At 45.0% G+C, this 56148-nt stretch overlaps 1 protein-coding gene across 1 annotated transcript; it reads right to left on the bottom strand.

Annotated features, from left to right (window-relative positions):
* Positions 1-21682: 21682 nt before the first annotated feature.
* Positions 21683-48440, bottom strand: LOC309543695 (uncharacterized protein; the record flags this gene model as incomplete). Its single annotated transcript, XM_082276145.1, has 10 exons — positions 21683-21708; positions 21809-22010; positions 22100-22197; positions 22314-22437; positions 22524-22691; positions 38052-38236; positions 47527-47668; positions 47795-48022; positions 48103-48200; positions 48317-48440. Coding segments are annotated over 10 exons (1395 nt in total), but the record flags the coding sequence as incomplete, so codon positions are not given.
* Between the last annotated feature and the right edge of the window lie 7708 nt (positions 48441-56148).

Here is a 56148-nt window from a genome sequence, read left to right on the forward strand (position 1 = left end):
AGCAAAAATAAATGCTAGTAAAACTACTCGCAGCACTGGGGTTTAGGGCCTACAGGAAGGCAGGTAATTTTAAGACAGGAAGGATACCTAATGGCACTATTTTGGGAGAACACAGCATGTCTACGCATGCAACAATGGTGAGGGCCCCTGGAGGGGTTGAACTGCCTTGTAGTCCTCCAAAGGTGGAGATGGGTTGGCTTGCAGTCCTCTGACTCACCCAAACAGGCAGCTACCTAGAACTGAGAATCCCTTGCATGGCTAAGATGCTGTGATCACTGAACAACAGGGAGTGAAATTCAAGCTGTCTTGTGTACATGGACACATAGACACACAAAACAGCTAGAAGTCAGTACTCATGCAAACATAAATTTATAAGAAATTGCACAGTTTGCTCAGTGACACCAAGCAGGAAATTTATAAACAAATAGCCTTGGAGACACAGGATCTGACTTCAAGGACCATTTATATGCAAAGCCTGGGCAATGAGTCACCTTTAGAATGAAAAGAGATCAACTAATTGAATTCACCGCAGGAGGTTACCTTTAAAATTGTAAATCTTTAACAATATCAAAGTAGTAACATATCAAAGTAGTAACGCTGGCATAAATTCATTATAATTCTTAGCACACTATCAACAAGCCATCCACTTCCATCCTATTTTTTTTTTTCTAAGACCAATATACTAAAGAAAACTTTAAAAAGACCAAAGATGCTTAATTATCTAAAGCATAGCACCTCATTAATGCCACAGCTCGTATATGTCAAATTAGAACACATCAAATATCTGACACCCAATAAAAACAGTCTAATCAATCAGAAAAAAAACAATTTGTAAACAATACTCCCATAAGGTTGAGTTGTCGTTGAAGGCTGTGATTGTTCTCCGTTCTGATATATATTTCACCAAATATATATTTCCTTGCTTCTAAAAGCTGCCATGACCAGTATAGTACGGCAAAATCACATCACTTTAAAACATAAGTAATAAACACAAAACAAATTATTATGCAACCAATATTCATTTAGTGTTATGAAATGCTTTGCTGGTACAGCACCTTTAGGAACAGTGTTAAAACGAACACAACATAACGATTCATGGATCTAAGGTTGCCCATACACGATACAATTTTCATACAATTTCCCAAACGTAAATTTCATCTTTTTTTCGGGATTACCTTGAGAATTTCCCATTATCTAAGCTCAGAATACAAAGTGAGATCAGCTGAGTTTGAAGGTTTATATATATATATATATATGGGGGTGAGGTCAGTATTTAGACTTTATTGGAAAAACCTAGTTTTCCAATTTATGTGGTTTCCTGCGTCTTAATAATCAGATTTATATACACCCGACTCATGGTTTGCTGTTAACTATCCTTGGTGGCCAAGAGTTTACCTTCAGGCTCAGCTTAATATCACATACAATCTCCACATACATCTATACAATGGCATGCAATCTTATATAACGACTAAATACACTTAAGTGTCTATACAAATATATACAAGGTTTTTAGGAGGGAGAATTCACTATCACACACAGTACTGCTTTGTAAACGGGTTCCAAACCCTGGGATATTAGACCCCATCTTATCTTTGGCGCTTCAGGCCCTGGAGTATCAGACCCCATCTTTGGGAATATCAGATTCCCGGGAGGTGCTAAAATTAGCGGTTAACTGGGTACCGTTTATCTGCTCTGACAGTATAGGGTAGTAATAATAATAATAAAAAACATAATTACTTACCCCATACTGTGTTTTTTTGGCAGATCCAACTTCATGACACCAAAACTGTTAGCTCAAATCTCATCAGGAGGCAATCACGATAATATACAGCCTTTCAGTTGCTAACCCCCCCTTCTAGATAGTGAATTCCTCCTCTTCCAGCTGGGAGATGCAAGAACACAGAGTACCTAAACAAAGTGTAGTCACATCTGATTTTATTGCAAGTTTAGCTCATATTTAAGGCATGTTTTGAGCGGGAAAAAACTGCTTTAACTGGTTTACAATTTACTGGTCAATTTGACAACAGAACATGTCTCCCAGAAACTGTACATGAAAGGCTTTTGTTTCCCTATGCATTTGTGTCAATATGAGGTGTTTTGTTGTAGTATCGGTCTGTCTGTGTTCAGCTTGTCTGTGTTAATGTAAGCAATTGTCAATTGTTTATGGGTGGTGTCAGTCTCTATGCAAAATGTCTTGTAATCTAAATGCTAAATATCCAACTGTCAAGTGTTCAAATGAATGAATGGAGAGGTGGTTTAACATGTCGTCTAAATGCAAAATACAGCTGGCTGCTGGCCAAGCTCGTTGCTATGTAAATGCAAGGGCCCATATTTCATCATAGAATAGGCATAAGTTGAAATATATATGAAATGTAATAAGGCATGTTAATACAATCTTTCAGTGACCTTAAGGACTAAAATTGTATTTCTATTCTTAAATCGTGAGCAATTTGAACTTTATAATTGAGGTAGCTATTGACTTTTTAAAAGATTTTGGTGTCTTTCAGCCCACCATGGGCACTGAAACCCCCCCTCCCTTCTTTGACACAGGTTAATTGCAAGGCTTGGTAGTGTAAACAGCTGTATTGTCATGCAAATTGACTGAGCTGAGTAAACTTTAAGAGGAAAGTACAAAAGAATATGTTAATTGTATATACAGATGTGTATTAACTATAATCTTTGCTTTTGTAGAAAAAAACAGTTTTTGAAGAATGCTCCAATGGGTTTAATATGGTGAAGTATAACTTTCTTGTAGCCAAATGGGAAATTACTAATGTTTATTTTTGAGCTGCTCATTTTTTTAACCATGGTGAACAATAATAATAAAACTATTAAAAAACTAGAAATCCACGTGGTAATAATTAATTTGACGTCAACAATTTTTGGTATTAGAAAAGTGCACTGTTAAAATATCTAAGAAAGAAAATGTTTAAAATGCTTACTGTATGCTAAATACATAACCTTTTTTTTATTTTTAGGAGGAAAATATAATGTTTTGTTACTAAATGTTTTGATGCTTATTTCTCAGATGAGTTCTATGCCCTGGTTTGATTTCTTTAAGACTTTCAGAACAAAAGCAGATCACAGCCTTTAAAGACAATTCACCAATGGAAGTATTGTTCCAAATTGTTTTCTTCTGGTTTATTATACTGTTTACATATGTACATTTTTAAGAGTTTCATCCCCATATAGCTAATATTGGTGTTGTACTGCTTGTAGCAGTTTCTAATTTCTTATTTATTGGGTGTCAGATATTTGATGTGTTCTAATCTGACATATATGAGCTCTGGCATTAATGAGTTTCTATTCCTTAGATAATTAAGCATCTCCTGTCTTATAAAGTTTTTATTATATTGTGAGATGGAAGAATAGGATGGAATTGGATAAATTGTTGCTCTAATTTTACACCTATAGTGTGCTAAGAATTATAATGAATGTATGTCAGTGTTACTACAAATTGTTAAGGTTACTTTGGTATTGCTAAGATTTTAAGTTAGGCCTATGACACAGATCTTCAGTTTTGCTACAGATCTGTCTCGTTTATTCACAAAGATCAGCATGTATGCTGGTACATGAAGTCCCATTGCATATGGGTCTGCTCTTACCTATTGTTCCTACAAGATTTAAAGTTTAAGACTAGGCAAACCTCCTGTTGTTAATTCAATTAGCTACATGGCCAGCCAGGCCATCTCTTTTCATTCTAAGGTGACTCATTGCCCCAAGCTTTGCATATTAATGTTCCTAGTAGTCAAGCTGTCAGGGAATCCCTGTGAGACGTCTGGGGCGTGGCCGTACACAGGCTATTCCCAGAAGAATGACTAATGGGCGTGTCGCCAGACAGGTTATTTAAAGGAAGTTCAATCCTGTTTCCTGTGCTGACTGATGTTCAGCTGTTTCCTGTGACCTGATGATACCTGTATGCTTCCCTGTTGCTGACCTGGCTTGTTCTGAACTTGGACTTGGATTCTGCTTCTGCCTCTCTGCTAAACCTGACCCGGCTCCGTCCCTGACTTTGGCTCTGCTTACGATTTGGTACCCTGCTGAATCGCCTGTTGATGACCCTGGCTTTCCTACTACTCTGACTCTGTCTCAAACCTTGTCTCTCAGAACTACTCGAGTGCTTGCCTGGCTATCTGCTGCGCCTGTTCCATACATCATTGCATGTTCCAGCTTCCAGGATCCGGACAAGCAGCCTATCCTGATCCATCAACAACCACAGGCACTCGTGTCCCTCCTGGCCTTTGACACCCTCTGTCTCACCTTCAGTGGGGTCTGGGCCGGAGATATAAGAGAGGCCGACCTCGTCAACTCAGACTCCTCCCAGGTACGTGACAGTATCAGTCAGCCAACTATGGAGTCTGAAAGGGAGGTCTCTCCACTGGAGAACGTTTGCCGATCGATCTCTGCACTATCCCACATGGTACAAAGCCTGCAAGGAAAATTAGATTGCATCGAAGATCAATTATCAGCCCGCAAAAATGACTCTTCTCTGACCGAGCCCAGCACATCCTGTGCGGCGGATTTCCACCCGGAACCTCGGGTTCCCATTCCTGAACGTTTTTCTGGAAATCGAAGAAAATTTCGGACTTTTCGTAATTCTTGTGAACTATACTTTTCCCTGTTGCCTCGAACCTTCTCTTCACAAGATACCAAGGTGGGGTTTATTATCTCGCTCCTTCAGGATGAGCCTCAATCCTGGGCTTTCCATCTTCGGGAACAACACGATCCAGCCTTGACAACCATGGACTCTTTTTTTTTTGCCATGTCCCAGCTATACGCAGATCCTTTTTGTCATCTGACTGCTGAATCAAAGCTTAGCAAGTTAAAGCAAGGCCTAAGGCCTGTGGAGGATTATGTGACAGATTTCCGTGTATGGAGTGCCGATACTCTGTGGAACCATTCGGCCCTCCATCATCAGTTCCGTCTTGGTTTGTCTGATGCCCTAAAGGATGAACTTGCCAGGGTGGGGGTACCAACGGCCTTAGAAGACCTGGTGAACCTTGTCATCCAGATTGACCGGAGGCTACGTGAGAGGCAAGCCGAAAGAACTAACAAGGCTCCTTTGGTCCGCCCGGAGTTTGGGGCTGATACTCCTCTCATTACCATTAACCCCCCAGAGGTACCTCACTACCCTTCACGAGTTTCCAGAGATCCCCTCTGTCCACATCGGAACGTCTTCGACGGTATCGCTCCAATCTCTGCCTCTACTGTGGCGATGCCGGTCACCACATTCAGACTTGTCCTGTGAGGCCTTGCAGAACCCCCTCTAACTGGATTTCTATGATGCATCCACCCGGGTCTAATCAAACACATCTCACCTTGCTTTGCCATCTGAAACTTCCTGAAAAGACTATCTCTGTTCCTGCTATTATAGACTCTGGGGCCTGTAGCTGTTTTGTGGATGTGACATTTGCAGCCCAACACAATCTACCTCTCTGTGCCAAGAAACAAGGGTTTGTTGTTCACCTGGCTGATGGCTCTGGTATCAAGTCTGGTCCAGTGACACAAGAGACGGCTCCAATTTTCTGCTCTTCCTCCTCTGGTCATCAAGAATTCCTTTGCCTGGAAGTTATAACATCACCCATGTTTCCTGTCATTCTTGGTATACCCTGACTGAAGGCCCATAACCCTAGCATCAATTGGCTCACGGGTGAGATTTCCTTCTCTTCTCCCTACTGCCGGGCACACTGTGTTCCTGAGGAGTCTCTTACTGTTACCTCTCTCCTTGGTATCCATCCAGACCCCGAAGTCTTGAAACTGGTACCCACAGTTTACCACGAATACCTGGATGTTTTCAATAAAAAGAGCGCTGATTTTCTTCCTCCACATCGTACATACGATTGCCCCCATTGAACTGTTGCCAGGGGCAGAAATACCTTTTGGCCGGATCTACCCTCTCTCTGAGCTCGAATTAGAGACTCTCCGTAACTACATTAATGAAAGCCTGGAAAAAGGATTCATCCGACCCTACACTTCACCCGCAGGAGCGGGCATATTCTTTGTTGAGAAAAAGGACCATACCCTTAGGCCCTGTGTATATTATCGCGATCTCAATAAAGATAACAGTCAAGAATCGTTATCCTCTTCCCCTAATTCCCGAACTTTTCCAGAGGTTACGAGGGGCACAGGTGTTCTCCAAACTTGATTTGAGGGGTGCCTACAACCTAGTCAGAATTCGTGAAGGAGACGAATGGAAAACCGCGTTTTGAACGCGCTTTGGGCATTTCGAATATCTGGTGATGCCATTCGGTCTTTGTAATGCCCCAGCCACATTCCAACATCTTGTTAATGTTATATTTCGGGACTATCTTGATTTGTTTATCATCGTATACTTGGATGATATCCTTGTATTTTCCAGTTCTCTCGACCTACACAGAAACCATGTAAAGAAGGTACTGGACAGACTTCGCCAACACCGTCTTTACGCAAAGGCGGAGAAATGTGAGTTCGAAAAACAGGTTATCCAATTTCTGGGACTCATTATCTCTGCGGATGGCATTGCTATGGACCCGCAAAATGTATCTGCCGTACTGGAATGGCCTGCCCCGAGGACAAAAAAGCAGTACAGCGCTTTGTGGGCTTCGCTAATTTTTACAGGAAGTTTATAAAGAACTTTTCTGGCATCATATCCCCCATCACACAGCTGACCAAACAGTTTACCCCATTCAAATGGACTCCAGAGGCTCAAGCCGCCTTTGAACTATTAAAGACTCTGTTTACTTCTGCTCCCATTTTAAAACACCCAGATCCCGCTTTAGCCTATGTACTTGAAGTGGATGCCTCTGAAAATGCGGTCGGGGCTTTACTATCCCAACGACAAGGAGCCAAGTCCCTACTCTACCCCAGAAAATTAAGCTCCTCTGAGAGGAACTATGACGTAGGAGATCGTGAACTGTTAGCCATAAAGGCTGCCCTGGAGGAATGGCGCTACCTACTGGAGGGGGCTGCACACCCTATCCTTATTTTTACAGACCATAAGAACTTAGAATATTTAAGAATCGCGAAACGATTAAGCCCTTCGCAGGCAAGATGGGCACTTTTCTTCTCTCGATTTGTGTTCCATATAACTTTTCGTCCGGGCTCTAAGAATTGCAAACCTGATGCCCTTTCTCGCATGTTTCCTGAACCAGCTCCACCTCCTGAACCTGACACCATCTTGTCAGCTAAGAATTTCCTACTCTTGCAAACAGACTTGATGTCACAGATCAAGGGGACAGTTGCAAACTCCCCACCTCCTCTGAACTTGCATCTCCAGCAGAGGGATGGACTTTATTTCCACAAGGAACAAATTTTTATTCCTGAACAACTGAGGTTCACCATTCTTAAGAAGTGTCATGATCATCTTCTGGCTGGACACTTTGGAATCCATAAAACCTCTGATTTGGTCTCCCGTTCCTTTTGGTGGCCAGATTGGTTAAAGGACTGTAAAAACTATGTCAGATCCTGCTCTGTGTGTCTCAGAAACAAGTCTGATCGGGCCAAGACCTGGGGCCTGTTGGAATCCCTCCCCGTACCTGAAAAATCATGGAGTATGATCTCTATGGACTTTATTGTGGAACTTCCTCCATCTGAAGGGTTTACCACTATCTTTGTTGTAGTTGATCGTCTTTCCAAGATGGCACACTTTATACCTCTGAAAGGAACTCCCTCTGCCTCCGAAACTGCCTCCACGTTTATCAAAGAAGTGGTGAGATTGCATGGCATTCCAGCCAGCATTGTCTCTGATCGTGGGGTGCAGTTCACTTCCAAGTTTTGGAAAGCTTTATGTGAAGCATTAAACATTGAACTTTGTTTGTCTTCTGCCTACCACCCACAAACAAACGGACAGACCGAGAGGACAAACCAAACTCTTGAACAATATTTAAGGTGCTTCTCTCTTTTTCTCAAGACGACTGGGTGTTACTCCTCCCTTTAGCGGAATTTGCTTATAATAACTCCGTCCATTCCGCCACCAAGCAGTCTCCTTTCTATGCCAATTATGGATATCACCCCTCCTTCCTACCTGAGTTACCTATGGAATCTGCTGTACCAGCTGTACAAGAAAGACAAAATTTTCTTAATGCCAACAGTCAGCTTTTGCGGGAAACCATTTTGAAGGCACAGGCTGGTAATAAAAAAATTTTTGATAGAAGAAGGAGAGGGAATTTGAATTTAAAACCGGGGGATAAGGTCTGGCTATCTACAGCAAACCTGAGATTAAAGTGTCCCTCAAAAAAGCTTGGCCCAAGATACCTAGGTCCATTTCCTATCAGGAAGAAGATCAATTCTGTCGCATTCGAATTAATCTTACCTGGTAATCTGAAGATCCATCCCGTGTTCCATGTTTCTTTACTGAATTCAGCAGTTCCCAACCCCTTCCCAGATCGTGGATCTGAAGTTCCTGCTCCCCTTTTGATCGAAGGTAATGAAGAACTTGAGGTGGAGTCTATTCTGGACTGTAGAAGAAGGGGTGCTCGGACACAGCTTCTTATCAAGTGGAAGGGCTATGGCCCTGAGGATAATTCCTGGGAACCTGCTTCAAACGTCCATGCTCCTCGATTGTTACGAGCCTACCTTCTTCAACATCCTGAAAAACGGTCTATGTTGGGCATCCGGAGGCTGCCCTTAAGGGGGGGGCAATGTCAGGGAATCCCTGTGAGACGTCTGGGGCGTGGCCGTGCACAGGCTATTCCCGGAAGAATGACTAATGGGCGTGTCGCCAGACAGGTTATTTAAAGGAAGTTCAATCCTGTTTCCTGTGCTGACTGATGTTCAGCTGTTTCCTGTGACCTGATGATACCTGTATGCTTCCCTGTTGCTGACCTGGCTTGTTCTGAACTTGGACTTGGATTCTGCTTCTGCCTCTCTGCTAAACCTGACCCGGCTCCATCCCTGACTTTGGCTCTGCTTACGATTTGGTACCCTGCTGCACCGCCTGTTGATGACCCTGGCTTTCCTACTACTCTGACTCTGTCTCAAACCTTGTCTCTCAGAACTACCCGAGTGCTTGCCTGGCTATCTGCTGCACCTGTTCCATACAGCATTGCATGTTCCAGTTTCCAGGATCCGGACAAGCAGCCTATCCTGATCCATCAACAACCACAGGCACTCGTGTCCCTCCTGGCCTTTGACACCCTCTGTCTCACCTTCAGTAGGGTCTGGGCCGGAGATATAAGAGAGGCCGACCTCGTCAACTCAGACTCCTCCCAGGTACGTGACACAAGCCTTTGTGTCGCCAAGTCTATTTCAAACCTGTTTGGTTTCAATTTCCTGTTTGGTGTCACTGGGCAACTGTACCATCTCTTATAAATTTCTGTTTGCATTGTTACTCACTTCTAGCTGTTTTGTGTGTCTCTGTGTGTCCATGTACACAAGACAGCTTGAATTTTACTCCCTACTGTTTAGTGATCCCAGCACCTTAGCCATGCAAGGGATTCTCAGTTGTCTATTGGCCTTTCATTCTAAGTAGCTGCCTGCTTGGGTGAGTAAGAGGACTGCAACCTGGGAACTGGCTGGAAGTTAACCCATCTCCACCTTTGGAGAAGACAAGGTAGTTCTTGAGACTTTGCACCTCAACCCTTCCAAGGGCCCTCACCATTGTTGCATGTGTGGACATGTTGTGTTCTCCCCAGATAGTGCTATTATTTATCCTTCCTGTCTTAAAATGACCTGCCTTCCTGTGAGCCCTGAACCCCAGTGCTGCAAGTGGTTCTTACTAGCATTTATTTTACTGCCTTCCTGTAAGACCAGAAGCCCAGTGCTGCACTATACTCCTGCCATTCTTGTAAATCTTGTATTCTGTGCTATCCAAGTTTTTGTCTCTGTACTTACATGTTCCTGATCTACTGTAGGGTTGTTGATCCCAGCCATAGGTGAAAGGCCTCCTTTTGAGACAGCCTATTGTTCATAATAAGTGTTTCCTTTGAATTCAGGATAGTGTACACAGTTTAGTGTGGATGGTGGTTGAATAATGCATTATATGAAATGAGAATGATTCCCTTTTGTATTAAGACATTTTGGTTTTCTTTTCTTCTAGGTCTTATTACCCTTCACAACATAGATTTACTTCAGCAGAAAAAAAAAAAAACTCAATGGCTTTATGGGCATTTTTTTTGTTAATGATCTAATGTTGGACTAACAATCTGAGTGACGCCATCTTCAAAAAAAAATACCCTCCTTCATTCCTGCACGTTATGACATCACCACAAACAGCATTGATGGATAAGAGCACTTTAACCACTTAAGCCCCGGAAGATTTTACCCCCTTCCTGACCAGGGGGTATTTTGCGATTCGGCACTGCGTGACTTTAACGGACAATTGCGCGGTCGTGCGACGCTGTATCTAAACGAATTTGGCGTCCTTTTTTTCCCACAAACAGAGCTTTCTTTTGGTGGTATTTGATCACCTGTGCGATTTTTTGATCATGCGCTATAAACAAAAAAGAGCGTAAATTTAGCAAAAATAGCAATATTTTTCACATTTTTTTATATGAAATTCCCCCCCCCAAAAAAATGTAAAAATCAAAATTTTTTAACATTTTCGGCTACCTATTTTATGCTACCTATGTTTGGTAAAAAAAATCGCAAAAAGCGTATTTTGATTGGTTTGCGCAAAAGTTATCGCGTTTACTAACAAAGGGAAAGATTTTTGTCATTTTTGTTGTTTTTTTTTAATGGCGGCGATCTGCGATTTTTTTTGCGGTACTGCGACATTGCAGCGGACAGATCGGACCCTTGACTGACATTTTTGACACTTTTGGGGTTACCAGTGACATTTCTACAGTAATCAGTGCTATACATATGCACTGTTACAGTAAAAATACACTGGCAGTGAAGGGTTTTTTTTTGAAAGGGAGGGGCTATGTGTGTCCCTAGGGGCGTGCTTTCTACTGTGATTGGCTGTGGCTTCAGCTGTATGAACGGTGATCAACGGTTCTACATAGTAGAACCGTATGATCATCATTCATACACAGGGGAGAATGACAGGCAGCTTGTTTACACAAGCCGCCTGACTTTCTCCCTCTCCCCCGCTGATCGCCGAGTGACCGGCGGACATCGGGTCCGCCGGTCACACGCGCGGGGGTGTCCATGACCACGCGGGAGCGGGAGCGCGCCTCCAGGGGCGCGCGCTCGCTCCCTAGACCCTCACAAGCAAGCGACGTAGACCTACGTCACTTTGCCTGTGAGGGGCTGACCGCCGACATAGATAGTCGTGCGGCGGTCGGCAAGTGGTTAAAAAAGCCTCTTAATATCTGAACAACTTTGATACTTGTCATGTCAGCTGTCTAGAAAAGTCAAAGCTCAGTTTGCTATGATTGCAAAAGGATCTGCACACCTACCGGAAGTTTCTTGTCATGTGGACTGCGATGGTCCTGAAGAGAAGAATATTATGTATGAACATTGTATGAGTTCTTAGGTGTTGCAGTGGAGTCTTATGGAGGACTAGTTGTCAAAGGAGGAGTCAACAAAAGACTTGGCATTCATACACTGTTAGACCAACACATAATTTTTTTTTTAGACTTTTTGATTTTTAGGTTCGTTTTGTCACATTTTTATTTTTTTAATATTTTGTATATTTTAGCCTTGACAAAGCAAAGTGAGATTTTTCTGCAGAAGTAAATGGGATACATAATTCAGGAGAAATATGAACTAGAAAAATATATATATTTAAACTAAGATTAGGCAGTTGGAGGGAGAGGTCAGGGAATTCAGAAGGGATTGATAGGAATTGTAATTTTATCTGCTTTTCTTAAAAATACATTTTATGTTAGGTTTTGTATGTGTTATGAGACCTAGTTTGTTCCTTATTCCTCATATCAGCACCTCCAGGATCCACATCATAACTCATGAAGGCCACATTCAAGCAAATAGGTGACTCATTATCAGGGCTTGTTTTCTCAGAGAATAGGTGCAGGAATACCCCTTTGTCTGCCCCTATCCACCTCTGAGCATCATTCCTTTGTTCCACCCCCTACCCACCTCCGAGCACCATTCCTTGGTTCCAACCCCTACCCACCTCCGAGCACCATTCCTTGGTTCCACCCTGTACCCACCTCCAAGCACCATTCCATTCCTTGGTTCCATCCTCTACCCACCTTCAAGCACCATTTCTTGGTTCCATCCCCTACCCACCTCCCAGTACTGCTCTTTTAGACAATACAGAACAAGGTATCATTTTGTGGTGCTACGTAATTTGTGGAATTTGCTAATGATTGATAACAAGAAAAACAGTAAAATAGATCCCCTGCGGCTAGTAACAATAGATCCCCTAACAATGGACCACACGTAACAAAATTCCTCCCCTAGCAACAATAGACTCCTGGCTGCAACAACAGGTCTCCCCACAGCCAGCATCAATAGACTTCCTGTCAGCAAGCAACAACAGACCCCCTCCCAGCAACAACTGACCCCCCAGAAATTTAAGACTCCCCCCCAGCAACAGTAGGTCCTCCACCAATGTCCAAATTGGGCCCAAAGTGTAAATATTTTGTGTGGCAACCATTATTTTCCAGCACTACCTTAACCCTCTTGGGCATGGAGTTCACCAGAGCTTCACAGGTTGCCACTGGAGTCCTCTTCCACTCCTCCATGATGACGTCACGGAGCTGGTGGATGTTAGAGAACTTGCGCTCCTCCACCTTCCATTTGAGGATGCCCCACAGATGCTCAATAGGGTTTAGGTGTGGAGACATGCTTGGCCAGTTTATCACCTTCATCCTCAGCTTCTCTAGCAAGGCAATGGTCATCTTGGAGGTGTGCTTGGGGTTGTTATCATGTTGGAATACTGCCCTATGGCCCAGTTTTCGAAGGGAGGGGATCATACTCTGCTTCAGTATGTCACAGTACATGTTGGCATTCATGGTTCCCTCAATAAACTGTAGCTCCCCAGTGCCGACAGCACTCATGCAGCCCCAGACCATGACACTCCCACCACCATGCTTGACTGTAGGCAAGACACACTTGTCTTTGTACTCCTCACCTGGTTGCCGCCACACATGCTTGACACCATCTTAACCTAGGTTTATCTTAGTCTCATGAGACCACAGGACATGGCTCCGGTAATCCATGCCCTTAGTCTGCTTGTCTTCAGCAAACTATTTGTAGGCTTTCTTGTGCATCATCTTTAGAAGAGGTTTCCTTCTGGGATGACAGCCATGCAGACCAATTTGATGCAGTGTGCGGCGTATGGTCTGAGCACTGACAGGCTGACCCCCCCCCCACCCCTTTTACCTCTGCATCCATGCTGGCAGCACTCATACGTCTATTTCCCAAAGACAACCTCTGGCAAGGAGGCTGAGCACGTGCACTCAACTTCTTTGGTCCACCATGGCGAGGCCTGTTGTAAATAAAACCTGTCCCGTTAAAACACTGTATCGTCTTGGCCACCATGCTGCAGCTCAGTTTCAATGTCTTGGCAATCTTCTTATATCCTAGGCCATCTTTATGTAGAGCAACAATTCTTTTTTTCAAATCCTCAGAGTTCTTTGCCATGAGGTGCCATGTTGAACTTCCAGTGACCAGTATGAGAGAGTGTGAGCGATAACACCAAATTTACCACACCTGCTGCTCATTCACACCTGAGACTTTGTAACACTAACGAGTCACATGACACCGGGGAGGGAAAATGGCTAATTGGGCCCAATTTGGACATTTTCACTTAGGGGTGTACTCACTTTTGTTGCCAGCGGTTTAGACATTAATGGCTGTGTGTTGAGTTATTTTGAGGGGACAGCAAATATACACTGTTATACAAGCTGTACACTCACTACTTTACATTGTAACAAAGTGTCATTTCTTCAGTGTTGTCACATGAAAAGATAGAATAAAAAATTTACAAAAATGTGAGCGGTGTACTTACTTTTGTGAGATACTGTATATTTTATCTTGTACCTAGGACCTTCAGGACAGATACCTATATACACAATACATTTTGTTCTGATTTTACCCCTGTGTCCGCCCCAGGTCGGGTTAATTTGTTGGGGGTTGGAAGGAATGCCATGTGCTAGTAAACCATGTTTGTATTATTATGATGTACATAAATACAGATTATGTTCTATGTCTATGAAACACTAATATCGAGTCTGTTAGAAAACTGTCTGTACATCTTCATAGTCCTGAAGAAGCCTTGTGTGAAACGCGTTGACTAGTGAACAGACGAAGATAGAGGAATATGATCCGAAGCAAACACAGTAACGTGACTCCCTCCCTAATGGTTAAAGCAAACAAAAAACAGAGGTCGTAGGACTTTATATGAGGCCGGTCACCAACTAAGATATACAAAAATAGAATCTGAACGTAGTCATTTATTATACATACAGTAATTGATACAAATGTTGACATCAGTAACAAATATGATGCAGACATGTATACAAAAAAAGCGGAGACAAAAAAATTCATATAGTAAGGAGATTGTTATAATAGTAATAAGATATATTCAGTAATAAAGTACATGGCCGTCACTAAATGTTACATCTAAGTGAAGAGAGGAAATATCTATACCTACACGAACCTTATGATATATACCAACTTATCCTTATATATGTATGATGTACATGAGTGAAATTAGTAGGAGACATTGATCTCCTGTGTACGAGCTGAGCTCAGTTTGGGGTCAGTTTTCTCATTTTATTGAGATCTGGTTTTAGATAAATCAATAAATGTTATTTTAGGATAAATCCATGGAGTTGTTATCTGTCTCATGCTGTGCCCTTAAAGTCCACACATATGACAGTGGTTCCTTGTGAACATCTGTAGGTTCCCATTTCTCTGAACAGATAGGATGTTGGGACTCTCATTAAAAAAATGACGTGGGGTCCCCTCCCCCCCAGTCTATACCAGGCCCATGCCAAAATGTAAAAAAAATAAATGGCGTGGGGTCCCCCCAAAATCCATACCAGATCTTAACCTGAGCATGCAGTTCGGCAAGTCAGAAAAAGGGGGACAAGCGAGTGCCCCCCCTTCTAACCCATACAAGGCCACATGCCCTCACCATGGGGTGGGGGTGGGTGTTTTGTGGCAGTTCTGCCCCCCCCCACCCCAAAGCACCTTGTCCCCATGCTGATGGGGACAAGGGCCTCTTTCCCACAACCATGGCCTGGGGTTGTGGGGGTCTTCAGACAGGGGGCTCATCGTAATCTGAAAGCCCCTTTTACCAAGGGGACCCCAGATCCTGCCCTCCCCCATGTGAATGAGTATCGGGACCATAGTACCTGTACCTATTCACTAAAAAAAGTGTCAAAAAGCAATAAAATACACAAACACAATTTTTGAAAAATTCTTTATTAAAAAATAAAAACCAGCCTCCCCCAATGTAGATCCGTCATCAATCACAACGCCCGCCGCACCCAAAAAAATAAATAAAAAAAAGACGCTCTCGCCATCATGGAGGCCCTCTGCCTACTGCAGGTTCCGCATTTACATTTGTAAGAGGCGGGGCCATCTGTCTACATCACCTTTTTTCAATATTGGCCCCTAAGGGCCTGGTATGGACTGGGGGTCGGGGGAGCACATCATTTTTTTCTATTGCCGGGAAATGCCGGCATTCTTTTCTTTCCATTCATCTGTCAGTGGGGAAGCCCGCTGACAGCTGATGTGTCATGGTTGGTAAGGATGCGGGCAGGCGGCTTCCCGGCTTGCTCATTAACAACCAGCTATTTCTTCACACAGAATTAGCATTGGTCGATTGTTTGTTTTTTTTGACTGATCCGAATCGTTCTGAAAAGTTGGAATTCATTAGAAAATCAATAAACAAAACAAATTTTAACAGATTTCAACAAAATTCATTACAATTTCATTTGGAGATTTGGATACATCCGAATCTAGGAATAACCAAAAATATGTCGGAATTTGTATTCGCACCGAAACGAATTTCATGTGTCAAACACTTAATGGCCACCCGCTAATAACTGGGCTCCCAGCCAATGCAAATGGCCGCCGGTGGCAGGGCCCACTCTCCAGGCATGGATCCTCTACATACGTGTGCCATAACACCACCCCGCTGATAGCTGGGGACTCAATGACCACTCGGGATATCCTGGAAGACTTCTGAATACCAAAGGAAGCTCCTGACATCCAGCACAGCTGCCCAGCACCAGACCCGCCCACCAATACTTCCAATAGGTAGGAAAACTTCATACAAAAATGGTCCTATAAGTGAGGAGGACAAAAAAAGGAATGCAGCCATTGGCTTATTTTGAACATTTATAGGGGTGAGGTCTTAGGGGGGGGACCAGGGCGGGGCTACCCAAACGTATGCTGCCATGGACATCTGTCAGGAAAGCACATTTTGGCCACTAGATGGAACTGACCATTATAGGAAATCCCAATTTGCCATGACTGGGGGAATGCGGGTCACATTTCATCAACACATTTATAACAACCAGATCTGTAAGTGTTTGTGAAATCTTCCCGCACAAAATGTACTCAGCCAATGAAAGGTAAGGACTCCATTTTTATTTTTCTCCTGCTATCAATGGCCAACCCGGGACAACACTTCATCCATGTCTTTGGTGATCTCTGATCTCCTTATGAAGTGTTTCTTACATGAAGAAGATCAGCCATGGAGTATATCTGAGGTGTATATCAGGGTGTGCTTCTTCCCCACATGTCCACCAACATTCATATAGAAGACATTTCCCGCACTCAAGGCACTAATACACCTCCAGGGCTGTGTGGGACCCCTGATGTACAGGAAGACAGGACTTCAGTGAGGAACATTTCCCTCACTCAGGACAGGAAATTGGCTTCTCCCCCATGTGAGATCTCTGATGCATGGAAAGATTGGACTTCTCTGAAAAGCATTTCCCGCACTCAGGACAGGAATACGGTTTTTCACCAGTGTGCAATCTCTGATGTCTGGAAAGAGTGGACTTATCTGAAAAACATTTCCCACACTCAGGACAGGAATACGGCTTCGCACCAGTGTGCAATCTCTGATGTTTGGAAAGAGCAGACTTCTGTGAAAAACATTTCCCACACTCAGGACAGGAATGCGGCTTCTCACCAGTGTGCAATCTCTGATGTTTGGAAAGATCAGACTTCTGTGAAAAGCATTTCCCACACTCAGGACAGGAATACAGCTTCTCACCAGTGTGCATTCTCTGATGTCTGGAAAGAGCAGACTTATATGAAAAACATTTCCTACACTCAGGACAGGAATATGGCTTCTCGCCAGTGTGAAATCTCTGATGTGTGGAAAGATTGGACTTCTGTGAAAAACATTTCCCGCACTCAGGACAGGAATACGACTTCACACCAGTGTGCAATCTCTGATGTCTGGAAAGAGTGGACTTATCTGAAAAACATTTCCCGCACTCAGGACAGGAATACGACTTCACACCAGTGTGCAATCTCTGATGTCTGGAAAGAGCGGACTTATCTGAAAAACATTTCCCGCACTCAGGACAGGAATACGACTTCACACCAGTGTGCAATCTCTGATGCCTGGAAAAAGCGGACTTATCTGAAAAACATTTCCTACACTCAGGACAGGAATACGGCTTCTCGCCAGTGTGCAATCTCTGATGTGTGGAAAGATTGGACTTCTGTGAAAAACATTTCCCGCACTCAGGACAGGAATACGACTTTACACCAGTGTGCAATCTCTGATGTTTGGAAAGATCAGACTTCTGTGAAAAACATTTCCTGCACTCAGGACAGGAATACGACTTTACACCAGTGTGCAATCTCTGATGTCTGGAAAGAGCGGACTTATCTGAAAAACATTTCCCGCACTCAGGACAGGAATACGACTTCACACCAGTGTGCAATCTCTGATGTCTGGAAAGACTGAACTTCTCTGAAAAACATTTCCCGCACTCAGGACAGGAATACGGCTTCTCGCCAGTGTGCAATCTCTGATGTTTGGAAAGATCAGACTTCTGTGAAAAACATTTCCCACACTCAGGACAGGAATGCGGCTTCTCACCAGTGTGATATTTTTTATGCACATTAAGTTTGGATTTAAAACTGAAACGCTTCCCGCACTCAGTACAGGAGAACCTCTTATCTGGTGAAAGGAAGGCAGAGTCCCTCACAGTCTGAGGTTCCTCAGGATAAGAGGAATACGATGGTCCGGCACTGTCCCTCACAGTCTGAGGTTCCTCCGGATAAGAGGAATACGATGGTCCGGCACTGTCCCTCACAGTCTGAGGTTCCTCAGGATAAGAGGAATACGATGGTCCATCTACACTGTGTGGTGCCAGATAGACATTTGAGGTAGCCGGGTTTTCTCCTGGACTATACTGTGTGATGTCCTCATCTTCTACTTTACAGTCTGGAGACAAAGTGAGACAATCCTCTGAGGTTTTCCTCATCTCCCGTCCATCTACTAAAATAGAATTAAAAAGATTATTTACTAGACATCAGCAGATTGGTTCTCCTAAACCAGGACTCCGCCCACATCAGGCAGCTTTGTCTCTGAGGATCTTACAATTCCCCCCTCAAGGTAACTAGTAAATGGGTCCTCTGATCTCCTACCAGCTCATTTCTTTATTCATGGACCTTAGTCAGAGAGTGAGGAAACAACGAGAACTGTCTTTTATAGGAGTGACAGTGATGAGGGGATTATAGGACGAGTGCCCCCTCCCCCTCTATCACTAATTGCCATCTTCCCAACACAAGAAGTCCTGCATTTCCTTATTTAGTCCATGATTTAGTCATGAATAACAGCGGGGCTGAGCCCCACCAGAGGTCAGAGAGTGAGGATGGGGGGAGAACAACCAAGATGAAGACTGGACTGATCCTGAAGACCACCATCATTGGGTTACTGACTCCTCCCTCATTATCACTTTCTGTTTAAGGTCCCAAAGTTGGAGGATGTTATCACATTATTATCAACATGTAAAAGTCTGTCCTCCAATCAAACCATCAGATATAAAATGTGATATAAAATAAATAATAAATCGGTACAATCATGTAGTGTAAAGAATGGTGTATAAATATTCACAGAAACATTCACCCAATGGCAGCTTACATTCAGAAAGTTTCTTTCACTAAACACAAAAACAAATAAAAAATCAAATAAAATGCAGCGCCAAAAAAAATGAAAATAATTTCCCTCCTCTCCTCCTTCCTCCACGGTATATATGGGGGGGGGGGGGGGATAGAAAATATGGGCGGAGCCTGCGCAAGGACGTCCCGTCTCGGCCATCCCAGGGAAGGGGTATCGGAGTGAAGGATCACATTGTGAAGCTTGTTTAGTCCGCACTGCTCAAGTCCCGGCTTTGTAATTCTATCATCTTGGATTTTAATGTTGAATAAAGCAGATAGACGGAGAGCACTAGAGGGGGTGTTATTTTCTACCCTCCCCCCCATATATACCGTGGAGGAAGAGAAAGGAGGGGAGGAGTGAGCGATATCCCTAGAGGGGGAAGGGATCTGTGGGACTTGCTGGTAACACAGGAGTCAGATGGTAAGGTGAGAGGAAGTGACCACCAGCACCTTTCTCCTCTGCAATTTCTGCACTCGCACTTTATCATTTATATTGGCCCTGACTGATGACACGTGTCACATGACACACATTTCTATCCTCTTATTGGACTATCACATTACTATTTATTCATTTCCTGACACTGTTTAATAGATTTCATATTTTAGAATTTTAAGTCTGATTGTTACACGGCGCGGTGATATCGCACAGATTGGATTATTATTTCCCACTTATTGTCCACAGATTTGGGGGAAGAAATTTATTTTCATTTTCATTTGATTTTTTCATCAGATATAAAATGTCCAGAAATAGGCGTAACAAAGAGAATCCATATTATGTGTATATACAGTATCTGACAAAAGTAAGTACACCCCTCACATTTCTGTAAATATTTTATTCTATCTTCTTATGTGACAACACTGAAGAAATGACACTTTGCTACAATGTAAAGTAGTGAGTGTACAGCTTGTATAACAGTGTAAATTTGCTGTCCCCTCAAAATAACTCAACACACAGCCATTAATGTCTAAACCGCTGGCAACAAAAGTGAGTACACCCCTAAGTGACAATGTCCAAATTGGGCCCAATTAGCCATTTTCCCTCCCCGGTGTCATGTGACTCGTTAGTGTTACAAGTTCTCAGGTGTGAATGGGGAGCAGGTGTGTTCGATTTGGTGTTATCGCTCTCACTCTCTCATACTGGTCACTGGAAGTTCAACATGGCACCTCATGGCAAAGAACTCTCTGAGGATCTGAAAAAAAGAACTGTTGCTCTATATAAAGATGGCATAGACTACAAGAAGATTGCCAAGACCCTGAAATTGAGCTGCAGCATGGTGGCCAAGACCATACAGCGGTTTACCAGGACAGGTTCTACTCAGAACAGGCCTCACCATGGTTGACCAAAGAAGTTGGATTCACGTGCTCAGTGTCATATCCAGAGGTTGTCTTTGGGAAATAGATGTATGAGTGCTGCCAGCATTGCTGCTGAGGTTGAAGGGGTGAGGGGTCGGCCTGTCAGTGCTCAGACCATACGCCGCACACTGCATCAAATTGGTCTGCATGGCTGTCATCCCAGAAGGAAGCCTCTTCCAAAGATGATGCACAAGAAAGCCCGTAAGCAGTTTGCTGAAGACAAGCAGACTAAGGACATGGATTACTGGAACCATCTCCTGTGGTCTGATGAGACCAAGATAAACTTATTTGGTTCAGATGGTGTCAAGTGTGTGTGGCGTCTTTGGAGTACAAAGACAAGTGTGTCTTGCCTACAGTCAAGCATGGTGGTGGGAGTGTCATGGTCTGGGGCTGCATGAGTGCTGCCGGCACTGGGGAGCTACAGTTCAGTGAGGGAACCATGAATGCCAACATGTACTGTGACATACTGAAGCAGATCATGATCCCCCTCCCTTCAGAGACTGGGCCGCGGGGCAATATTCCAACATGATAACGACACCAAACACACCTCTAAGATGACCATTGCCTTGCTAAAGAAGCTGAGGGTAAAGGTGATGGACTGGACAAGCATGTCTCCAGACCTAAACCCTATTGAGCATCTGTGGGGCATCCTCAAATGGAAGATGGAGGAGCGCAAGGTTTCTAACATCCACCAGCTTCGTCATGGAGGAGTGGAAGAGGACTCCAGTGGCAACCTGTGAAGCTCTAATGAACTCCATGCCCAAGAGGGGAAAATAATGGTTGCTCACAAAATATTTACACTTTGGGCCCAATTTGGACATTTTCACTTAGGGGTGTACTCACTTTTGTTGCCAGCGGTTAAGACATTAATGGCTGTGTGTTGAGTTATTTTGAGGGGACAACAAATTGACACTGTTATACAAGCTGTACACTCACTACTTTACATTGTAGCAAAGTGTAATGTCTTCAGTGTTGTCACATGAAAGGATAGAATAAAATATTTCCAAAAATGTGAAGGGAGTACTTAATTTTGTGAGATAGTGTAGCGGTGGGTAGAGGAGATAGAGCAGAAGTCTGTAATACAACATAGAGTATATAGTGGAGGGGTCAGGACTCATAATATTGGTATTCAGTAATCAGTGTTGGATTACATGTATTTATGTCATGTATGTATTTAGTGTTAATGACCCACCTGTGCTGATCTCTGTAGGAGTGTCCTCCTCTATAAATGTCCCCGTTATTCCATCCTCCTCCATAGACTGCTGATCATCCCTCACATACCTCTCTTCTTCTTCTGCTTTAACCTCAAATTCTATATAGATTGGATCTCCACTCTAAATCAAGAAAATTAGAGTGAATATCATCTGTAGGTTATAAGCTTTAAAACTGTGATATTATAAAAAAAAAAAAAAACACATCCTCCCCAGAAGTCCATGTTCTAGATACTCCAATCCTCCAACCTTGTAACATTGAGGGATGGTGTGACCTTCCGGTGGGGAATCCCGGGAATACAGAGGACGGGGACATCTCTCTGGTGGGTTTCTGTAGCTGGATGACTCCTCCATGGTGTCCTGATACAGATCTTTGTGTTCCTTTAGAAACTCTGACTCCTCCATCACCCCATCCTCATCATCCTCCTCTTTTATCTCTTCTTTAACCTCAACTTTAGAATCTCTCAGGTTTCCACTCTGAATATATAATAAAAATGACATCAATGGTAACAATGCAGATAATGTACAGATCCTAATGATACTATCAGTGATTGTTCCTCATCTACCTGATGATGGTGGGGGATGGTGTGACCTTCCTGTGTGGAATCCCGGGAATACAGAGGACGGGGACATCTCTCTGGTGGGTTCCCATTACTGGATCCATCTGTAGGAAACACACACACTGCCTGAATACATTGTTTCTATATGTTTATCAGATGATGGGGGATCTAGGTGGAGCCTCCGTACTGCTCTCTCCTTTACAATAAAGTCTCCTCTTACCCGGTGATGTGAGGGGCGGCTGATTCTCCATCATGACGTCCTTGTAGAGATCCTTGTGTCCTTCTAAATACTCCCACTCCTCCATGGAGAAATAGACAGTGACATCCTGACACCTTATAGGAACCTGACACACACAATGATACAGTCACCATCCAGACACATCCCAGGTCTGTTACTGGATAATGTCCCAGAATTCCCAGCACCGCTCACCTCCCCTGTCAGCAGATGGACCATCATGGTGGTCAGTTCCAGGATCTTCTGCTCTCTGTTCCTCTCAGGTATCAGAGAACGAGGTGGAGGCACCATGATGGGGCTCTGGGTCCTGCTCCATCCCCCTGAGATTGGCTCTCCAGTAGACTCCTTCACTACAACACAATCCTACAGATCAGGAGAAAGATAAACCGATATCAATCATCTGACATCATCTACATGTCTACAATAAGAACATGGTCTATTGACCAGACTAGATAAGAGTGATGTCATGTGATCTCCCAGAATCCTCCTCACCTCTCCAGTCAGGTCTGTGTTTTATTAATAGAGATAAGAGTGATGTCATGTGACCTCCCAGAATCCTCCTCACCTCTCCAGTCAGGTCTGTGTTTTATTAATAGAGATAAGAGTGATGTCATGTGACCTCCCAGAATCCTCCTCACCTCTCCGATCAGCAGGTAGATAATCTCCAGGGTGTGGCTTAATAACCTCTCAGTCATGTGACTCCGATCCTCCTCCATCCTCATTGGTGTGGTCATGTGATCTATGCAGGTTTCTCTGTAGATGGATAATGAAGAATTATCTGGATTGCATTGGTTGGACAATATTAGGATGGGGATATAAGGGGTTATAGGCGGGTTGCCCCCGGTGGGAATTGGAACATGTAGATTGGGTTAATTAGGGGGATCTTTTTATAAAGAGTGGTCACAGGTTCTCTGAGACAATCAAGACCAATGCAGAGCCCATAGCCCTTGATTGGACAGGAGGAGGGACAGTCCACTGCCAGAGTGTAGGGGAGTAGAGAAGAGTGTCGGTATTGAGGGATCAGAGGATCGGATAAGTAAAAGTGCGTTTACTGGTTCCCTACACCAAAATGACCATGTAACCCTTGAAGAGGGGCTGCCCCCATTATACGAGGGTTAAATGCTCATTTGGGTTTTGGTAATTTTTTGTTTCCCCAGAGATGGGCTTTAAACAAAATAACATTCTCACACACAATAAAATCTGTATATTGAAACTTGTAAAAACAAAGCCCCCCCCCCCCCACACACACAATTATGTCAACCCTTAAAACTCTGTGTTCCCATGAAATGGTAACTAAATTCACTACTCAACATGGTGCAAAGACAATGCTATAAAAGCTCCTACAGGTCATTCGTTTAGAGAAACCCGGTAATAACGGCCCCAGAATCATTTCTCTCACTCTAGTGTGCGGCCAATACCCCCTTTGTGACAGTGTAATATAAATGACAGGTCCTCTTTAATCACTTAAGCCCCGGAAGATTTTACCCCCTTCCTGACCAGGGGGTATTTTTTGCGATTCGGCACTGCGTGATTTTAACGGGCAATTGCGCAGTCGTGCGACGCTGTACCTAAACAAATTTGACGTCCTTTTTTTGCCACAAATAGAGCTTTCTTTTGGTGGTATTTGATCACCTCTGCGATTTTTTGATCATGCGCTATAATCAAAAAAAGAGCGACAATTTTGCAAAAATAACAATATTTTTCACATTTTTTTATATGAAATTACCCAAGAAAATGTAAAAATCAAATTTTTAAAAATTTTTTGGCCAATTTGTTTTCTGCTACCTATGTTTGGTAAAAAAAAAAAAAAAAATCACAATAAGCGTATTTTAATTGGTTTGCGCAAAAGTTATTGCGTTTACTAACTAAGGGAAAGATTTTTGTCATTTTTGTTGTTTTTTTTTTTAAGTTATGGCAGCCATCTGCGATTTTTTTTTTTGCGGGACTGCGACATTGCGGTGGACAGATCGGACCCTTGACTGACATTTTTGACACTTTTGGGGGTACCAGTGACATTACTAGAGTAATCAGTTTTATACATATGCACTTTTACTGTAAAAATGACACTGCCAGGGAAGGGGTTAACTTTATTAGAGATGCAGTGACTATGTGTGTCACTAGGGGCGTGATTCTTACTGTGCAGGGATGTGGCTGTGTGTGTAACAGCACAGATCAACGGTCCTACATAGCAGGACCGTTAGATCAGTGCTTTTTCACAGGGAAGAATGACAGGCGGCTTTGTTTACATTAGCCGCCTGCCTTTCTCCCTTCACAGCGGACGCTCGCGAGTGACCGACGGACATCGGGTCCACCGGTCACACGCATGGAGGTGTCCGTGAACGAGCCGAGGTGGGAGCGCGCCTCCGGCGATGCACGCTCGCCCGCTATTGGCTCCCAGGCTAGTGACGTACCGGTACATCACTATGCCTGGCCGGGGCTGACCGCCGCAATATATGTACTTGCGGCGGTCGGCAACCGGTTAAGGAGACATTAGGGGTTTATTAGACCTCCAAAGTCACCTATGGACCCCAGTGAAGCTGATGAAGTACAGATTGGGATCAACCAGCTTCATCCCTGACCACAGTGACCGGGGAACAATGGCACTAAACCTGGAAGTGATGAAATGCTCATCTCTTCAGCATTCATTCACCAGAGAAGAGATCTGAGAACTGATCACCCTCCACTCCATCCACCATGCCGATCCTGGGCCTACAGGAGGGGCAGGCACATGGTTAATGTAGTGAAGCATGGAGATATTTGTATCTTCAGAGGAAGGGTGTGAAAGGGCAAATTTCAGGAGAACTCAAATCTCATCCCTCTTTACAAGAGACTGCTAAGGTGAGAAGATGATTGGTGGGAAAGGTGACAAATCTCCAGAATAATCTCAAGATAATTTTTCGACCCTGAAGGGGTTGATCTAGCTTTCCACACTATATATGTGCGTATCATCATCTGCTGGAGATAAACAGTGACTATGGAGGAAGAGGACGGACGTGACGGGGGGGGGGGGGTTACTGGGTGTAAATAGAAAATAAGATCTTATTACCTCCTCTACTGCCACTTCCAGCAATGTCTCCTCTCTCCTTTGTGCCACATGGAACTTGTGTCTGTACCTGCCATCACTTCCTGTCTTCCATAGAGACTTCCTGTCTGGGTAGAAGTGAGATCACCACCTTGTGGAGCTCAGAGGAACTGCAGCCCCGAGAAACGTCTCGTAGTGCGAACACAGCCTTGTGTTGTATATCCTTATAGATGGCTCATCTCCACTCCCACCAAGGGGGGGGGGGGGGGAGAAATATATTACTGCCTATTACCTTCACACGCTCACCCCCCCCCCCCCTTTCCTGGCCAGGCAGGCTGCATGCTCGGATTAACAGTTTTGTATTTATTTCCCGGCTGACCTCACACAGTTTTTTTTTTTTTGTTTCTTTGCTTTAAACACCTACTAGATTCAGAGTCTGGAATGTATATTTGGGGGACTCAAAATTTGGGGGTGTGAAAAAAGTCTTTACCACTTTCCGACCTCCCTATAGCAGTTTTATTGCTACAGGGCAGCCGTGCTGCTCAGAACCACGTATATAAACATGATCCTGCACTTCCAGGTAGTATGCACAAGTGCGCGCTGCCAGCGGCTCACTACCACTGTGATTCTACACAGCAGGTCCCGCAGACGCGATGTCCTCCGACACCCGTTGATCGTTCGGTACACAGGCAGAGAATTGCAATCCATCTATGTAAACAAGGCAGTATCCGTTCTGTCAGTAGGGAAAGCATGGATCCTTAATTCCTGCAAAGCAGAGGCACTGATCCATGCCTTCCCCTAGTAAAAGCACCTCCCCCAATACACCAACACTGGCTAGGCACACATTTAACCATTTGATCGCCCCTTCCCAGCCAGTGTCATTAGTACAGTGACAGTGCATATTTTTAGCACTGATCATTGTATTGGTGTCACTGGTTCCCACAAAGTGTCAGTTAGTGTCTGATTTGTTCGCCACAATAAAGTCCCGCTGTAAGTCACCAATCACCGCTTTTACTAGTAAAAAAATAAAAATTCCATAAATATATCCCATAGTTTATAGACAAGAAATTTTTTGCGCAAACTTATTAAAATAAGTTTATTGAGATTTATTTTAAACAAAAAACATGTAGCAGAATACATATTGGCATAAATTGATGAATAAATTTAATTTTTTTACATTTTTATTGGATGTTTTATAGCAGAAATTAAAAAATATTGTTTTGTCAAAAAATTTTTGTTTATAGCGCAAAAATGAAAAACCGCAGAGGTGATTAAATATCCCCAAAAGAAATCTCTATTTGTGGGGGAAAAAAGGACATTGACTTTATTTGGGTACAGCGTCGCACGACCGCGCAATTGACAGTTAACAATTTCAGCCCTGGAAGATTTACCCCCCTTCATGACCAGGCCATTTTTTGCGTTACTTTATTTGAAAATTTTGCGGTCATGCGACGCTGTACCCAGATAAAATCAATGTCCTTTTTTTCCCACAAATAGAACTTTCTTTTGGGGGTTATTTGATCACCTCTGTGATTTTTTATTTTTTGTGCTATAATCAAAAAATGACCGACAATTTAAAAAAAAAAAATATATATTTTTTACTTTCATGAGGGCGGCGCCTGTAAAAACAATCAAGTGGCTGAACAGACCATATGATTGTTTCTATGGTGCAGGGAATCACCGGCAGAAAAAGAAGATATGTGAATGATGCCTGTAGCTCCACCCATCATCCAGATATCTTCACTCAAAGTCCATGACGTCATATGAGGTCGTTGGGTGGGAAGTGGTTTAATACAGGAGAATAATGTCCGCACCCCCCCTAAGCATCCGCTTATTTGTAGAGACATAAACCATTTGGAGTGCCAGGATCCCAATCTTCTTCTCATTGGTAGAATGTCAAGGATTTTGCAGACAGAGGAAATGAGCTTTTCAACGTTAGCAAGCATGTTGTGTGAAGGTCCTTCTTCATTATAATGACAATGTGGGGGAGAGAAATTGTCTGCACCTTCCTCCAGTACGGCATCCATATCCTCTCCATTCCCTCCTGTCTCTGCGTCATAAACTAGGGAAGATAACCCGCAAATATATCCCATTCTAGGTTGGTGTACATTATTCTGCTCACACAATCAGTGCAAGTCCAGCTGGTCACTGAGGCATCAAAAGAAACTTGAATGGACAACCATGCTCCAACCAAATACTCCTTTATTAGAATATTTGCAGAAGTGACAACATGGCAGGAGAGATGAGACTGTCAACGCGTTTCACACTACAAGCATTTAGTCACAGCAAACCCGCCATACTGCTTTCTCTCTATTTAAACATACAACATCAATAACCATATTAATTAATATTTAAGCTGAACATCATCGACATGTGCAGAATGGAAACATTTGTTTTATTTCGGATAAATCGGTTTAGCTATTTATTTCGCTTTCTTGAATTTGTTTAATTTAAGCTTTCAGGGCAATTCAAATCGGTCGAAAATGTATCAAGCATTGTTGCTGGAGCAAAGGATTCCTCCTGGCACAGTCAGAGGCTTAAAGGTGACTGAATGTTCAAGCATGGCCTGAAGTGCTTGTCCTGACGGTCCAAATGTCTGAGACCAAAGCTGTACCCTCCTATCAGAAGAGGAGCAACCAGGTCCCCATAGGATATGTATGGGTGGCACAATCTGAAAAAGACCGGTAAGCAACCTCTCCCCCAGAAGTGGAGCTCTTTGCTGACTATTTGGTTGAGGACTTTCTTTCTCTCTTCAATTCTTTCTGGACTTCAAGTCAGAACTGCAGGAGCAAACCTCTTTGGAATTAGACACTGACTCTAGAACTGCAGTTTTCTTTCATTCGGCAGACATTTACTCTAAAGCAGGAGGCCGGACTAAATGCAGCTCATTGCTATCAAATGAAGCTAGCCCTTAAAGGATACAGTTTAAACTCTTGCAATGCAGACAAGATTGTCCCACTCATAGAATTATTCTTTTGGACAGAATCAATATTCTTCATCCCAACTTCCATTGCATTGGAAGAGAGGCAAAGGTTAAGGCAGGTTCACAGGCTACAACTGCAGACAGATAAACCCCTTAGGGACAAGTCCAACACAAAGTTACCACCAGAAGACCCTAAACCCCCCAAGGACCCACCTAATCATTATTATTGAATATACCCCTGAAGGACACAGCATCCCCCAATGGCAACTCCATGCATATGGCTAAGCTCATGAAGGCCACGTCAACCAAATAGGTGACTCATTATACTGGAAGACCTCTCCCTCTTCACAAGTGCCTAATCTGACATCCTGCAGTGCAGGTAGAAGTGTTCTGGTTGGGGTTTGAACTGAGCAACCCAGTGCTGCAAGGTGATGACCACTAAGACATTCTGCTGCTCTGCCCTTCTGATCAATTTGCACCACTCTTCTAGCATGAGCTTCTAGATTATACATCATAGGGAAAAAAGGCAATGCACTGCTTTGGAAGTGCGAAAAAAAATTGTATTGCAGGTAACTCTGCAGGAAGGGAGGTACAAAAACCTGCTTATAGACCATCCTCATCTTCCTATTAGGAATTGTTTGAAGAGGGTTAAATTGGTCAGTTGACTGATCCTGCAAGGGAAAAGCTTGACATTGTCAGAGTTGAGACTCCTTGCACAGGGAGAGATGTAACAGACTCCTTTAGAGTGTATTGACTACCTGTGGCAACCTGTTGGTAGGGGTCATCTTCCTCCCTGGATGCCTGAACAAAGCAGGAAATTTATACAGGGTTTTGCCTGTCAAGCACCAAAGGCCCAGTCTACGGTGTGCATAATACATGGAGATCTGGAGAGGCTTAATAGAAAGTGTCCATTAGTCAGCTTCCCATACACCAGCTTTATGAGGCCTGCAGAAGGGCTGACAATCCAGGAACAGTATCAGTAAGGAAGACGCTGCCCCCTCCAGCTATAACCTGCATAGAGCAGCCACAGCATAGAGGGATTAGGCTGCAGTGGCACAAGGACCTGTCACAGTAAGAAATAAATCCATGATAAACAGACATGGTGCATAGGAGAACTCCATATTGTGTGGGAAAAAGAAATATATTACCTATATAATTGCTACTCAAGCTATGTAGTAATTTAGAAAAAAAAAAAATTTGCAATTCAAACTACGGGTGCTAAAGTCTCCTAAGCTGTCAAAAAAGACAGTGTAACAGTTGTTTGATTGCTGGTTGAGAAAAACCCGTAAGGGGTTAATTACTGCTAAAGGAATACTGACACTGCAGCTTCTCACATCAGAGCACCATCCCAGCAGGTGAATAATCAAACAGACCCTGCCATACAGATGTAGAGCCCTCCTAGGTAGGGGCTAGAATGAGTGGATAGAGTTTTTGGTTTCTCTGCCTAACAGGGACACAGCTCATGCTGTCTTGATGTTTCACACTGATCCAATAGCCATGGAGTATATTGGACAGTGGGTGGAGTCCTGGCAGATGAGAGCATGGATGTCTGTACCAATGTTGTTGAAGTATTTTCTAATTTGTGTATGTTGTCTAGTATAAGGTGTTATTAAACGGACGATTTCTGTTTTTGGTTGTTTCAGGCCTCGGAACATAACTTTCTCTCTTTTGTGCTTATAAGCCCTATTATAAGCTTTTTCGCAGTGTAGTCCGTGAATAGCCTCTAATAAGCAATCTCTTTCTAAGGGAGTCCACCCCCCATTTAAAATCTTCGTCGCTTGAACAGATTCGATGCAATCTAAGATACTGGGAGTAGGGTATACTATGTACCGGGGGTTTGGATGAAAGCTATTGCCATGTAAAACCGTGTTGCCGGCTGTCGGTTTTCTATAAAGTGTAGTTTCTATCCCGCCTTCTTCTTGTATAAGAATTTGTAAGTCTAAGATCACACTACTACACATATACAGTATCTCACAAAAGTAAGTACACCCCTCACATTTTTGTAAATATTTTATCCTATCTTTTCATGTGACAACACTGAAGAAATTACACTTTGCTACAATGTAAAGTAGTGAGTGTACAGCTTGTATAACAGTGTAAATTTGCTGTCCCCTCAAAATAACTCAACACACAACCATTAATGTCTAAACCGCTGGCAACAAAAGTGAGTACGCCCCTAAATTAAAGTGTACGAATTGGGCCCAAAGTGTAAATATTTTGTGTGGCCACCATTATTTTCCAGCACTGCCTTAACCCTCTTGGGCATGGAGTTCACCAGAGCTTCACAGGTTACCACTGGAGTCCTCTTCCTCTCCTCCATGATGACATCACAGAGCTGGTGGATGTTAGAGACCTTGCGCTCCTCCACCTTCCGTTTGAGGATGCCCCACAGATGCTCAATAGGGTTTAAGTCTGGAGACATGCTTGGCCAGTCCATCACCTTTACCCTCAGCTTCTCTAGCAAGGCAGTGGTTGTCTTGGAGGTGTGCTTGGGGTCGTTATAATGTTGGAATACTGTCCTGTGGCCCAGTCTCTGAAGGGAGGGGATCATGCTCTGCTTCAGTATGTCACAGTACATGTTGGCATTCATGGTTCCCTCAATGAACTGTAGCTTCCCAGTGCAGGCAGCACTCATGCAGCCCCAGACCATGACACTCCCACCACCATGCTTTACTGTAGGAAAGACACACTTGTCTTTGTACTCCTCACCTGGTTGCCGCCACACACGCCTGACACCATCTGAACCAAATAAGTTCATCAGACCACAGCACATGGTTCCAGTAATTCATGTCCTTAGTCTGCTTGTCTTCAGTAAACTGTTTGTAGACTTTCTTGTGCATCATCTTTAGAAGAGGCTTCCTTCTGGGACAACACCTATACAGACCAATTTGATGCAGTGTGCAGCGTATGGTCTGAGCACTGACAGACTGACCCCTCCCCCACCCCTTCAACCTCTGCAGCAATGCTAACAGCACTCATATGTCTATTTCCCAAAGACAACCTCTGGATATGATGCTGAGCATATGCAATAAACTTCTTTGGCTGATCATGGTGGCGAGGCCTGTTCTTAGTGGAACCTGTCCTGCTAAACCGCTGTTTGATCTTGGCCACTGGGCTGCATCTCAGTTTCAGGGTCTTGGCAATCTTCTTATAGCCTAGGCCATCCTTATGTAGAGCAACAATTGTTTTTTTCAGATCCTGAGAGAGTTCTTTGCCATGAGGTGCCATGTTGAACTTCCAGTATGAGAGAGTGAGAGCGATAACACCAAATTTACCACACCTGAGACCTTGTAACACTAACGAGTCACATGACACTGGGGAGGGAAAATGGCTAATTGGGCCCAATTTGGACATTGTCACTTAGGGGTGTACTCCCTTTTGTTGCCAGCAGTTTAGATATTAATGGCTGTGTGTTGAGTGATTTTGAGGGGGACAGCAAATTTACACTGTTATACAAGCTGTACACTCACTACTTTACATTGTAGCAAAGTGTAATTTCTTCAGTGTTGTCACATGAAAAGATAGAATAAAATATTTGCAAAAATTAGAGGGTGTACTTACTTTTGTGAGAGACTGTATATTTTATCTTGTACATAGGATCATCAGGACAGATACCTATAGATACACAACAGATTTTGGTCTGATTTTCCCCCCTGTGTCTGCCCCAGGTCAGGTTAATTTGTTGGGGGTTCGAAGGAAGGCCGTGTGCTAGTAAGTCATGTTTGTATTTATTATGATGTACATAAATACAGATTATGTTCTATGTTTATGAAACACTAATATCGAGTCTGTTAATTTTAAGAGAAAACTGTCTGTACATCTTCATAGTCCTGAAGAAGCCTTGTGTGAAACGCGTTGACCAATGAACAGATGAAGATAGAGGAATATGATCCGAAGCAAACACAGTGACGTGCCTCCATCCCTAATGGTTAATGCAAACAGAAAACAGAGGTCGTGGGACTTTAAATGAGGCCGGTCACCAACTAAGATATATAAAAATAGAATCTGAACGTAGTCATTTATTATACATACAGTAATTGATACAAATGTTGGCATCAGTAACAAATATGATGCAGACATGTATACAAAAAAAGCTGACACAAAAAAATCCATATAGTAAGGAGATTGTTATAATAGTAATAAGATATATTCAGTAATAAAGTACATGGTCGTCACTAAATGTTACATCTAAGTGAAGAGAGGAAATATCTATACCTACACGAACCTTATGATATATACCAACTTATCCTTATATATGTATGATGTACATGAGTGAAATTAGTAGGAGACATTGATCTCCTGTGTACGAGCTGAGCTCAGTTTGGGGCCAGTTTCCTCATTTTATTGAGATCTGGTTTTAGATAAATCAATAAATATTATTTTAGGATAAATCCATGTAGTTGTTATCTGTCTCATGCTGTGCCCTTAAAGTCCACACATATGACAGTGGTTCCTTGTGAACATCTGTAGTTTCCATTTCTCTGAACAGATAGGATGTTGGGACTCTCAGGATAGCTCTGGTTTTTCTTCTCCTCTCCAAGTTCTCCAAATAAAACATAAAAACACATCCCCTAGACTGGTCATTGGAGACAACGAGCGGAAGAGTGTGTGCACCTGGCTGTGTGAAAATACCCTGTATCTGGCTGTGGAGGCCCAGGCAAACCAATATCCAAGCGGCTCCTGTGGGGGTACCGCTACGCAGAAAGCAAACCTTGCTTCAACAAACAGTTCTCTCCTCAGGACAGAAAAGAAGACAAAGGTAGGCGACTGCACCAAACTTTGATAAGATGCTGCAATGTACATCGATCACCCATAGAGCAGAGTCCTCTCCATATGTTTTCCTTTTGGTTAATCCCTAGCAGCCCGCATGGCGTCTGCTCCCTTCTGCTGACCTCAAGACAAACATACTCACGTGTCCCGCACCTCTTCCACAGGGCAATCGATGCATCTGTAGGGCGACCCGGATCCCAGAGGCAGGAACACAACTGCTATATCTGGGTTGGGCACGCTTAGGAGACATGTGCAGAATGGAAACATTTGTTTCGTTTCGGATAGATTCGTTATGTTACTAATTTTGTTTTGTTATGGAATTCCTTTAGTTTGGTTTTGGAATTAGGTTACTTTTGTTTAGTTTTCATTAAATTTCTTTTAGTTTTCAGTAAAATTTGTTTAGTTTATTAATTTTCTAACGAATTTCAACTTTTCAGAACAATCGGAATTCCGATCGGTCAAAAAACGATCGACCGATTTGAATTCTGTGTGAAGAAGTAGCTGGTTGTTAAATGGGGGGCTGGCAATGAGTAAGCGACATCCCTAAGTCGTGAAACGCGTCTGCCTTTATGTCCTGCATCCACAGTGTGTTGTTCCAGTTTGCCTATTTGTTTGATGTGGAATAAATTTTACTCCAATTTTTGATTTATATCGGAGTGCGGTCATCTCTTCTTTTTTGCTTCATGTGATTCCGGATTGACGGATCCGACCAGCACCTGACATCCAGCCCACCTGGAGCGGTCTTTCCCCAATTGGATTTGGGCTGGGAAGCCAGCCACCCGCATCCTTAACAACCGATGACTCATCAGCTGTCAGCGGGCTTCCCCACTGACAGATGAATGGAAAGAAAACAATGCCGGCATTGCCAGGCCCTAGAAAAATGTTAAAAAAACTATGTGGGGTTCCCCTCCCCCCCAGTCTATACCAGGCCTACACCAAAATGTAAAAAAAAAAAAAAAAAGGACGTGGGGGTCCTCCAAAATCCATACCAGACCTTTACCTGACCATGCAGTTCGGCAGGTCAGGAGAGGGGGGATGAGGGAGTGCCCCCCCTCCTAACCCATACCAGACCACATGGCCTCAACATGGGGGGGGATGCTTTGGAGAAGCTCTCCCCTGCCACCCTCAAAGCACCTTTTCCCCATGTTGATGTGGTTGTGGGGGTCTTCAGGCAGGGGGCTTGTCGTAATCTTAAGGCCCTTTTAGCAAGGGGGCCTCCAGATCCCGCCCCCCCATGTGAATGAGTATTGGGACCATAGTACCTGTACCTATTCACCAAAAAAGTGGCAAAAAGTAATAAAAACACACACACAATTTTTGAAAAATCCTTTATTAAAAAATAAAATCCAGCCTCCCCCGATGTAGATCCGTCATCAATCACAACGCCCGCGACACCCGAAAAAATAAATTAAAAAAGACGCTCTCGCCGTCATGGAGGCCCTCTGCCTACTGCAGGTTCCCCGTTTCACATCTTTTATATAGGTAAGGGGCGGGGTCACCTGTCTACATCACCTGGTGGCACCACCCCTTCTGACGTCAGGACCCAGAATGCACCAGTCCATGACATCAGAAGGGGGCAGTACTACCAGGTGATGTAGACAGGTGACCCCGCCCCTTACCTATGTAAGAAATGTCAATTGGAGGAGGAGCCTGCAGTAGTTATTTTTTTAATAAAGGATTTTTCAAAAATTGTGTGTGTGTTTTTATTACTTTGACACCTTTTTGGTGAATAGGTACAGGTACTATGGTCCCGATACTCATTCACATGGGGGGGGGGGCGGGATCTGGGGGCCCCCTTGGTAAAAGGGGCTTTCATATTACAAGCCCCCTGCCTGCAGACCCCCGCAAGGCCATGGTTGTGGGGAAGAGGCCCTTGTCCCCATCAACATGGGGACAAGGTGCTTTGGGGTGGGGGGGGGCAGAGCTTCCCCAAAGCACCCACCCCCCATGTTGAGGACATATGGCCTGGTATGGTTAAGGAGGGGGGGCCCTCACTCGTCCCTCCCACTCTCCTGACCTGCCGGGCTGCATGCCGGGATAAAGGGTCTGGTATGGATTTTAGGGGAGAACCCACGCTGGGTTTTTTTTTTCTTTCCTTTTGGCCCTGAAGGGCCTGGTATGGACTGGGGGGGCACGCCCTTTTTCTAATGCCGGCACTCTTTTCTTTCCATTCATCTGTCAGTGGGGAAGCCCGCTGACAGCTGATGAGTCATGGTTAGTAAGGATGCGGGCAGCCGGCTTCCCGGCTTGCTGCTTAACAACCAGCTATTTCTTCACACAGAATTTGCATCGGTCGATCGTTTTTTTTTTACTGATCTGAATTTGAATCGCTCTAAAAAGTTGGAATTCCTTAGAAAATGAATAAACAAAACACATTTTAACAGGTTTCAACAAAATTCATTACAATTTCATTTGGAGATTTGGATACATCCGAATCTAGGAATAACCAAAAATTTGATAAAAGAAAGACAAGCTCCAAACAGAAATATATATCCTAGATGGATATTGGAGTAAAGGTATCCACGTCCCAAAATTCATTAAAAAATAGGAACAAGGAGGGGCAGGGGGACTTTTAAAGGGGATACCGTCATTAGACCAATAATCAAAGTACATATAGGGTAAAAAACAATCTTTATTGGAAGAAACCATCATCATATATAGAAGAGATTGCTGTATTAAAAAACATAGATACTGTATTGCAAATATTGTAGGTAGCATGCACAGAAACCCAAGGGGTAACAAAGGTTTGATTTTGATTTTGTTCCACTCATCATGTTCTTTTTCATTCTTGTTCTGGTAGCATCTGTGATGTCCCTTATCTGTGTATATGCCCCTGAAGAAGCGGTCACCCGCGAAACATGTTGGGCCAGTGTATGGGCATCAACGTTCATCACTACATCAAACCTATGTTACCCCTTGGGTTTCTGTGCATGCTACCTACAATATTTGCAATACAGTATCTATGTTTTTTAATACAGCAATCTCTTCTATATAGGATGATGGTTTCTTCCAATAAAGATTGTTTTTTACCCTATATGTACTTTGATTATTGGTCTAATGACGGTATCCCCTTTAAAAGTCCCCCTGCCCCTCCTTGTTCCTATTTTTTAATAACCAAAAATTTGTCGGAATTTGTATTCGCACCGAAACGAATTTTAACGTGTCTAACACTTAATGGCCACCCACTAACAGCTGGGCTCCAAGTCAATGCAAATGGCCACCGATGGTGGGGCCCACTCTCCAGGCATGGATACTCTACATATGTGTGCCATAACACCACCCCGCTGATAGCTGGGGACTCAATGACTACTCGGGACATCCTGGAAGACTTCTGGATACCAAAGGAAGCTCCTGACATCCCGCACAGCTGCCCAGCACCAGACCCGCCCACCAATACTTCCAATAGGTAGGAAAACTTCATACAAAAATGGTCCTATAAGTGAGGAGGACAAAAAAGGAATGCAGCCATTGGCTAATTTTGAACATTTATAGGGGTGGGGTCTTAGGGGGGGGACAAGGGCGGGGCTACCCAAACGTATGCGCCATGGACATCTGTCAGGAAAGCACATTATGGCCACTAGATGGAACTGACCATTATAGGAAATCCCAATTCACCATGACTGGGGGAATGCGGGTCACATTTCATCAACACATTTATAACAACCAGATCTGTAAGTGTTTGTGAAATCTTCCCACACAAAATGTACTCAGCCAATGAAAGGTAAGGACTCCATTTTTATTTTTCTCCTGCTATCAATGGCCAACACGGGACAACACTTCATCCATGTCTTTGGTGATCTCTGATCTCCTTATGAATTGTTTCTTACATGATGAAGATCAGCCATGGAGTATATCTGAGGTGTATATCAGGGTGTGCTTCTTCCCCATATGTCCACCAACATTCATATTGAAGACATTTCCCGCACTCAAGGCACTAATACACCTGCAGGGTTGTGTGGGACCCCTGATGTACAGGAAGACAGGACTTCAGTGCGGAACATTTCCCTCACTCAGGACAGGAAAGTGGCTTCTCCCCCGTGTGAGATCTCTGATGTTTGGAAAGATGGGATTTCTGTGAAAAACATTTCCAGCAATCAGGACAGGAATACGGCTTCTCAGCAGTGTGCGATCTCTGATGCACGGAAAGATTGGACTTCTCTGAAAAGCATTTCCCGCACTCAGGACAGGAATACGGTTTTTCACCAGTGTGCAATCTCTGATGTCTGGAAAGATCAGATATCTGTGAAAAGCATTTCCCACACTCAGGACAGGAATACGGCTTCTCACCAGTGTGCAATCTCTGATGTTTGGAAAGATCAGATTTCTGTGAAAAGCATTTCCCACACTCAGGACAGGAATACAGCTTCTCACCAGTGTGCAATCTCTGATGTCTGGAAAGAGAGGACTTATCTGAATAACATTTCCTACACTCAGAACAGGAATACGGCTTCTCGCCAGTGTGCAATCTCTGATGTTTGGAAAGACCAGACTTCAGTGAAAAACATTTCCCGCACTCAGGACAGGAATACGACTTCACACCAGTGTGCAATCTCTGATGTCTGGAAAGAACGGACTTATCTGAAAAACATTTCCCGCACTCAGGACAGGAATACGGCTTCTCCCCAGTGTGGAATCTCTGATGTCTGGAAAGATATGACTTTTGTGAAAAACATTTCCCACACTCAGGACAGGAATACGGCTTCTCACCAGTGTGCAATCTCTGATGTGTGGAAAGATATGACTTTTGTGAAAAACATTTTCCACACTCAGGACAGGAATGCAGCTTCTCACCAGTGTGAGATTTTTTATGCACATTAAGTTTGGATTTAAAACTGAAACACTTCCCGCACTCAGTACAGGAGAACCTCTTATCTGGTGGAAGGACAGCACTGTCCCTCACAGTCTGAGGTTCCTCAGGATAAGAGGAATATGATGGTCCGGCACTGTCCCTCACAGTCTGAGGTTCCTCAGGATAAGAGGAATACGATGGTCCGGCACTGTCCCTCACAGTCTGAGGTTCCTCAGGATAAGAGGAATACGATGGTCCATCTACACTGTGTGGTGCCGGATGGATATTTGAGTTAGCCGGGTTTTCTCCTGGACTATACTGTGTGATGTCCTCATCTTCTACTTTACAGCCTGGAGACAAAGTGAGACAATCCTCTGAGGTTTTCCTCATCTCCCGTCCATCTACTAAAATAGAAATACAAAGATTATTACTAGACATGAGCAGATTGGTTCCCCTAAACTAGGACTCCGCCCACATCAGGCAGCTTTGTCTCTGAGGATCTTACAATTCCCCCCTCAAAGTAACTAGTAAATGGGTCCTCTGATCTCCTACCAGTTCAGTTCTTTATTCATGGACCTTAGTCAGAGAGTGAGGAAACAACAAGAACTGTCTTTTATAGGAGTGACAGTGATGAGGGGATTATAGGACGAGTGTCCCCTCCCCCTCTATCACTCATTGCCATCTTCCCAACACAAGAAGTCCCGCACTTCCTTTTTTAGTCCATGATTTAGTCATGAATAACAGCGGGGCTGAGCCCCACCAGAGGTCAGAGAGTGAGGATGGGGGGAGAACAACCAAGATGAAGACTGGGCTGATCCTGAAGACCACCATCATTGGGTTACTGACTCCTCCCCCATTATCACTTTCTGTTTAAGGTCCCAAAGTTGGAGGATGTTATCACATTATTATCACCATGTAAAAGTCTGTCCTCGAATCAGATATAAAATGTGATATAAAATAAATAATAAATCGGTACAATCATGTAGTGTAAAGAATGGTGTATAAATATTCACAGAAACATTCACCCAATGGCAGCTTACATTCAGAAAGTTTCTTTCACTAAACACAAAAACAAATAAAGAATCAAAAAATGCAGCGCCAAAAAAATCAAAATAAATTTCTTCCCCCAAATCTGTAGACAATAAGTGGGAAATAATTTCCCTCCTCTCCTCCTTCCTCTTCCTCCACGGTATATATGGGGGGGATAGAAAATATGGGCGGAGCCTATGCAGGGACGACCCATCTCGGCCATCCCAGGGAAGGAGTATCTGAGTGAAGGATCACATTGTCAAGCTTCATCTTGGATTTTAATGTTGAATAAAGCAGATAGACGGAGAGCACTAGAGGGGAGTTATTTTCTACCCTCCCCCCCATATATACCGTGGGGGAAGAGGAAGGAGGAGAGGAGTGAGCGATATCCCTAGAGGGGGAAGGGATCTGTGGGACTTGCTGGTAACACAGGAGTCAGATGGTAAGGTGAGTGGAAGTGACCACCAGCACCTTTCTCATCTGCAATTTCTGCACTCGCACTTTATCATTTATATTGGCCCTGACTGATGACACGTGTCACATGACACACATTTCTATCCTCTTATTGGATGATCACATTACTATTTATTCATTTCCTGACACTGTTTAATAGATTTCATATTTTTGAATTGTAAGTCTGATTGTTACACGGCGCGGTGATATCGCACAGATTGGATTATTATTTCCCACTTATTGTCTACAGATTTGGGGGAAGAAATTTATTTTCATTAGATTTTTTATCAGATATAAAATGTCCAGCTGGTAGGAAATGGGCGTAACAAAGAGAATCCATATTATGTGTATATACAGTATCTCACAAAAGTGAGTACACCCCTCACATTTTTGTAAATATTTTATTCTATCTTTTCATGTGACAACACTGAAGAAATGACACTTTGCTACAATGTAAAGTAGTGAGTGTACAGCTTGTATAACAGTGTAAATTTGCTGTCCCCTCAAAATAACTCACCACACAGCCATTAATGTCTAAACCGCTGGCAACAAAAGTGAGTACACCCCTAAGTGACAATGTCCAAATTGGGCCCAATTAGCCATTTTCCCTCCCCGGGGTCATGTGACTCGTTAGTGTTACAAGGTTTCAGGTGTGAATGGAGCAGGTGTGTTAAATTTGGTGTTATCGCTCTCACTCTCTCATACTGGTCACTGGAAGTTCAACATGGCACCTCATGGCAAAGAACTCTCTGAGGATCTGAAAAAAAAAAAGAATTGTTTCTCTACATAAAGATGGCCTAGGCTATAAGAAGATTGCCAAGACCCTGAAACTGAGCTGCAGCACGGTGGCCAAGACCATACAGCGGTTTAACAGGACAGGTTCTACTCAGAACAGGCCTCGCCATGGTCCACCAAAGAAGTTGAGTGCACGTGCTCAGCGTCATATCCAGAGGTTGCCTTTGGGAAATAGACGTATGAGTGCTGCCAGCATTGATGCAGAGGTTGAAGGGGTGGAGGGTCAGCCTGTCAGTGCTCAGACCATACGCCGCGCACTGCATAAAATTGGTTTGCATGGCTGTTGTTCCAGAAGGAAGACTCTTCTAAAGATGATGCACAAGAAAGCCCGCAAGCAGTTTTCTGAAGACAAGCAGACTAAGGACATGGATTACTGGAACCATGTCCTGTGATCTGATGAGACCAAGATAAACTTTTTTTTTTTTTTTCAAGAAAAATATAATATTTATTGAGTACAAACAGTACACTGAATAAATAACATGAACGGTAAATAGAACCATGTACAAAACCAGTGTCCAGAAAAATACAAACGTACAAAGAATATGACAGCAACATTACAAAGAAATGACATCCATATATCATTGCATTCAGGTGACTATTATAGCGAGCATGTGCCCATGTGCATAGGGGGAAGGAGAAATAAACACACGCAAACATTCTTTGCATATAGTAATAGGACCATGCACATCCAGCATTATAGTATACACCTCTACGAAGTATCAAAAACCCCACCTGAAATACTAAGTGTCAAGGACAAGGGAAGGGGAAGGAACAGTGGCAGAAAACTTAAAAGGGAAAGGGGGGGGTTAGGAGGGAAAAGCAAAGAAAAGGAAGGGAGGACTCTGCACGCTAGATCGTCTCAAAAAATGTCACTCTATCCCATGAGCAGCCGATCCATAACCAACTGGGGAGGAGCCAGGGCAGTCATCCAACCAAGGTTGCCATAATGAGGTAAATTTCTTGTGGGCTTTTCGATGCCGATATGTCAGTTTTTCCCTGATTAATGAGGCATTGACCTGTGTTATCCACTGGCCCCTGCTCGGCACCCTGGAGGAGATCCAGAATCTAGCAATCAATTTGCGAGCAATGTACAACAATCTCAACACGGCAACATGAGCATTTGGGGTTAGAGTTTCCACCTCCAGAGCACCAAGCAGACAGACCACAGGATCCCTCAGGAGCTGGAAATTATACACTTTAGAAATTGTGGCAATTACCTCTCCCCAGTAGCGAAACAGTTTGGGACATGTGTATAAGTGTACCCTGGTCTCTCTCACATTTGGGACACAAGGGGGTAGATCTGCGTCCCCAACGGAACAATTGTACCGGTGTTCTGTAGGCTCTATGAAACAAAAATAAGTGAGATATCTTGTGGGAGGCTGATACTGACACCAGAGGGATCGATGAGAGGCATAAATCCCACGTTTCCCCATCTATGGGTCCCAGATCCCCCTCCCACCCCGCACGAGCAGGGAGGGATGAGGGGTCCTGCACGGATCCCAACAGAAGGGCATAGGCCTGCGAGATCATACCCTTCTTGTCCAAGACCCGAAACACCTCGCCCAATAGGCGGTGAGTGTCGGGCGTCAGAGAAGACAGACCCGCCTGGGCCAACATTGCGTGTCTCAATTGGAGATAGCAAAAAAAGCAGTGCCTAGGAACTCCAAACTCCCCCCTGCAAGTCCTGAAAAGATTTCAATACCCCCGCTCTGAACAACTGTGCAATAAAGTATACACCATGGGCTTTTCATATCTCTGCGCCCTCTAAACGAAATAGTTCGGAGAGGTTACGGTTATCCCAAATCGGAGTCTGGGGAAGGTAGCCCGTGATTCGCAGCATACCCTTGACACAGCGCCACACCATGCGGAGCAGAGTGACTGTGGGCAATCGAGTCCCCATATTGGAGAACCCAGATTCAAGGTGTACAAGGACAGGGTGGGGCTAGTCAGGAGGGACCAGTAAGGACCTGACAGGATCAAACGGATCCAACAGACCCCAGCCCCCCATATGCTGAACCTGGGAGTCTAGAAAATAGATTCTGGGGTTGGGGACAGCCAAGCCACCACAATCCTTGTCCATCTGAAGGGTAGCCAGCTTAATCCTAGCCACCTTTTTTGCACCATATCAGTTCACGGAATTGGGATTCAATCCTATAAAACCACTGCTGGAGAATCCAGATCGGGGAGTTGTGTAGGACATAAAGAAGTTGTGGAGCCCACACCATCTTAATTAAATTGACTTGGCCTGCAACCGATAAGGGAAGTTTGCACCAGCTCGTGCACTTAGAGCGGAACTTCTGCAGCAGAGGTACGAGGTTCAACGTGATATATTGGGTGGGATCAGGAGACACCTGAATCCCCAAATATTTAAAAGAGTCAACCACTCTCACTGCAGATGCGCAGTCCGGGAGAGGCTGAGTTATGGGATCAAGGGGCATTAAAACTGATTTATCCCAATTTATGGAAAATCCAGACAGGGACCCAAAATAGTCAATAAGGGACATCGCCGCCCGCAAGGACTCCCCTGTATCACTCAGATAGAGCAGCGTGTCATCTGCATAAAGTGAGATAACGTCTGCACGAGAGCCCCTTCTGAACCCCACTATGTCAGGGGAGGACCGAATCCGTGCCGCTAAGGGCTCCAGCGCCATGGCAAACAGCAATGGATATAGCGGGCAGCCCTGTCTAGTCCCCCTGTGCAAACAGAAGGGTCCAGAAAGCTCCCCGTTCACCCTAAGTCTGGCCGTGGGAGCAGCGTATAGTACCCACACCCATGTCAGAAAGTTATCTCCCACACCAAAGCGCTTGAGAACTTCCCACAGGTACACCCATTCAACGCTGTCAAATGCCTTAGCGGCATCTAGTAAAAAGACTGCCCGGTTCCCCGGGTTGTCCACCGGGATCTGAAGGTTCAGAAATAGCCTGCGGAGATTAAGTGCCATCGATCTGGTCGGGATAAACCCCGACTGATCCCTATGGACAACCCCCTGGACAACGGAGGACAGCCTAGTGGCCAGTATCTTAGCAAGAAGTTTAACATCTGTTGTGAGTAGAGATATAGGTCTATAAGAATCCGCTAAAAGCGGATCCTTGCCAGGTTTTAGCAGTAGGACAACTATAGCTTCGGACATAGAGGGAGGGAGGCGACCAACACGGAAGGCGCTCGTTGAACACCCGCAGCAGCACGGGCACCAACTGTTCAGCGTATCGGCTGTAAACCTCTGACGGGAGACCATCCGCCCCTGGAGATTTACCAGGCTTAGTGGATTTCAAGGCCACATAAATTTCGCTTTCCGTAATGGGAGCCCCAAGCACAGCCACGTCCGAGGCAGACAGAGAAGGCAACTCGCAGGAAGCCAAAAAAACAGCAACTTCCCGGGAAGTAGCTGAGATTTTAGAGGAGTACAGGTCAGCATAAAACTCCCCAAGCACTCTCCCTACGTCATCCGTGGCGTGCCAGAGCACGCCCTGAGGATCCTTGATCATGGGGATAAAGGCCGCAGGTTGTTGTGACCGAACCAGCATGGCCAGCATATGACCTGTATTTTCCCCCTCTTCAAAATACCTCTGCTGCAAGAAGAACCGCTTATTTTCAGCTTTTTGAATCGATACAGACTTGGCCATAGACTGGGCAGCCAGTCAAGACCTCAGAGTGTCATCAGACGGACCTCTCACATAAGTGTCCTCTGCCCTCGTTACCACATCTAACACATTAGTCTCCCATTGCTTGGTGCCCGTCTTAATGTTATTAACCACACTTATAAATTGACCTCTCATAAAAGCCTTAGCTGCATCCCACACCACCCCCACTTCAGCGGAGTTTAAATTATTAGCAAAAAAGGATGCCAGTTTGGGCGGTAAGGGGTCAGCGTTAGGAAAGAGTGTCAGCCAGAAAGCATTGAGTTTCCAAAGTGAAGTCCCCCTAGTATCCAGTAGGGACAAACGAACCCAAAGGGGAGAGTGATTGGATACCTCCTGAGGGGTATAATCCGCCGCAACCACCAGAGGCAGCAGCGAACCATTACCCAACCCCAGATCAATTCTAGATAGGCCCGAGTGGGACGCCGAGAAGCACGAAAACCTCCGTACCTCAGGGTGGCCCAACCTCCACACATCTGTCAGTCCGAGTTCACCCACCAACCGTGCAAGGGGCATAGCCCCCCCGGCCGTCACAGGTCCACCAGAGTGAGGCGAGAACCTATCCCAGGCAGGGTCAAGTACAGCATTAAAGTCTCCCAGCATCAGCAGGGGCACATCCGGGAGTTGAGCAATATGTGGCACAATAAGTCTAAGCACCCCTGCAGAATACGGGGGAGGCACATAGACCGCTACAAGTGTGTACCTAAGGCTTGCAAGCTGGCAGGATAGAACAACAAACCGGCCTTCAGGGTCAATTACTGACTTTGAACACTGGAACCGAACCCCCTTCTTGTTTAGAATACACACCCCTCTCGAATAAGTGTCACAGAGTGAAATTGGTGACTAAATACACTAGGAGCTAAACACGGGGTAGCGGAAGGAGACATACGAGTCTCCTGCAGGCAAACCACGTCCGCCTGCAGGCGTTTAATGGTGCTGAGCACTGCCGTCCTCTTAACCGGGTTGCCGAGGCCCCGCACGTTCCAGGACATCACACAAACATTATCAGCCATAGTCAAAGTGCAGCTTTATATGGAGCGTCAGGCATCCCGGCCAGAGAGGCAAGAAAGGGTGCCCAGAAGGGATAGACCTAGTACCCCCCTTCCGCACATCCCCACCAGAGACAGACCATATCAGAAGTGGCCGTCCAGCCCATACAGTACCGGAGCCACCCCAGCATTGAGAACATTCAGGAGAATCAGCATCAGCACAGGGCAACATTAATGCAGTAAAGTAATAATATGCATGCAGATAAAGCAATAATTGAACCAAAGTCCAGGACCAAAAAAAGGGAAAAAAGGGGGGATAGCAGGGGAATACACGTCTGCCACATGTGGGGAAAGAGAAAAATCAGTAGGACACGTCCAATCAGGACCAAGGGGGGGAAACCGGAGAGGGACCACCGATGCCAATGCAGTCGCCTCTAAAATAGCAACCATGTGAGGGGTAGCATTAAAGTGTGCAGCAAAAAAGCTCCCGCCATAGCAGGAAAAGTATGTGTAACCTCATGAGCCAGGAATAGGCAGGAGAACCAACAGGATCCATGACCGGCCGACCAGAGTTCAAAAGGACCAGACGATAGGAGCAGTCCTCAGGGGTTTTCTCTCCTAGGAGAAGCAGCCGCTCGCAGGGCCCCACCATTTGCATCCAGCCATTGTACAGCAGCAGAAGGCTTATCAAAGAACAATACCTCGTCCCGGGCCACCACCCGAAGCCTGGAGGGGCACAGCATAGCATATTGAACATTCAAGTCCCGCAATCTCCGCTTGACCTCCACAAATTTCGCCCTCTGTTTTTGCACCTCCGCAGAATAATCGGGGAACAGGGATATCCTTGAGTTGTCAATTTTCAACCTCCCCTGCATGCCTCTAGCTTTAGTAAGGATGGTGTCACGGTCCTTATAATTGAGGAGTTTAAAGTCGAAAGTACGTGGGGGGGCCCCAGGAGGGAGAGGGTGCATAGGAACCCTATGGGCACGTTCCACCGAAAACATGGTAGTAAAGGAGTCTTGTCCAAAAGTGGAGAGCAGCCATTTCTCAATAAAAGCCACAGGATCTTTACCTTCCACCCGTTCAGGAATCCAAATAGCTCTGACATTACTCCGCCTCATCCGGTTCTCCAAATCATCTAGGCGTGCAGCTTGTTGGGCCGAGAGCAGCGCAGTTTGTTTTACTTCCCTTTGCAAGGGCGCCATGTCATCCTCGAGGGAGCTGACCCTTCCCTCCACCGCTGCTGTCCTCTCCCTCAACTTCTGCATGTCATGTCTCATGAACGATATCTCAGCCTTGACCCCCTTAAGCTCAGCGGTCAGGGCCGTAATGGAAGTAGTACAGGTGGTAACCGCAGCCATAATGTCCCTCAATGTGGGTTCGGAATCCGGAGCAGGAGATGACTGTCTAGGGGCCTGGTCCGCATCCGCAGCCTCCCAATCCGCGATCTGGCGGGAAAGATCCCCAAGTGGTACTGTGTCATCCGCGTCTGAATGGAACCCCGGCGAGCCGGATCGATGGTCCCCAGACTGGGCAGGGGGGTCCCGGGCAGCAGGCTTGGCAAAGAGTTTCTGAGCAGCTTCCAGGTATGTGGTCTTCTGTGCTGCACGCTGCGGGGCGCCGCCATCTTGGGCCGGGCCGGCCCAAGCAGATTTACCCTCCTTACTCTTCGCAGACATTGCGGATGACAAACGGGGGACTCACCGGGTGATCGCCACACTCCAGGGAACACAGGGCACCGGCTGACGGTAAAAAGCAAGGCAGGATGAGAGGTTACACAGGATTACAGCCAGGATCAGCAGCGCAGCTCACAGCATGCACGTCCTCTCACATCCGCAGCTCGGCCATTCCCCAAGATAAACTTATTTGGTTCAGATGGTGTGAAGCGTGTGTGGCGGCAACCAGGTGAGGAGTACAAAGACAAGTGTGTCTTGCCTACAGTCAACCATGGTGGTAGGAGTGTCATGGTCTGGGGCTGCATGAGTGCTGCCGGCACTGGGGAGCTACAGTTCATTGAGGGAACCATGAATGCCAACATGTACTGTGACATACTGAAGCAGAGCATGATCCCCTCCCTTCGGAGACTGGGCCGCAGGGCAATATTCCAACATGATAACGACACCAAACACACCTCCAACATGACCATTGCCTTGCTAAAGAAGCTGAGGGTAAAGGTGATGGACTGGCCAAGCATGTCTGCAGACCTAAACCCCATTGAGCATCTGTGGGGCATCCTCAAATGGAAGTTGGAGGAGAGCAAGGTCTCTAACATCCACCAGCTCTGTGATGTCATCATGGAGGAGTGGAAGAGGACTCGTGGCAACCTGTGAAGCTCTGGTTAACTCCATGCCCAAGAGGGGAAAATAATGGTGGCCACACAAAATATTGACACTTTGGGCCAAATGTGGACATTTTCACTTAGGGGTGTACTCACTTTTGTTGCCAGCGGTTTAGACATGAATGGCTGTATGTTGAGTTATTTTGAGGGAACAGCAAATTTACACTGTTATACAAGCTGTACACTCACTACTTTACATTGTAGCAAAGTGTCATTTCTTCAGTGTTGTCACACGAAAAGATAGAATAAAATATTTCCAAAAATGTGAGGGGTGTGCTTACTTTTGTGACATACTGTATATAGCAGTGGATAGAGGGGAGAGAGCAGAAGTCTGTAATGTACAACATAGAGTATATAGTGCAGGGGTCAGGACTCATAATATTGGTATTCAGTAATCAGTGGTGGATTACATGTATTTATGTCATGTATGTATTTAGTGTTAATGACCCACCTGTGCTGATCTCTGTAGGAGTGTCCTCCTCTATAAATGTCCCCGTTATTCCATCCTCCTCCATAGACTGCTGATCATCCCTCACATACCTCTCTTCTTCTTCTGCTTTAACCTCAAATTCTATATCGATTGGATCTCCACTCTAAACCAAGAAAATGAGAGAGAATATCATCTGTAGGTTATAAGCTTTAGCATTGTGATATTATAAAAAACAAAAAAAAAACATCCTCTCCAGAAGTCCATGTTCTAGATGCTCCAATCCACCAACCTTGTAACATTGAGGGATGGTGTGACCTTCCTGTATGGAATCCCGGGAATACAGAGGACGGGGACATCTCTCTGGTGGGTTTCTGTAGCTGGATGACTCCTCCATGGTGTCCTGGTACAGATCTTTGTGTTCTTTTAGAAACTCTGACTCCTCCATCACCCCATCCTCATCATCCTCCTCTTTTATCTCTTCTTTAACCTCAACTTTAGAATCTCTCAGGTTTCCACTCTGAATATATAATAAAAATGACATCAATGCAGATAATGTACAGATCCTAATGATATTATCAGTGATTGTTCCTCATCTACCTGATGATGGTGAGGGATGGTGTGACCTTCCTGTGTGGAATCCCGGGAATACAGAGGACGGGGACATCTCTCTGGTGGGTTCCCATTACTGGATCCATCTGTAGGAAACACACACACTGACTGAATACATTGTTTCCATGTGTTTATCAGATGATGGGGGATCTAGGTGGAGCCTCCGTACTGCTCTCTCCTTTACAATAAAGTCTCCTCTTACCCGGTGATGTGAGGGGTGGCTGATTCTCCATAATGACGTCCTTGTAGAGATCCTTGTGTCCTTCTAAATACTCCCACTCCTCCATGGAGAAATAGACAGTGACATCCTGACACCTTATAGGAACCTGACACACACAATGATACAGTCACCATCCAGACACATCCCTTGTCTGTTACTGGATAATGTCCCAGAATTCCCAGCTCCGCTCACCTCTCCTGTCAGCAGATGAACCATCATGGTGGTCAGTTCCAGGATCTTCTGCTCTTTGTTTCTCTCAAATATCGGAGAACGAGGTGGAGGCACCATGGTGGGGCTCTGGGTCCTGCTCCATCCCCCTGAGATTGGCTCTCCAGTAGACTCCTTCACTATAACACAATCCTACAGATTAGGAGAAAGATAAACCGATATCAATCATCTGACATCATCTACATGTCTATAATAAGAACATGGTCTATTGACCAGACTAGATAAGAGTGATGTCATGTGATCTCCCAGAATCCTCCTCACCTCTCCAGTCAGGTCTGTGTTTTATTAATAGAGATAAGAGAGATGTCATGTGACCTCCCAGATTCCTCCTCACCTCTCCGGTCAGGTCTGTGTTTTATTAATAGAGATAAGAGTGATGTCATGTGACCTCCCAGAATCCTCCTTACCTCTCTGGTCAGGTCTGTGTTTTATTAATAGAGATAAGAGTGATGTCATGTGACCTCCCAGAATCCTCCTCACCTCTCCGATCAGCAGGTAGATGATCTCCAGGGTGTGGCTTAATAACCTCTCAGTCATGTGACTCTGATCCTCCTCCATCCTCATTGGTGTGGTTATGTGATCTATGCGGGTTTCTCTGTAGACGGATAATGAAGAATTATCTGGATTGCATTGGTTGGACAATATTAGGATGGGGATATAAGGGGTTATAGGCGGGTTGCCCCTAGTGGGAATTGGAACATGTAGATTGGGTTAATTAGGGGGATCTTTTTATAAAGAGTGGTCACAGGTTCTCTGAGACCATCAAGACCAATGCAGAGCCCAAAGCCCTTGATTGGACAGGAGGAGGGACAGTCCACTGCCAGAGTGTAGGGGAGTAAAGGAGAGTGCCGGTATTGAGGGATCAGAGGATCGGATAAGTAAAAGTGCTTTTTCTGGTTCCCTACACCAAAATAACCATGTAACCCTTGAAGTGGGGCTGCCCCATTATACGTGGGTTAAATGCTCATTTAGATTTTGGTCGCTTTTCGTTTCCCCAGAGATGGTCTTTAAACAAAATTAAATTTTCACACACGATCAGATCTGCATTTTATGCTTGTAATAAACAAAGCGCCCCCCCCCCCAACACACACAATTATGTCCACCCTTAAAACTGTGTGTTCCCATGAAATGATGACTAAATTCACTACCCAACATGGTGCAAAGACAATGCTGTAAAAGCTCCTACAGGTCATTAGTTTAGAGAAAACCATTAATAACAGCCCCAGAATCATTGCTCTCACTCCAGTGTGCTGCTAATACCTCCCTTTGTGACAGCATAATATAAATGACAGGTCCTCTTTAAAGCGGAGTTCCACCCAAAAGTGAAACTTCCGCTTTAGGTATTCTAACCCCCTGACATGCCACATTTGGCATGTCATTTTTGGGGGGGGGGGGGGGGAGCGGGTACCTAGTTTTGACAGGTACCCGCTCCCACTTCCGCTCGGAGCGCTGCGGCGCCCTGAGCGTAAGTTCTCCTCTCCCCTCCCCCCCCTGCAATCTTCTGGGACATGTCAGAGGTCCCAGAAGATTGCCAGCCAATCAAGACACGCAGCGCGACTCGCGCATGCGCAGTGGGTACCCGGCTGTGAAGCCGCAAGCTGTCACAGCCGGGTGCCCACAGCAGTGATGCCGGCGCCGAGGGAGAGGATCGAGGCTTCGGGCGGCCGCATCGCTGGACCGTTGGACAGGTGACTGAAATGGCTGGAACTCCGCTTTAAGGAGACATCAGGGGTCTATTAGACCTCCAACGTCACCTATGGACCCCAGTGAAGCTGATGAAGTACAGATCGGGATCAACCAGCTTCTTCTTCCATGACCACAGTGACCAGGGAATGATGGCACTGACCCTGGAAGAAATGAAATGCTCGTCTCTTCTGGATTCATTCACTGGAAAGGAGATCTGAATACTGATCACCCTCCACTCCATCCACCATGCCGATCCTGTGCCTACAGGAGGGGCAGGCAAATGGTTAATGTAGTGAGGCATGGAGATACAGTATTTGTATCTTCAGAGGAAGGGTGTGAAAGTGTGAATCTCATCCCTCATTACAAGAGAATGCTATGGTAAGAAGATGATTGGTGGGAAAGGTGACAAATCTCCAGAATGAAGAGAATTTTCTGACCCCCGTAAGTGGAGGAATGTTCTGACCCTGAAGGGGTTAATCTAGGTTTCCACACTATATATGTGTGTATCATCATCTGCTGGAGATAAAAGACGTCACAGTGACTATGGAGGAAGAGGATGGACATGACGGGGGGGGGGGGGGGGGGGGTTACTGGGTGTAAATAGAAGATAAGATCTTATTACCTCCTCTGCTACCACTTCCAGCAACATTTCCTCTCTCCTTCCTCCCAACTCACCTTTCACCCGGAACTTCCTTTATATACCTGACATCACTTCCTGTGTGTACCTGACATCACTTCTTGTCTTCTATAGAGACTTCCTGTCTGGGTAGAAGTGAGATCACCATCTTGTGGAGATCAGAGGAACTGCAGCCCCAAGAAACGTCTGGTAGTGTGAACACGGCCTTGTGTTGTGTGTGTATGTACTGTATATCCTTATAGATGGGTCATCTCCACTCCCACCAAGGGGGAGAAAAATATATTACTGCCTATTACCATCAGACGCTCATCGCTCCCCCCCCCCTCTTTCCTGGCCATGCAGGCTGCATGCTCGGATTAACAGTTTAGTATTTATTTTCTGGTTGACCTTACACAGTTGTTTTTTTGCTTTAAGGACCCCTATTCTGGACCGGGTGCAAAGGCTATGAATATGATTTTCAGGAGCACATGGAGCTCATTGCTCTGGTGTGATTATCCATACCAAATCACCTTCCCAGACAATTTACTCAGTCACAACTCACATGTTTATTCGTCGTGTGATCCGTAGAATGTGCAGTTACAACAGGTAAAAGAACGATTCTTCCATACAGGTTAGGAGATAATACTTATCACATTGAGTTTTACAGCAGAAATGGCTGATACAGAAAAAAGGGGAGGGGTAAACCTCCAGCATGGAAACTATGGAGTGGTACAAAGGACAAACTTAATATGAGCATTAAAGAAACAGTACATTATAATAAAACAGCTTCATGTAACATGACACTCCCCGTCTGAAATCTTTAGATTTCAAGCCTATTAAATATGTATAAAGATAAGTCCAAATGTTAAAAGTCCAACTTGAACCTGTAAGTGATGAAGACATTTGAAAATAATACTGATGTGTAAACCACAAATACGATGTAGCGGGGTCTTCCATTATACAAGTTCTAAAAGACTGCTGCTTGACATTTGAGAGGAACTCGGCTCCATCTAGTGGCCAAAAGGACACATTGCAGCGGCTATGGAATGTCTTTTGATGTTATTTTCCTTTCAGGAAGTTGAGCAGTCTTCATCGCCCATAGTGCTTTGAGAATACCAGGGTGCACTGCTGCACCGCACAGCCTTCTGGGGGAAGCTTTATAAAGGAAGGGAGGAGCCAGGCTCACTCTCTTGGGAAAGACACAGTGAGACAAGCAGGATGCCAGTGCTGTGGGCTGATGCTGTATGCTAGGCCGAAACTCCTGGGCCTTAAGTGACTAAGTTGCAGTGTTTCATCTCCAGTAGAGGATCCCTCCTGGAGGTCCCATCGATGTTCTACAGAGACCAGACTCATCCACCCCAAATACCTAGCGCGGCTGGTGACAGAGGCCGGAGACTGAGACAGCAGCGGAGGCTTCCTGGGAGACAGTCCTGTTGGTGAGAGGGCACCTGCCCAAAAACTGACTATATCTATCAAAGAAGTAACTTTAGTCAGGATTAGCCTTAGAGTAGTAGAAGGCAATATACCAGGTGGCCCAGTACATCTCTCACAGAAGTTTTACCGGCAATCCTGCACAGACACCCCGCGGTGATTACTAACTGTTTGCTGCCATTCTCTCTATTGATCACCCATCCTCAATGTGGATTACAAATTGCGAGTGCACCAACGTTGCTAGCGAAGATATAGAGAAGAAACAGCGGACTCAGATAGGTCTGACATTCTGATACTGTGTCTAACTGAATGCTGAGCCTTATCTCCAAAAGTATAATAGTGATTAAGATGGCGGTCCTATAGGCTCTGAGACATTTCCTGAAACAATTAATGTGCCCTTGAGGAGTGATATCACAGTATTTATCTTATCTTTGATTAATTAATTAGTATATCCTTTTACAAAGTCATATTTTACTGTATCGAAACTGTTTATTTGATTCACAGTAAATAACTTTCCTGTTTAAAAGCAAGCTTGTGTGTGGTCACCTTGTATTACCCAGAAGGACTGCAGCTGGAGAGAGGTAACAGGTCATTATTATTTATTGAAGTGTTATATTCCAATCTGTGTAGCCATTTGGTATTCCAGTCCTATTCTGGGTCAGTTGTGCCTAGGGAGGGTTCGAGCCAATTCTGTGGGTTGTTAGGCAGGACGTAGACCCAATAATCTAATCAGCAGCTCCTGCGGGGGTGGTGCTACACGTGGGGGCTCGTCCGGGATTATCTACAGTCCTGCAACACAACCCTCTCAGCCACAGAATCCCCCTCAACGCAGAAATGGATCCTACCGCTGCAGCCGAGTGGTGCAGGGAAGAGAATGTCGTAGTGGAAAATGGCCTGGTGGTTGAAATCAAGGGAGAGGTCTGGACTGAGGAAAAACTCCTCCCAGTTTTAAGGGCACTGTCCACAGACAGGAAATTCTGGGTGACTGACATAAAGACAGACACCACCGTTCCACACACGTATGCATTGTGTGAGTGGAGGAAGGGGGTCCCTGATTACTTTAAGGGAACCAGTGTAAAGACTACTGACCAAACAGAACTTTTCTTAATACATCCAGAAGTCCTTACTGAAGGTCCCTCATCCACCACTCCTGGGGGATCCAGCAAAGAAAAAGGTGTCCAAGAAGGGAGTCCAGAGTCACCACCTTTGTCTACCTTTAGCTCAGAACTGTGTGCTGTTCTCGGGGAAATCGTAGCAAAATGTAGTAAGGACTCCCCAAACTATCTGATGACTGAATATAGGAAGCTCAGGACATTCTCTGGGAAACAGCCTGTGCCTTCGACAGAAGATGGGTTTGAAGAGTGGTTAGATACCGCCACTCAGGCTTTGGAAGAGTGGGAGGTACCAGAACAGCACAAGAAACAGAGAATCACAGAAAGTTTAAAGGGACCTGCACTAGAGGCCGTACGTAATCTCAAGCTAAGCAAAAAGAACTGTACTGCACAGGATTATCTAGACATTCTACAAGATGTATTTGGTCGGACGGAGAACGTGGCTGAACTTCTTTACCAGTTAGACCACTGTTACCAAGAAGAGGAAGAGAAGTTGTCCGAATTTATTAGACGCCTAGATAAGATCATCCACCAGATCTTGATAAAGAAAGGGATAGACCCCCGGAAGGTAGATGAGACTCGTGCACGGCAGGTGCTGAGAGGGGCTCAACCCTTAGATCCCATTGCCATACTGTTGCGAACTCGCCAAGATGGTGGCATTCTGGAATACCCTGACCTGATCCGAATGGTCAGAGAAGAAGAGGTCATGTTAGACAACAAAAGGAAGAGTCGGCAGTTTGACTCAACTGCTCGTGTCAGAGTGATAAGTGCAAAAGAAAGTGACTCGCAAGTTGAACTCCTAAAGACCCAGGTGTCCCAGTTGATAGAAATGGTGTCCATCCTGACTAGTCAGGCATCTACTCTACCTGATGGGAACGTGTCAGAGAAGCCGGATAAACCTTCTAACCTTAGAGTAGACCCGGAACCGAGACCTAGGAGATCGCTAACTTGTTTCAACTGTGGGGGAGTAGGACATGTTAGAGGAGTATGTCCCAGCCCAGGAAATGTCGCCTCAGAACCTCGCAAGCCAGCGGAGAAACTTCAGAGGGCACCCGTGAAGGAGTCGACCGGGTGCCCGCCAGTTTCAAGGGAATCCAAGAGACTCAATGATTCAGGGAATCTGAGTCAGGGAGTCAGATCCAGGTACAACGCCCCTAGTTCTATACTCCAGGCTACTGAGAGAAGGAAAATCAATGCACACCGGGCCCAGAGGGGACTGAAGTCCAGAAGAAAAAAAAAGAAAAGAGCCTGGGTGCAGAGAACTGAATCAGACAACAAGGCCACTTCAAGAGAATTCCCAACTAACTTGGTCGGGCCTTCCCCTGTAGTCTCTGTCCAGGTAGAAGGAATTTACACAAGAGCCCTCCTTGACACTGGGGCCCAAGTGACTCTTCTGTATAGAGACTTCTATGATAAACACCTTACCCATCTACCTCTGCAGAAGTTGGAAGATCTGGAGATATGGGGTATCGGGACTCAAAGTTTTCCCTATGACGGGTATCTGCCAATCAAGTTGACCTTTGACCCATCAGTGGCTGGTGAAGCTGAAACCTTCGACACCCTAGCGGTGGTCTGTCCTCGTCCGCCAGGGGCCAACAAAAGCTCTCTCATCGTAGGGACCAACACTGACCTAGTAAGGCGCCTCCTGACACAACTGGTCCAGGGACAGGATGCTCCAGCGCCAAGGATTCACCCCATGCTACGGCAGGCCTATCAACGATTAGTATTGGAGCAAGAGACTCCTGCAGAAGGAGTTGGAAGACTCTGGAAGTTGGACAGAACGGAAAAGGTCTTGCAGCCAGGAGAGGTGGCTTGTCTGAAAGCTTCCGTTAAACTCACATGGAAACAGCCGGGCCCTTTTATCATCTTTGAATCAGGTCCACAGGAAGAGGAGAGAGGGATAGAAGTAATCCCTGAAGTGATCCCTTTGAAGGTGTTACAGAAAAACCATGGAAGGGTTTTAGTGAGTGTCAGAAACACCTCTACTACACCGGTGAAGGTACCGGCCAGAGTGCTGTTGGGCCAAGTTAACCCGGCTACCCCAGTTGTCCCATCTGATCTTAAAGAGGAGGGAAGGGGTGAAGATGTTATAGAAGAGCTCTGCTCTGGAAACGCTGCCCTCCCACCAGAATGGGTGAAGAGGGCCAAGGCACAACTTGCTGGATGGCGAGGAATATTTTCTAGGAATGAGTTCGACGTGGGATGCGCCAGGAGTGCCACTCATAAGATCCGCCTGAGTGAGGACAAACCTTTCCGAGAAAGAGTCCGGCGAGTTCCCTTAGGTGACTTAGAAGATCTACGTCAGCAGCTGGCGGAACTCAAGAAGACTGGGGTTATTCGAGAATCCAGGAGCCCATATGCTTCTCCGATAGTGGTAGTCCGGAAGAAAAACGGATCTCTGAGGCTTTGTATCGACTACCGAACACTGAACAGAAGAACCATCCCAGACCAGTATACCACTCCTCGAATCGAAGACGCCCTACAGAGCCTGTCAGGGGCGAAGTGGTTCAGTGTGATGGACTTAAAGAGTGGGTATTATCAGATCCCCATGCACCCTGAAGATCGGGAGAAGACAGCCTTCATCACCCCTGTGGGGTTCTTTGAGTTCAATCGCATGCCTCAGGGATTGTCAGGGGCCCCTGCTACCTTCCAAAGGCTGATGGAAAGGACCGTTGGAGATATGAATTTGATAGAGGTACTGGTATACTTGGATGATGTTATCGTGTTTGGCAGAACTTTGG

The sequence above is a fragment of the Pelophylax lessonae genome, assembly GCF_965119305.1.
Source record: "Pelophylax lessonae genome assembly, contig: HAP1_SCAFFOLD_734, whole genome shotgun sequence".
Lineage (NCBI taxonomy): Eukaryota > Metazoa > Chordata > Amphibia > Anura > Ranidae > Pelophylax > Pelophylax lessonae.